At 38.9% G+C, this 72,089-nt stretch overlaps 5 protein-coding genes across 5 annotated transcripts; 3 read left to right on the forward strand and 2 right to left on the reverse strand.

Moving 5' to 3' along the window:
* Window positions 1-16,958: 16,958 nt before the first annotated feature.
* rhogd (ras homolog gene family, member Gd) lies at window positions 16,959-20,310 on the reverse strand. Its single transcript, XM_062999708.1, has 2 exons — window positions 20,260-20,310; window positions 16,959-17,874 (listed from the first exon to the last, which is right to left on the reverse strand). Exon 2 carries the CDS (start codon window positions 17,843-17,845, stop codon window positions 17,270-17,272), a length of 576 nt encoding a protein of 191 aa, XP_062855778.1. The 5' UTR covers window positions 17,846-17,874; window positions 20,260-20,310; the 3' UTR covers window positions 16,959-17,269.
* Window positions 20,311-22,636: 2,326 nt separating this feature from the next.
* si:ch211-274f20.2 (calnexin) lies at window positions 22,637-29,211 on the forward strand. Its single transcript, XM_063000946.1, has 13 exons — window positions 22,637-22,708; window positions 23,119-23,192; window positions 23,309-23,358; window positions 23,728-23,869; window positions 24,641-24,722; window positions 24,861-25,053; window positions 25,704-25,893; window positions 25,987-26,100; window positions 26,613-26,769; window positions 27,287-27,484; window positions 27,667-27,786; window positions 28,924-29,026; window positions 29,111-29,211. Exons 1-13 carry the CDS (start codon window positions 22,637-22,639, stop codon window positions 29,209-29,211), a joined length of 1,596 nt encoding a protein of 531 aa, XP_062857016.1.
* Window positions 29,212-30,654: 1,443 nt separating this feature from the next.
* On the forward strand, window positions 30,655-35,973 carry sybl1 (synaptobrevin-like 1). The gene is made up of 8 exons (XM_062999709.1): window positions 30,655-30,735; window positions 32,162-32,358; window positions 32,458-32,515; window positions 32,923-33,060; window positions 33,940-34,030; window positions 34,124-34,191; window positions 34,289-34,381; window positions 35,027-35,973. Exons 2-8 carry the CDS (start codon window positions 32,213-32,215, stop codon window positions 35,093-35,095), a joined length of 663 nt encoding a protein of 220 aa, XP_062855779.1. The 5' UTR covers window positions 30,655-30,735; window positions 32,162-32,212; the 3' UTR covers window positions 35,096-35,973.
* A 2,309-nt stretch (window positions 35,974-38,282) lies between these two features.
* On the forward strand, window positions 38,283-44,017 carry polr1d (RNA polymerase I and III subunit D). The gene is made up of 5 exons (XM_063000384.1): window positions 38,283-38,351; window positions 40,707-40,804; window positions 41,434-41,510; window positions 43,275-43,357; window positions 43,741-44,017. Exons 1-5 carry the CDS (start codon window positions 38,310-38,312, stop codon window positions 43,786-43,788), a joined length of 348 nt encoding a protein of 115 aa, XP_062856454.1. The 5' UTR covers window positions 38,283-38,309; the 3' UTR covers window positions 43,789-44,017.
* Window positions 44,018-48,142: 4,125 nt separating this feature from the next.
* On the reverse strand, window positions 48,143-53,663 carry LOC134318782 (endothelin receptor type B-like). Its single transcript, XM_062999710.1, has 7 exons — window positions 53,262-53,663; window positions 52,653-52,765; window positions 51,204-51,408; window positions 50,601-50,750; window positions 50,069-50,202; window positions 48,902-49,010; window positions 48,143-48,313 (listed from the first exon to the last, which is right to left on the reverse strand). The coding sequence occupies exons 1-7, from the start codon at window positions 53,661-53,663 to the stop codon at window positions 48,173-48,175; spliced, it is 1,254 nt and encodes a 417-aa protein (XP_062855780.1). The 3' UTR covers window positions 48,143-48,172.
* Between the last annotated feature and the right edge of the window lie 18,426 nt (window positions 53,664-72,089).

Consider the following 72,089-nt stretch of genomic DNA (forward strand, 5'->3'; position numbering starts at 1 on the left):
GAGCTTAAGTTCTAGGATAATAAAAACCATATTGTGAGCATGTATTTAAAAATGCCTCTCAAATGGCTAAGACATTTAAAAAGCTGTTTCTTGGCTCATGTTTTGGCTCATGCATGAACACTGTTTAATAAAAAGGGGGGGGGGGGGCAGAGGTTATGGCTCTAGTCTGGGAGTTTACAACATCTGCTCGAATGAATTAATGATGCAAAAAAATTATAAAAATAAATCTTACATGATTTGCTATTTCATAAACAAATTTTTAAGGTACACTGCAGACATAAAGCTTATAAAAATCTTATAAAGTATATAAAATATTCTTCTGCAGAGAACTCAGAGGAGCCGTATTAGGCGCAATGTTTCAGCGCCGGCCAGCAACCAGTCATGCCAAATTGCCTCATAACCTTTTCCCTGCTGCAGGAGCTGACAGCTTTCGGAAAGGTCCTGGTGCTTCACTTAGCAGCAACTGCAAATCATCAGCTGGCAGAGAGGCAGTAAATGATCGGACGTGTGCTCTTTCCGGTGTTCCTTCGGTCTGACGTTGTTTTGGTTTATAGGAGCGCTACTTTACAGCTCTGACTGGAGGATTGTGGGGCATCACGACATGACAGGAGTTGCTAATTGGAATGAGATCTTGAGGAAGAGGAAGAGAGCTGCATGGACATGTTGTAACGAAGCACCGGATACAGCGAGCGTGTTGTCTGACATCAGTTTGATTTGTGATCTCTGTACAGTTCAAGAAAGATGAAATGCTTACGATGAAGGTCATTCATTCATTTACAAAACTGCTTCATCTTGGTCAGGGTCATGATGCAAGTCCCTAGCAGGATAACACTCACTCATTCTGTCCTTTATGGCAAGAAGGTCCTGGGTTCGATCCCCAGGTGGGGCGGTCCGGGTCCTTTCTGTGTGGAGTTTGCATGTTCTCCCCGTATCTGTGTGGGTTTACTCCGGGTGCTCCGGTTTCCTCCCACAGTCCAAAGACGTGCAAGTGAGGTGAACTGTAGACACTAAACTGTCCATGACTGTGTTTGATATAACCTTGTGAACTGATGAATCTTGTGTAATGAGTAACTACCGTTCCTGTCATGAATGTAACCAAAGTGTAAAACATCACGTTAAAACCCTAATAAACAAACAAACAAACTGTCTTTTATGTGGCACCTTCTATGATTTTACTGAACTGCTTTTTGCTTCATTTCTGACAAAATAAAATCAATGCCATCAGGTGCCCATCAATGAGCTGAAATGAAGTGAGCTGTAAACACAAAATTGATATGGGACGTTGATGTGGGACGTACACGGCTTCCCGAGTGGCTCTCCGTGCACCCGCACAATTAACAGCAATGCAACAGGCTCCAAATCTCCACCTGCACGGTACAAGGATCCCCAGGGGCGACAGCCGGGACTCTCGGTTCCCGTTACTGATGGAAATGTGAGAAATAATGAGAGTATAAAGTGTGTGGGTGAGTCCACTGCAGAATAAAAGGAATTAATATCAGGTCAGCTCTGAATGCATTATCATTGTCGCCGGTGGCTTTCACACATGAGTGGTTCGCCCTTGTAAACGCACTCAATATTCATCAGTCAAGATTCTGAAATATTTTTAGCGCTGAACCAGATGCGGTGCATCTATGATTAAGTTTATTGTCACTATGAACTTCATGCAGCTTCTACAGACAGTTACTGAAGTAGAATAGAGTGAGTTAAATAACCAAGTGACTTATAACATTATAACATGGCAATGTCATCCAACAAGCCAGTGGCACCTTTACAACCAAACGGTCTGTCAAACTTCTGTACAAACAACTGCTCATCTCTGAGGTCACACAAGCTCACACAATGCCAACAGTAACTACTGATTTCCAAACTGTCTCTGTTCATTTGGGTTTCCATGGCCAAACAGAAGCACAGAAGCCAACATAACGTGAAGATCACCATGTGCAATGTAAATCACATGATTTATTGGACTCCGGATCTGTGTAAACAGGGCGGCACGGTGGCTCGGTGGGTAGCACTGTCGCCTCACAGCAAGAAGGTCCTGGGTTTGATGCCCAGGTGGAGCGGTCCAGGTCCTTTCTGTGTGGGGTTTGCATGTTCTCCCCGTGTCTGTGTGGGTTTACTCCGGGTTTCCTCCCACAGTCCAAAGACGTGCAAGTGTGGTGAATTGGAGATACAAAATTGTCTATGACCGTGTTTGACGTTACACTTGTGAACTGCTGAATCCTGTGTAACCAGTAACTACCTGTCCTGTCGTGAATGTAACCAAAGTGTAAAACATGACGTTAAAAATCCAAATAAATAAATAAATATGAACATCATCTGATGGATGAATCTAGATTTGGTGGATGACAAAACATGGGAATGCAACCAGCACACATGGAATAATGGAATAAATAGCCTAAACATTTCATCTGATGTGATAGATCATGCTTTATTGTGTGACACATCTGTATTTAACACTTTCTGCTCAAATGCACCAGCTGTAAAGTGTGGTGGAGGAGGAATAATGAACTGGAACTGGTTTAGTCTGGATCCCTTAATTCAATGATGGGAAATCTTAATGCTACAGCATACAGTGTCATTGTAGAGAATTACAACTTTGCTCTAATGCTTCAATTTGTATTACAAAGCAGTTTAACAAAAATAGTCTGGTGAGTTTGTGTGGAACAACTTGACAGATCTGCACATAGCTCTAAACTCTACCCCATTTAACATCTCTGAGATGAATTAGAATGTGAACTGCATGCAAATACCAGCTAAATACATCACTGCCCGACTTAATCTACGTTTTAATTGTTTATCTAAAAATAAGTGAATTCCTGCAGTCATGCTGCAAAAATTTGTGTAAAGCTTCCCAGAAGATAACGACTCCACACTAGGCTCCACGGTGCAGGATCTGATGTTTGGGCGTTTGCGTACTTTAATATCAAATAACATTCATTGTCATAAATTGATAAAAGAATTTTTTACAAACACAAGGAGAAAATTAAAATAGTAAATATAAAAACTATGTGAATATAAGATGTGATCTGCACTAAATAATGTAAAGTGAGAGTAACGTAAATGAGGAGAAACCACCTCCTTGTTTCTACACTCACTGTCCATTTTATCAGCTCCACTTACCATATAGAAGCACTTTGTAGTTCTACAATTACTGACTGTAGTCCATCTGCTTCTCAACATGCTTTGTTAGCCCCCTTTTATGCTGTTCTTCAATGGTCAGGACCCCCACAGGACCACCACAGAGCAGGTATTATTTAGGTGGTGGATCATTCTCAGCACTGCAGTGACACTGACATGGTGGTGGTGTGTTAGTGTGTGTTGTGCTGGTATGAGTGGATTGGACACAGCAGCGCTGCAAGAGTTTTTAAATACCGTGTCCACTCACTGTCCACTCTATTAGACACTCCTACCTAGTTGGTCCACCTTGTAGATGTAAAGTCAGAGACGATCGCCCATCTATTGCTGCTGTTTGAGTCGGTCATCATCTAGACCTTCATCAGTGGTCACAGGACGCTGCCCACGGGGCGCTGTTTGCTGGATATATTTGGTTGGTGGACTATTCTCAGTCCAGCAGTGACAGTGAGGTGTTTAAAAACTCCAGCAGCGCTGCTGTGTCTGATCCACTCATACCAGCACATCACACACTAACACACCACCACCATGTCAGTGTCACTGCAGTGCTGAGACCCACCACCTAAATAATACCTGCTCTGTGGTGGTCCTGTGGGGGTCCTGACCATTGAAGAACAGGGTGAAAGCAGGTTAAAAAAGCATGCAGAGAACTGATGGACTACAGTCAGTAATTGTAGAACTACAAAGTGCTTCTATATGGTAAGTGGAGCTGATAAAATGGACAGTGAGTGTAGAAACAAGGAGGTGGTTTTAATGTTATGGCTGATCGGTGTATATATATGAATAAACTTTCAGGTTTAAACTTTGTAAGACTTGAAATTTTCTTCACTATTGTTTTATTATTTATATTTTCTCAGCTTCCAAAGCCTGACTCATATTGTGTATTAAATATTAATAAAACAAAACAAAAAAATCTGGATTGTAGTGTCAGAAAGAAAAATATAGACTGAATAAAGATGATCAGGACGATTATAATCTTTATTTTATTTTATTTTTGACTGGCGTTTTGCAGTGGCTGTGCCATAACGCTGCACATACAAACAGTCTCATTAACATAAATAACGACATAATGAATAATTAATATGAAGTGGTGGGAGGTCGTTTGCATTTGATTTATTTTATTATCCAAATGAATCACATTTTATTGTACAAACGTGATAAAAAAAAGAGTCGCTCCAAATAGAGAGAAAAAAAATTCACAGCACAACCCGTGTCTGTTTAGATGTGTTTTCTTTAACATGTTCCATGTTTCACCATTTCGATGATTATTACAGTATAATTTGCACCAGTAAACGAGTCCAGCAGTCAATAATCCTACATGAACTTAGAATAACATAAAGATAAGATAAGATTCCACCTTCTTCCATTGCTCTGTGGTCCAGTTCCGATGCTCACGTGTCCATTGTTGGTGCTTTTGGCAGTGGACAGGGGTCAGCATGGGCACCCTGACTGGGCTGTGGCTATGCAGCCCCATACACAACAAACTGAGATGCACTGTGTATTCTGACACCTTTCTATCACAACCAGCATTAACTTCTTCAGTAGTTTGAGCCACAGTAGCTCGTCTGTCTGTTGGATTGGACCACACGGAACACCCCACAAGAGCTGCAGTTTTGGAGATGCTCTGACCCAGTCGTCTAGCCATCACAATTTGGCCCTCGTCAAACGCGCTCAGATCCTCACACTCGCCCGTTTTTCCTGCTTCTCACATCAACTTTGAGGATAAAATATTCACTTGCTGCCTAATATATCCCCCCCACTAACAGGTGCCGTGATGAAGAGATAATTAGTGTTATTCACCTCACCTGTCAGTGGTCATAATGTTATGCCTCATCAGTGTATATTACATATTGTTATAAACTTGGTTTAAATCAAAAAGGAAACAAGCTAAAGTTAATATGACTATTACATTTCACTGCGCCTCTAAATTACATTTCCAAGAATTCAGTGATACACTACAACCCCTGGCAAAAATTATGGAATCACCACTCTTGGAAGATGTTCTGTCAATTGTTTAATTTTGTAGAAAAAAAATAAATCACAGACATGCCACAAAACTATCATTTTTCAAAATGTCAACCTTCTGGCATTAAGAAACAATAAAAAAAAGAAACAAATATAATAGTTGTGGTCAGTCACAATTGCTTTTTTTAGATCAAGTAGAGGAAAAAAATATGGAATCACTCAAATCTGAGGAAAAAATTATGGAATCACTCTGTAATTTGCAGTTTAAAAACAAAACATCTGCAGCAGATTAGATTTGCTAATTATTCTTCAGTTTAAAAAGAGTGCTTACACCTCGGAGAGCTGTTGCACAAAGCAGATTGTCATGAATCATGGTTCCAACACAAGATATGTCAGTTGAAACAAATGAGAGGATTATAAAACTCCTTCAAGAAGATAAATCATTGTGGAATGTCGCAAAAGATGTTGGTTGTTCCCAGTAAGCTGTGTTTAAAATCTGGACCAAGTACAAACAAAATGGGAAGGTTGTAAAAGGGAAGCACTGGTAGACCAAGTAAGACATCAAAGCATCAAGATAGAAAACTTAAAGTAATATGTCTTGAAAACAGAAAATGCACAACAAAACAAATGAGAAACAAGTGGCCGGAAAGTGGAGTCAATGTCTGTGACTGAACTGTAAGAAATCACCTAAAAGAAATGGGATTTACATACAGAAAAGCCAAACAAAAGCCACCATTAACACCTAAAAAGAAAAGAACAAGGTTAAAGTAGGCTAAAGAAAAGCAATCGTGGACTGTGGGTGACTGGATAAAAGTGATCTTCAGTGATGAATCGCGAATCTGCATTGGGCAAGGTGATGATGCTGGAACTTTTGTTTGGTGTCTGTCCAATGAAATTTATGAAGATAACTGCCTAAAGAAAACATGTTAATTTCCACAGTTGTTGATGATATGGGCCTGCATGTCGGGTAAAGGCACAGGGGAGATGGTCTTCAATAAATGCCAAAGTCCACATTGAAATTTTGGACGCTTTTCTTATCCCATCAGTTGAAAGGATGTTTGGTGATGATGACTTCATTTTTCAAGATGATAATGCATCTTGCCATAGGGCAAAGGACGTGAAAACTTTCCTTCAAGAAAACATATAATGTCAATGGCATGGCCTGCAAATAGTCCGGATCTCAATCCATTTGAAAATCTCTGGTGAAAATTGAAGAAAATGGTCAATGACAAGGTTCCAACCTGCAAAGCTGATCTGGCAACAGCAAGAGACAGTTGAAGGCAGATTGATGAAGAATACTGTTTGTCATTAGTTAACTCCATGCCTCAGAGAGTTTAAACCATTATAAAAGCCAGAGGTGGTGCAACAAAGTAATAATGGTGCAGTGTTTTCTAATGATTCCATAATTTTTTCCTCAGATTTGAGTGATTCCATATTTTTTTCCTGTACTTGATCTAAAAAAAAGCAATTGTGACTGACCACAACTATTATATTTGTTTCTTTTTTTATTGTTTCTTAATGCCAGAGGGTTGACAGTTTGAGAAATGATAGTTTTGTGGCATGTCTGTGATTTATTTTTTTTCTACAAAATTAAACAATTGAAAGAACATCTTCCAAGAGTGGTGATTCCATAATTTTTGCCAGGGGTTGTATATGGCTAAAAGAGTGTGGACACCTGTGGCAAATACACCAAGGTCAACAATGTTTTGAGTTACAATTATTCAGTTACAGAAATAGAAATAAAGACCATTTGCAGAAATCATAAAAATTCCAAGACACACGTTTCTTATAGGTGTATGTAAACTTCTGACCCCTCTTGGCAGTAGACTGGAGGATAAAAGCTCTCTCACTCTTTATTCTGTTTGATCTCAACATGGATTTTGCTCTCAGCCTGAGGCTAAACCTGAACATCAGACTAAACCTGAACATCAGACTAAACCTGAATGTAAATAAAGGGCCAGTGATAGCTCAGTGGTTAAGGTACTGGACTAGTAAACAGAAGGTTGCCGGTTCAAGACCCACCACCACCAAGTTGCCACTGTTGGGTCCCTGAGCAAGGCCCTTAACCCTCAATTGCTCATTGTGTTCCACTCATTGTGTAAGTCGCTTTGGATAAAAGCGTCTGATAAATGCTGAAAATGTAAAATGTAAATGTAAAGGTAAAAATCAAACGCATCACAGCATCTCAGCGTAATTAAAACACGCCGGCTGGACCTGTCTGAAGTGGACGCTGGACATTTCCTCCTACACACAGTTTATGAATATGTTTTATTAGGACGGTGCTCTCGAAACCTAATTGTACATGAATGATTTAGAAGCTGAGCTCAGTGCATTGTGTTTAGTGTCTGATGCTCAGAATGATAAAACGTCTTGAGTGAAAACGAGAGGAACAAGCTGCGGTTGATTCATTCATTAAGTCATCTTTAGTAAATGCTTCATTAAGGTCAGGGTTCCAGTGGGAGCTGCGGCACTCAGAAACACCGGGTATATATAGACAACAAAATGCAGTTAGCATCAACCAGAAGTGCAAGCAGCATTATGCACCAAAGAATATCAGAAAACTTATATATCTATGATTAATATAATAATTATAACTATAACTATTTACATATCTGGTATTAGGTCTATATACTTAATATAGTAATATATACATACTAAAAATAAGCATAAGAACGAGAATAGCTAAGTATGTATAAGAAAAGTGAGATAGTATATAAAGTGAGAACTTATTCACTTTTAGGGGCAATTTAAAGCAGCCAATCCATCTTCTGCATGTTTTTTGGAGGGTGGCGGATAACTGACCATAAGTACAGTTTGAATCTAGGTTACAAGAACCCTAGTGGTAACTGCCTGGAGTACCATAATTGTCCATCAACACCCTAGCAACCACCTGAAACACTATAAGGTCTGTCAAGCCACCCCAATACTAACCATCTGGGCCACTTAGCAACACACTAGCAACTACCTGTATTTGTTTTGTCCTTTGGCTGCTCACGTATTTTTAGGGTTCGCCACAGCTGATCATTCTGGTCAAGTACAAGTAACTCCCAGTAGCCTTTCATCATGTCTGTGTAGACACCTGATCAGCAGATAGCACCGCTAAGATCTGAACCCTGGATTCCATCAGTAGTGGGCTAGCGTGGTTTATCTTTGTGCCACTCGTAACAACCATCTGTTGGTAAATGCTATAGCATTTACCTAGCAACATACTAGCAACCACCTGGGATACCCCACCCACCACCTAGAAACATGTCAAGCTTACTTGCTCTGTGTGGCTACAGATTGAGAATTTTTAATGATATTTTTTAGTCATATTTTCAACAATATGTCAATCAAGTCTCTGCACAACTACGAATGGGTCTATTCCACACTAACATGAGTAAAGCATGTAAACAAAAAAGCTGCTTTATTAGCTAAATACTTTGATTTAAAGCAAAATGTTTCTATTGGTTATGTGATATTGTATCATTGATGGGTTCGTTCGTGGGTCACAGGGTCTTGTGAGATTGTCTGAGAAACACATAAAAACACACAAACATGCATCTCATCACACAGTGAGCCGAAGTTAGGGATCAAACCCAGATCTCCAGAACCTTGGGCAAGTTGTGCGGCACCCACACTACCCCATAATTTCACTGTGCACAAAAACGTCACAGCAAAATGTTTTATTGCCATCTAGTGGAAGAAAATGTTTAACATTTTTGCAAGCTGCTTCATTTATTCAGTCACTAACCAGGTCATACTGGTGGCCAGGGACGCAGTGGGTCCAGGGCAACCCAGAAACACCGTGAAAAAGGCAAGACAAGTCTGGAAAGGGCGTCAATCCATCACACTGTAACACACACGTTTTGGGGAGGTGGTCGAAATCCAGCATGCCAGAAAAAAAACAACACGCAGACTTGCTGAACCAAATGTGGTCGCCTAAATGAAATAACAAGTTGAAGACACATGACCCCTGCCCCACTCACTGTCGCCTCACAGCAAGAGGGTCCTGGGTTCGATCCCCAGGTGGGGCGGTCTGGGTACTTTCTGTGTGGAGTTTGCATGTTCTCCCCGTGTCCGTGTGGGTTTCCTTCGGGTAATCCGGTTTCCTCCCACAGTCCAAAGACGTGTACGTAAGGTGAATTGGAAACAAGACTGTGTTCGATATAAACTTGTGAACTGATGAAGCTTATGAGTAACTACCGTTCCTGTCATGAACGTAACCAATGTGTAAAACATGACGTTAAAATCCTAATAAACAAACATCGATCTGTACAATATACATACCATTAGGTATTTGGTCTCCTGATTTCTTCATTTTCCCAGAGATTATTATGCAATCATGCAAACACAGCCTTAAAACATGGCTTTCATTGTTGAATCAGCTTTTTTGATTACATCCCTCCCCTTAAGTACAGTTTTACTGTATCTGATTGATGGAGAGACTGGATTTAAATATTGCTTAAATGCTCGACTGGGCATCTACACAGACGTCACTGGCTCTATCTAAGCAGGGTGGCTAAATCCCTGCATTGTACTGGGGGACTGTCCGGGCCAAGTGCTTCCCGGTGAAACCAGACCTGACAAACCGGGTAATAACAATAAAATGAAAAATGAAAGTAAAAACAGTGCTATGAAGTGAAAGATGAAAGGTAAGCAGCAGTTAAAAAAAGATTTAGTAAGAAAGTTCAGTGTGTAGAAAGTCAAATTCTGCCTAGGTGGAAATAAAAAGGGTCTTTGGGTTTTGCTCATTTATTTTACACAATAATTATTTTACACTTTGGTTACATTCATGACAGAAACGGTAGTTACTCATTACACAAGATTCATCAGTTCACAAGTTGTGACAAACACAGTCATGGATAATTTTGTATCTCCAGTTCACCTCACTTGCACGTCTTTGTACTGTGGAAGGAAACCGGAGCTCCCGAAGGAAACCCACACAGACACGGGGAGAACATGCAAACTCCAAACAAAAAAAAGACCAGGACCGCTCTACCTGGGAATCGAACCCAGGACCCTCTTGCTGTGAGTTTATCCAAAGCAACTTACAGTACTTTGACAGTATTCAATTTAAGCAACTGAGGGTTAATAATCAGTGGCAAGCTGGCAGTGGTGGGGCTTGAACCAGCGACCTTCTGATAGATAACAGTGAGATGACAAATCTACCCACCGAACTGCGGTGTCGCCCAATTTTACACATTATGTTTTACACTGATCAGCCATAACATTAAAACCACCTCCTTGTTTCTACACTCACTGTCCATTTTATCAGCTCCACTTACCATATAGAAGCACTTTGTAGTTCTACAATTACTGACTGTAGTCAGTGTTGTGTTGTGCTGGTATGAGTGGATCAGACACAGCAGCGCTGCTGGAGTTTTTAAATGTCCACTCACTGTCCACTCTATTAGACGCTCCTACCAAGTTGGTTCATCTTGTAGAAGTAAAGTCAGAGACGATCGCTCATCTATTGCTGCTGTTTGAGTCGGTCATCTTCTAGACCTTCATCAGTGGTCACAGGACGCTGCCCACGGGGCGCTGTTGGCTGGATATTTTTGGTTGGTGGACTATTCTCAGTCCAGCAGTGACAGTGAGGTGTTTAAAAACTCCAGCAGCGCTGCTGTGTCTGATCCACTCATACCAGCACAACACACACTAACACACCACCACCATGTCAGTGTCACTGCAGTGCTGAGAATGATCCACCACCTAAATAATACCTGCTCTGTAGTGGTCCTGTGGGGGTCCTGACCATTGAAGAACAGCATGAAAGGGGGCTAACAAAGCATGCAGAGAAACAGATGGACTACAGTCAGTAATTGTAGAACTACAAAGTGCTTCTATATGGTAAGTGGAGCTGATAAAATGGACAGTGAGTGTAGAAACAAGGAGGTGGTTTTAATGTTATGGCTGATCAGTGTATAATCCAACTCATTCAGCTGCTTATGCTGCTTTGAAAAAATAAACATTAAACATTAAAACCTTCAGCCCCTACATCAAGTTCAAGGTTAAAAGACAAACTCTTTAAATGACTAATAAAATATGAGTCTTTGAATCCCAGTTAATCTGCAGAGTAGATCAGTTCACCGAAAGCATCATCAGGTGGAAGTACAGTGCAGTATTGTGTTGTGAACGTTGCCGTAAGCACTGATGACTTATTTGTGGCTTTTTGCACAAGAGCAGCGGAAGCCTGTTTATGTAACAGCACGACCTCGAGCTCTTCATCCCTGCGTACTAATGAACTTCCTCTTTCCATCTCACCACACGCTCATTTCCATTCACACTTCTCACAAACAGCTTCCCACCAAGCATACACAGAACACACACATGCACACACGAACGGTAAATTATAATTTTATTTAGCATAATTTAAAATCATTACACTGTTAGTTCATTTATACAAATGTTTGCTGCTGCTGTTGTTACAAAATAGAAAATCAAGTTCCCAGTGTATAAATGTAGTACCATACACCAAAGCACGCAGACAGGAGACTCGTCTGCTTCATTCTGACAGCGATAAGGCAGAGAAAAAGGAAACCTGCATACAGGAATGGTACGCCAGACAGACAACACTCGTTTTCAGTCATTCTTTTACACAGATTGATCGGTGACATTTATTGCATACAGTTTACACAGTTAATCCCGTAAACACATGAACAGACCAGAATACCAAATCATTTTGGATTGAATCAGTTTCTATAACAAAAACCAAAAGACTAACAACTCAAGGTCCACTTTATTAGTAATAGTATTTTCGTTTGATATGTTTGCATCCAAAGGCACTCTTTGGCTATCAAAAATCCAAAACAAAACTAAAAGCACTAAAGATGTGAATAAATGAACCAGCTTCCGCGCACGATCCTGACACTTCAGCATGAACCACACCAGCGTTTTGCATCTGCACACGAACATGTGAAATCTCACACTCGTGCGGTGAACAGACGCTGCTTTTGTAACCGACTACAAACAAAACACGACAGCAGAGTCGTAACCACATGGCTTTAGAAACTCGCTGCCGAAGATGTACGAACACGACACGTCTCGATCGACCTGGCACTGATGCACTTGAGTTTAAACAGGTCGGGTGTAAGATTCAGAAAACACATCAGCACAGACGGGAAGACAGCTTTAAGTCAGTTTTAGTGAAGCCTGTTAGGTATTACAGACTAAACATGTAAAGCAAATCGTCCTGATGTGATTCAAGATCTACAAAAACGTAGCAGCAACTGCGTCAGCATCACTGGACGTTTTTCCAAACATTTGTTTCCATTAATTAATTAAAGTTACATTTTTTGGTTTAAAGCACAGATACACTATTGGGCTACACGTGTGGGCTTATTAAACACTCTCACAGACCCAAACATTTCACTTTGTCACTATAACAGCCTCCACTCCACTGGTGTCGGACGACATGGCCTGGGCTGCAACTAACATCTTTAATGCATTTCAATTGTATGGAACTCGTTTTGTGCACACAAACACAGACTAGAGGAGAAAAGGGAATTCCCAAATTATTGCAACAAAGTTGGAAGCATATACTTTCTGATTATATTTGATTAAATACAAGCACCTGAGCTCAACAACTTTAGCCACATAGTGTAGTTAATTTGGCAATGTCAGCTGTGCAAGCATCTGTGGAAGCACTTCACTATGTTCACTGATGTGTACAAAATCAAACTTTGGCATCAATTCAATTAACAGGTATTCATGCATTTACGTAATTACACACATTAAAATGTGAGGCCTGTCACGAGAGCTACATCGACTTACTAAAATCCTTTTAGAATAATCAAAATCTGAATTCCAGCTAAAAAAGACGTCACACATAGCCGCCTTTATTACAGAAAACTGAGACGCCAGAACGACGACAGTAAAAATGACCTGGTCGATCACTGAGAGTCCCAATCATGTGGAAACACAATTTATTCTTAATTTTCTTTATGCGTAGTAACGACACTACTGACTGCATAGTGATTTTAAAACACAACAGTCTGAATAAAATCTGATTGTGAATTATGAGCTGTTGTTAAAGTGACAGCAATAATCTCAAAAGCTCGGTGGGTAGCACTGTCACCTCACAGCAAGAAGGTGAGTGTCTGTGTGGGTTACCTCCACGAGCTCCGGCCCCCCCCCCCCCCCCCCCTCCCCCAGCGCAACCCTAGTTAGATAAGAGGTTAAGAAAGTGAGTGAGTGAGCTATTATTCAAAGTCAAAGGTCATGATCTATAAATGAACTTGTACCATCATTGAATTTGGACTGTAATTAATGAAAATTAAAAATGTATTTAGACGTCAGTCATTATTGCTCTGATGTACTGATGATCACTTCATTGTTGGTCAAACTTATGTTAAAAACATTAAATCAGACAAAATGTTGTAATCGTGACAGGCCTACAAGTGACTTAAAACAATTAAAAGCATGATTCATTTTAATTCTTTGTGCTAATATAATGTAAACTATTAAAATAAATCACAAACCAGCAGCACCACTGTGTCCGGATAAAGCAGGATAAGAACGATCTCTACCCCAAAAATGAATTAATTGAGTGGTATAAACTAGCAGGTTCATTATTTATCCATAAAAAATAGGCAGTTTGGGAAATACAGCTAAGATCCGGCATAATCAGGACACATTGATGTCACAGATCCATTTCTTTCCAAAGCTGTGGAATTACACGTACATGTCTTTTAACACATTAACACAATAAAGATTAGCCACAGGTGACCGCTCCTCATCACCCAAATGACACTGAAAGTAAATTCTGTTTTCTATTCCAACAAAAGCTTTTATCTGATTTTAAACATCATGTGCTGCTTACATGAGTGCTGGATCAGATTGTTATGTGGTTATCAATGAAAACATTAAAAAGTGCACAGAAACGCATAAAAAAAATAAAAAAAAGATATAAAAAAATCTTCCTGCATGCACAAAACATGGAATTCATTCTATTTCTTTTATCCACAGAGTACTGAGGAACCGTGTGCTCGGACTGACTCACTGTGCTGATGTGTGAAACCAGGTAAGAATCCCCAGGTCTGCCACTCAACCTGCGAGCACTCAACCATGAGCAGAAAGCGCTGAGTTTACTTTCATAGCTCCGTTATTCTCTCGGTGGTGACGTCGGTACCCAAATCTGTGCTCGATCATGCACTTACAGGCACTGAGATGCCCCTCGGGCAGTTTTTAAATCACAGGTAAGGAACTGGTTGGAAGAGCTGGTAGAATTGGAATCCAGAAACGAGTCAGGCACTTGGATCTAAACCGGTGAGGTAACACTGGGTGCAGAAGTGTCGATAAGGCATTTTTAAGAGTAAACGGTTGCGCAAGACGGAAGAAACGATGAGCAGGAAGTCTGGGCTGCAGGGTCATACGCGGTACAGTCATTTTTACAAGACGAGACGCCATCGAGTCCATCGTGTACGCGTCATGCTGCTGCTGTACAAGAATGCAGTTTGTTTTGCTTTAATCCAGAGGTTCCCAACCTTTACAACAATGCAAAGTGGTACACGAAGCAGTGGGTTACAGTACTACAATACTAACAAACGCATCTGGTGTTTAGTTTTATTTAGGGCAGTTTGCAAGGGGGAATATTTATCTGCAAATTCAATATTTAGCAGGATTGCTCTCACATATACCTGAACTCCACATTAAATATACTCAACCCTCATTAAAATTCATAGTTTTGTAGTAGTTGTTATTAGTAATATGGTCCAGTTGCCCAATACCACTAAATACCAGCTATACACACGTTTCATAATTTAATACCCTGCATGATGTGAACCCCAAGATCAGCACAAGTAGAAAGTCTCAATATAACATTTGTTACTAACTGGGTCTCTACTTCCTCGGCTGGCGGATCGTGATCTGCATTATTGATTTGGCACAGTTTTTACGCCGGATGCCCTTCCCTATTTATCCGGGCAGAGACCAGCACTACAGTGCACTGGTTCATGCATCCTAGTGCCTCCAATTAGCCTGGCTGCATGTTTTTGGACTGTGGGAGGAAACCGGAGCATCCGGAGGAAACCCAGACAGAAAGGACCCGGACCGCCCCACCTGGGGATCGAACCCAGGCTACCCACTTAGCCACTGTGCCGCCCATTTGTTACTAACTGAGTAAACGGAGTGAAAAACAAACTGGTTTGCATCATTTTAGGATTCTTTCCAGCAGTTCCAATAATGGATAGGTATAAATCAGGCACTACTGATGTAGTCATTATATTAAACTCAGCACATGTGGATTGTTTCTTAAATGTTACTTAATGCCTCAATTCAAATATGTAAACAGTAAAATATTAACAAAACTGGTGTCATACGACTACTGTTTATTCTGATTTACTTTTTCTCTGGTTATAGTTACCATGAGGCAGATAATGACTGCAGACGGCTAAAAGACACTTCATCCGTCCGTTCTGCATTTAAACCGTTAGCTCTGCTCCTAGGTAGCAGGGAAAAACGAACCTGCTCAAGTCCATCAGTAAACACTCATTTAACTGCTACATTACTGCATCCTGCTGGTTGGGAACCTCTGGTTTATTCCATACATGGTGTGACCTTGTATAAGGCGTATACTTATTGAATAAATTCACACCATTCCAAGACCCCGAAGTTTAAAAGGACACAACACAACTCCGTTCGGTAATAACAATAACTTTTTGGGTAATAATAAAATACAATTAATATCAAAGCAGATCCTGGCAGGAAAAGTTCTCAGATGTTAAAGCTATATTACAATAAAAACATGAGATCATGGCTTCTTAGCCCAGACATTAATAAAGATTAACGATATATCAGATTCGTACTGAGCCACACAGTCACTCCAGGTTCTTATCAGCAGAAATGTGCAGGAACGCTACATGAAATTAAGTGGAATTTGCTGTGATCTGCAGTTTTACAACCCGTCAATGCTTTTGACTGCCACAGACACACCAAGGTTGGTACAACTGCCTATCATGTGTTTTCCTATTAAGAACGGTTGGCTTAAGACCAGCCGTGTTCCAACACAAGTACACTATGTGGACAAAAGTATCTGGACACTCTTTCTAATTTCTGAGTTGGTGTGCTTCGGCCACAGCAATTGCTAACAGGTGTAATTGATCGATTACATAAAGGGAATTATATGCTTCCCACTTTGCAGCAACCGTTTAGGGAAGGCCCTTTTCAGTTCCAGCATGACTGTGTCTATAAAGACATGAAGAAAAGCTTGTTTTAAATCTCAGCCCCACTGAAGAGCTCTGAAATGATCTGGAACATCAACTTATGCTTTCTTGTCCCAGGTCAGTGGCCAGCACAAATTCCCACAGACATAATTCAAAGTCTTGTGAGACGCCTTCTCAGAGGAGTGGCTGTTATTATAATTGAAAAGGTCACTATTTTCAAAGCATCCAACAAACCCATGGTCAGGTGTTTAAATACTTTTGGCCATATAATGTAGATGATTTAACAGGTATTCAGTACATAGCTTTACTGAGTATAAAACTGCTTATAAATCATTTTAAAAGAGCAGAATCAATCAGAAGGCCAGATGACGTATAGCTGCTATTCAATTTTGAGCGTGCTGATGATTTGGTCTACATGCAGACTAGATTTAATCCCTCCTTTGAAATGCATTTACAAAGCCAGATTTAATTCCCACACTTTGCAAAAGCTAAAATACTAACTGCACAACATCATTAGGAAGATCATTTGGTCAGAAATGTGTCACCCGCTGCATGAAAAGGGTTTTTTGGCATGACCGTGGCTTTACAAGAGAATCTGAGATACATTTAGGCACAAACTGTGTAGATAAGGTTGCATATTTTATGCAAAAGAAGACGCTTCTCTGCTCAGATAACGTTTAAGTAAACACCGCCATCCGACACCTTCAACCAGTCTGTAGAAATGGATCAGAGCTGTACAGCTCTTATTGCTCTGTATTGTTTTGCTTCATTATTAGAATATTTCCATGCTTCCTGCATTTCTATACTGAGGTAAGTGCGAGATACATCATTCCGGGGAAAGAAAATAAGAAAGTGGTCTGAAATTTAAAGGACTTGCTTCAGTTTTAGCAAAGCGCACATACTTTGGTGGCTGCAGGAAAAAAAGCCTAGAGTGGTTAAAAACACAAATGAAAAAGAGAGATGGCCATCAACACCAGGATAATCCGGCTGTCCACTGAGTCCGCTTCCACAGAGTCCGTTCCAGACTACAAGAGCACGCATTTTTTGGAATTCTTTTTGGTCACCGGATAAAGGACGGCACGCACGGCCTCTGCAAAAACATCCCTGACTCCCTCCTGAAGGAGAGCTGAGCACTCCAGGTATTTAACAGCGTTGATCTGCTTGGCCAAGGCGTTGCCCTGCTGCTGCGTAGTGGGAGCCAGGTTCTGCTCCTTCAGCTTCTTCACCGTTTCTGCGTCGTTGCGCAAATCACGCTTCGTTCCCACGAGCAGCACGGGCACGCTGGGGCAGTGGTGAGACACCTCAGGGTGCCATTTGTGCCGCACGTTGGCATACGAGGACGGGCTGCCGATAGAGAAGCAGATGATGAAGACGTTGGTCTGTGGGTAGGACAGCGTGCGCAGGCGGTCGTATTCCTCTTGACCTGCTGTATCCCATAGGTTCAGGCTGACCGTGCGCCCGTCCACGCTCATCTGGGCGCTGTAGTTGTCGAACACGGTGGGGATGTACTCCTCGGGGAAGGCATTGGTGGTGTAGGAGATGAGAAGGCACGTTTTGCCCACCGCTCCATCCCCGACCACGACGCACTTTATCGTCTGCATCCTTCTTTAGGCCACACAGGCAGGGACACCTACAGTGCACACAAACCAGTCAGATATTGAAACAATTTCAATTTATTACCCATTATACTCCTCCAAACCAATAGTTTTGTCTTGGTGAAGATCAAGTTGGTAACTACATGCATGTTGGAGGGGGCGTGTGTAAGGTACGGCCCTCCTAGGTCAAGATAGGGGTTTGCAGCAGGTAAAAAAAACAAACGGGTAGTTAGATACCACTACATTGAAGGAAAAGGGAAAAATGTATGATTAAAATAATAATGTTAAAAAATTGCTGACAGTCTAAAATGTTCCAAGCTTTGCAGCGAAACCCTTGGTAATGAAGCTATAACCTGGTTAAATCTGCCCTGCCTGCCTATCCATATTCAAGAGCTGTTATCTCCAGACCTACAGTCTACAGATTAGTCATCTATTACTTAAGTTAAAGATGACACCTTGAGAGGAGTACAGACTGTAAATGAGTCATAAAGCAACGGAACATATGAGATGGTTGCCAGTTTCATCCGGCTAGGAGTTTTCAGCTGACAAGCTAAGACATGAAGGCTAAAGGGTTGGTGTAATTCACGATGATGAGCCAGTAGTCATGAGGAAAACAAAGACTAAAGAATACAACCATTAAGATTAAGAGCTTAAAATGTTCCTATTAGCTAGAGAATAATATGATATGTAAAAAAACACATTTGTACGGCTTACAATTCTGGCTGAATACAGTTTGAGCAAGTGAGGGTTAAAGACCTCGCTCAGGGGCCCAACAGTGGTGATGCTGAGGCTTGAACCAGCAACCTTATGACTAATAGTCCAATATCCTGACCACTAAGCTACCACTCCCAGTAAAGGGTATGCATTGTGTTTTAACAGCTTCAAATTTATGATAGATCCTTGGCTTAGTGGGTAGCACTGGCGTCTCATAGCAGTCAAGAAGGTCCTGAATTCGATCACCAGGTGTGGGGCGGTTTCCTTTGTGTGGAGTTTGCAAGTTCTCCCCGTGTCTGCGTGGGTTTCCTCCAGGAGCTCCGGTTTCCTCCCACAGTCCAAAAACGTCCAAAGTCCAAGGAAATTGTCCATGACTGTGTTTGATAATAAACTTGTGAACTGATGAATCCTGTGTAACCAGTAACTACCATTTCTGTCATGAATGTAACCAAAGTGTGTAAAACATGACGTTAAAATCCTAATAAATAAATAAATGATAAAATAATAGATCCTTTGCTTAGTTGATTTAATGTCTTATGATTCAGACAGCTCATTTAGGTACAAGATGACAGCTTGTGTTTTCTTCCCGACCTTGAAAAAAAGAGCACTGCTCTGTGTACTTTTAAATTGGTGCAGTCAAACTAGCCCTATTTACATTTACATTTTCAGCATTTAGCAGACGCCTTTATCCAAAGCGACTTACATTACAGTTACAGTATACAGTATGAGCAACTGAGGGTTAAGGGCCTTGCTCAAGGGCCCAACTGCAGCAACCTGGCTGTGGCGGGGCTTGAACCAGCAGCCTTTTACTAGGATTACTAGTCCTGTGCCTTAACCACTAGGCTACGGCTTGCCCGTATATGGACTTAGAAAAATCACCAGTTAAATTAAATGACATTAATTAATGTACATTAAGTTACATTAATGAGTCTGTATTTGAACTTAAAATAATGAGACTTTAAAGACTGCCATGGCGTACAAGTTCCATGCAAATTTGACCTTAACTGTTGATCCCACTGACTAAACCAACACGGTTAATGGTAGGTTAGTTAAGAGAGGAAAAGCTGTTTGTTTTCATTGTGACTGGAGGAAGGAAATACAATCAGAGAGCTGCTAAAAAATCTTAACAGCTAAGCTAACAGAAAGTAACTTTAACCCGCTATACGAGCAGTTAGATTTTTAACAACTAGATAAATATATATATCATATAAAACAGTCCTAACTGTAAATAACACCTGTGATGAAGAACAGTAAGTGATATAAACTAGATATTGTACTGAGTGTAGGTACAGTAAATCAGATCAGTGCAGAAGCAGCGCTAGCTAGTGGGTTTCGCTACTTCATTTCCTCTTTACCTGATTCCACCCAACTTAATACACAACATTCACAAAATACGTTACAAAGCCATAATATTGATATTAAACACCAAAATCTGTCCTAATCTCTGAGTTTTTACTTACATTTATAACAGGCAAAGTTAAACAAGTGTTAAAACTCACTCAACTTTACTGAAAAGTAGATTAACATACTAACAGCTACATTAGCATATTCAGCTTAGCTTGTTGCTAATCAGCTAAATATTTACATTTATGATTTATTAATCGTACAATTCACAATATTCTCACCAGTATTGTTCAAACTAATAACACAACAACTAATCAGCGCTATTTTTATTACATTAATATGAATAAAGTATAGTTTCTTACCGCCTCTCTCTCTCACACACACTCACACAAATCGTCCCGCCTGTTAGCACTGCTCACACTGATCCAAAATACAGATACGGTTAGCATCTTGCTAACAATGCTAACACCACCTTCATAATACAAGCCCAGTTCATGAACCGTTAGCGTTAATAGAGGATCGGGAGTCGATTCTTCGATTCCTGGCACAAAGAACAATGAGTCGATTCCCAAGCTCCGGAGTTGATTAGACTCTGTGGCGTGAATTAGACTCTCTCTACTGTATATACGTACACCGATCAGCCATAACATTAAAACCACCTCCTTGTTTCTACACTCACTGTCCATTTTATCAGCTCCACTTACCATATAGAAGCACTTTGTAGTTCTACAATTACTGACTGTAGTCCATCTGTTTCTCTACATACTTTTTAAACCTGCTTTCACTCTGTTCTTCAGGGGTCAGGACCCCCACAGAGCAGGTATTATTTGGGTGGTGAATCATTCTCAGCACTGCAGTGACACTGACAGACACAGCAGCGCTGCTGGAGCTTTTAAACAGTGTCCACTCACTGTCCACTCTATTAGACACTCCTACCTAGTTGGTCCACCTTGTAGATGTAAAGTCAGAGACGATCGCTCATCTATTGCTGCTGTTTGAGTCGGTCATCTTCTAGACCTTCATCAGTGGTCACAGGATGCTGCCCACGGGGCGCTGTTGGCTGGATATTTTTGGTTGGTGGACTATTCTCAGTCTAGCAGGGACAGTGAGGTGTTTAAAAACTCCATCAGCGCTGCTGTGTCTGATCCACTCATACCAGCACAACACACACTAACACACCACCACCATGTCAGTGTCACTGCAGTGCTGAGAATGATCCACCACCCAAATAATACCTGCTCTGTGGTGGTCCTGGGAGAGTCCTGACCATTGAAGAACAGCATGAAAGGGGGCTAACAAAGCATGCAGAGAAACAGATGGACTACAGTCAGTAATTGTAGAACTACAAAGTGCTTCTATATGGTAAGTGGAGCTGATAAAATGAACAATGAAACAATGAATGAGTGTAGAAACAAGGAGGTGGTTTTAATGTTATGGCTGATCAGTGTATGCAGCTCTGTAGAAAATTACAAGACCACTGCAAAATTGTTAGTTTCTCTGGTTTAACTATTTATAGGTATATTTGAGTAAAATGAACATTTATTCTTTATTCTATAAACTGCTGACAACATATCAGCCAAATTTCAAATTAAAATATTGTAATTTATTTGTAGAAAATGACAACTGGTCATTAAACAAAAAAAGATGCATTGCTTCCAGACAATCTAAAGAAAAATAAACATATTTATTTAATAAGAAACACAATACTAATGTTTAAACTTAAGCCCAATTTTGAATCACAGCTTTCAAGCAGCTTGCCATGGTTTTCACTGGTCTTTCACATTTCAGTTTGATTACTTTATGCCAGTCCTCGCACAAAAATCTAAGCAGCTCAGCTTTGTTTGATGGCTTGTGACCATCCATCTTACTCTTTATCACATTCCAGAGTTTTTCCAGTGATGTTAAGGTGTGGAGATTAGGCTGGTTTTGATCTGATGGTTCTTCATCCACACCACATCCACCACCCAAAATAATACCCAAAATAACACATACACATTGATTCATAAATCATTCACAAAGACAAATGTGCCCAATTCCAGCCTTGCTAAAGCACTGTAATATCATCCACCAAATGTCACATTGTGTGCAAGACTGTGACTTTAAGGCTTCTCCAGGTCTTTGTCTAAACATTAAATGACCAGCTGATTGGCCAAGCTGAAAACTGCAGTCAACACATATAAGATTATTAACACATATGCGATTATTACTAAACATTGACTGCAAGCCAGACTTTCTCACACAATATCAGTGCCTGACCTCCCCAAATCTTGTGTATAGCAATGGAGGTTGTGTTAGTCTCAAGCCAATTTTAGACACATACTGTACATTGTCAAGGACTATATACTATACTTTATATAAACGAATGTATTAATAACACAATTGTAAATTGAACATGTTTAATAATTATGTTTCTTAGAGAAAAAGCTTCTGGTCACCATCACACTAAACAAGACTTCATTCTTACCTGAGTAAATGTGTTACTGAACAAAGTCCATCTTTAATAACCTGCAGTGTTAATACAGGAAGCTGCTGCTCAGCACTTGTACAAGAACATTCCACACTTCACATGGATTAGTTTGGAAGAGTTTGCAATGGCCATGGAATAGTTTTATTTTAGTGTTTTGTCTCTTATACAAACATCATGAGATGTACATAAAGAGTAATGCAGGGTTAAAGAACAGTATACAGCACTGTGAGAAGAGCTGACCTTTCGTTTAGCTACATTATTCTTCTAGAAACATGGCAAACAGAGAAGTGACACTTAGTGCCCTCTGCTTCTGTCTGACTTTAATTTCAACCACAGAAGAACAGGTCAGTCTGTTATTATTATTTTTAATAAGTGATGTATGTTTTCATTATGCATTCGTTATTCTGTATGGTTATTAGACTTGTACTATATATACACATCATTTTACATAAGAATAATGATGGTGATGATGATGGTGATTATTATTATTATTATTAAATAGTTCACAAACATTGCCAATTTGACAAACTAGATGCTAATACTACTACTAAAGCAACCACTACTGTAGAAATGCCACTACTTTTACTTCTACTAATAATACTTCTACCCCTACTACTATTATTATTACCACCTCTAGTACTACTTTACTACTACTACTACAAAAGCTATTACAAATGTTAGCAATGTTGCTGCTACTACTACTACTTTAATAACAATAATAATATAAAAATAATAATAATAATTTATCTTTCAGGGGATTTTCAAATCTGTTAGCATTCCAGACCAGGCATATTTCTCCGAAACATTTGAAACAGGCCCACTGGACAGGTACAGATAAATACATATGTTTATATATTTTATATATTTTAGGCTCATGTGTTGTAATTAGTTAGGTTGTATTTTGTTATTAATAAAAAAAATGTTTCTCTGGTTTTATTTTTAAGAAAATGGGTTCTCTCCAAATCACTAAAAGAAGGTGAATTACAGTATGACGGTAGGTTCAGTGTCATTCTTCTTACAATCCTGTTAAAAATAAATTACATGTCTAAGATGATGGGACCCTTTCTTAAAATTTGTCTACTTTAGCCAAATGCATGAAATAAAATTAACTATATAATGTATATATGTAAGATTATATAGAGCACTCTTTACATTATATAGTTTATATTATATTATATAGAAACTATATAATGTAAAGAGTACTCTGCTGTGTTTCTGCATGGAACTGATTTTTTTTACATTATAGTTTCATGTGACATTTCCTGATGCAGTGATGGACTGTGTTTAGTGACTTCAGACCCCATACAGTGTACTGTGTGTAAATTGTATGTAAATCTGCATAAAACAAAGTATTTGTTTTTAGGAGAGTGGCAAATAGAGGGACCAAACAATCAAGAGTTCAAAGAGAACAAAGGTCTCGTCCTCAAATCTTCAGGTCGTCATCATGCTATTGCTGCTTATTTACGCACAGTATTTTACTTCAGAAATAAACCCCTCAGCCTTCAGTAAGTAACTTAATTAATTTGTTACTAATTATTATTTATTTTCAATAAAAAGTTTTGACATTTTGTAAAATGTAATAAAAAGAAGAATCTGTATTATGTTCTTTTTTTGTACCTTTATTTAACTGACAAAAGTACAAAGAAATAACTTTTAATGTTTTACCTTAATTGTATATTAAGTGTATATTAAGTTTTAATCACGGTTTTTATGCATCTTTCCATGCTTTCAACCAGTCTTTCACATTGCAGTTTGTTAACTTTATGCCACTCCTGGCACAAAAAGTTGAGACAGGGCAAATTACGGGTAAAAAATTTATAGAATATTAAAGTTACACCTTCTTTGCAGATAAATAAACAACATTTCTCAATGCAAGATAATTTATTGCAAATTATTAAGCAATACAAAGGGAAATCACCATTTGTATGGCTGATGATGATGGTCTAGAAATCCACAGTTGATGTTCCAGTTCATTCCAGAGCAGTTGAGTGGGGCTGAGGTCAAGGCTGTGTGCAGGACACTGAAGTTTCTTTAAACTGAGTTTTCTTTAAGTTCTTATACACACAGTCCTGCTAGAACAGGAAAAGGACCTTCCCTAAACTGTTGTTTTCTTATATAATTAATCTAATACACCTGTTAGCAATGTTTGCAGCTGAAACACATACATTTAATAATTTGAAGAAGTGTCCCAATACTTTTGTCCATATAGTGAATGTCATCTACAAGTGTATGTAAACTTTTGACCTCCATTGAGCCTTTATTACAAATCTCCACAGGTATGAGGTTTCCTTCCAGAATGGGATTGATTGCGGTGGAGGCTACATCAAGCTGCTCTCTGATATGGCTGACCTTCGCTTGGTATGACAATCTTTACCATTAATATAAAATATCCTCAAAAGTTTGTGGACACCCGACAGCAAAACCCTTTGCTGCTATACCAGCTATACCAGCCTCCACTCATTTAACTGATTATTATTTCTTTAAAAAACATTTTAGAGTCAGTTTAACGACGCCACACCGTACACCATCATGTTCGGTCCAGACAAGTGTGGCAGTACGTACAAGGTGCATTTTATCTTCCGACACCGAAACCCTGTGACGGGGGTGTATGAGGAGAAACATGCCCGGCAACCTGACACTGACCTGAGGGAATATTTCTCTGATCGTAACCCTCATCTCTACACTCTCAGTGAGTAACTTGTAGCCATTTGTTTATATATTCATTTTGAATAAGTGTAAAGTGCTAATCATGGTCGCGGTGGGCACCCTGTGCAGGGCGCCAATCCATCACACACCTGTTTACTCGCTTACACCCAGGAGCGATTTAAAGCACTTAATCTACTTAATGGCATGTTTATGTGAGCTGGAAGGAAACTTTTAGTGGTTCTGGAGGCTTTGCAAGGTAATATGTAATAAACAGGGCTTCAATCCAAACGGGGCATTTTACACTTCACTTGTGTTATCTTATACAAGGTGTATTTTAGCATTGTACCCAGTATTTCTATGAATTTGGCATGTTCCCCCCATACTTATGTGGGTTTTCTCGGTAATGATTGGCCCTTCTAAATTGCTCCTAGGTGTGAGTAAATAAATGTGGGTATGTTTGATGCTCTAAGATTGTATTACTGCCCTGTCCAGGGTGTATCCTCACTTTGCACCTGGTGTTTCCGCATAGGCTCTGAACCCACCATGACCATGATCAGGATAAAGCAGATTATTATGTACCAGTAAAATGTCCACACACCTCCAGTCTGACAAATTCCCTTATAAACAACTTCACTTATGAAACCTTTACCTTTTAATTTCAGTCTCATTTGTGTCTGTATCATCTGCTTCCAGATTTATATCCAGACAACACATTTGAAATCCTCATCGACCAAACCTTAATCAATAAAGGTAATCTGTTAAAAGACATGGATCCACCAGTGATACCCCCACGTGAGATAGAGGATCCACAAGATGCCAAACCCACTGACTGGGATGACAGGCGTAAAATCCCTGATCCTACAGTAACAAAACCAACCGACTGGTAAATGTACCTTCCACGCTCTCTTCACTATTAAGCAGTGGATGTTCCACAGAGCGAGTGATTTAAGTCTCTGGATGTGTGTTTTGTGTGCAGGGATGATGAAGCTCCTCAGTTCATTTTGGACCCCACAGTGCAGAAACCTGCTGACTGGTTAGAAGAGGAGGAACCATTTATCCTGGATCCCAAGGCTGAGGTTCCTGATGATTGGTATGTAAATCACTTTTTAAAACTGCGCTCAAAGTCACATAATCACAAGTACAGATCCAAAAACTATAAATAACACACAAACTGCACCACATCTCATTTATATAACATTAAAATGACTGATAATATAAATGTATTGCAAGAAAGTAATAAAACATATTTATGATTTAAAATATATACATATTCATCTATTTTTTGGGTGGCATATTAGCACAGTTGGTAGTGCTCTATCTCCCAGCTGTGTTTCTGTCTATGTGGTGTTTGGTATGTTCTTTTAGTGGATAACTAAATTGGCTCCAGGGTGAATGGGTGAGTAACTGTGTAAATGTAAATGGGTGAGTACTTGTGTCATGCTAAGATCCTACCCAGAGTAGTTCTAGAAGATCCTCATCAGAATAATGCAATAAATATGTACTGATAATGTACATGACAAACAGATGAATGTACATGTTCTTAATTAATTTGATTGTAAGCAGAACATTATGGTTCATTCAGCTGTTTAATGCACACCTCAGGTTGGTGGAGATGGACGGGGAGTGGGAGGCTCCTCTCACTGCAAACCCTGCATGCCTCCAGGCTGCAGGATGTGGACTGTGGGAGCCCCCTATGATACCAAACCCAGCATTCAAGGGCAAGTGGAAACCACCTATGATTGACAACCCAAATTATCAGGTAGACTGACACACATATTTATAGTTCACAAGGTTTCCTCTGATGGACTGATGGATCGAGCAATATTAAAATGCTTTTTAATCTTTTTTTTTTTAGTGTTCCACTCTATTTATGTTTCCTTTCCTTGTGTAATGTTCCGGCACTGTTTGCAGCATATTGTGATGCTTCCACCATCATATTTCACTGTGACTTTGGTGTTCTTGGGATCATACACATAAGCAAGCATTCATTCTCTGAAGATGACGAACTGAATTATTGCCTAAGAGTTTTTTGCCACTTTTGCTTTATCTGGACATTGTTCTGGTTTATCTAAATACTTATTGTATTGCATTGTAGTGTATGTTTTAGATGTGTTAGCATCTCAGTGGAGTTTTGCATGGGCTGTAGGAACAGAGAAGATTGTGATGCATTTTATTACTAATTGTTTTCTGTGTAATTGTTGTTCCTTCTTCTTTGCTCTTCGCATCATAACTCTAGGAGCATGTTGCAAATCTTTAGTGTTTGTTTTGTGATTTAGGGGGAGTGGAAGCCGAGGATGATCCCAAACCCAGCCTACTTTGAGGACGCTCACCCTTTTAGAATGATTCCTGTAGCTGCTGTAGGGTTCGAGCTGTGGTCACTTACAGGAGGTATAATGTTTGACAACATCTTGCTCTGTGATGACCTTGAGGTTTCCAGACATTGGACCGAAGAAACATGGGGACAGAGACAGCCTGTAAGTAATATAATGCTGTAATATAGATGATAATGAGAGAGATGATGCTTCCCTCAGGTGTGCATGTGTGAGTGAGTGTGTAGTTGTGTGATGCCTTGTGTCTTGTGCCTCGTGTTCACCAAAAAAAACACAATACGAGTAAAGCAGCTAAAAAGGATAAATGAACTTTGTGCCTCTTTCAGAAGGGTATTCTGGAGCAGTTACTATTAGCCACAGCAAAGCGTCCATGGCTGTGGGGTGTTTACGTCTTCACTGTTGGCCTTCCCATCATCCTTTTCATCAGCTTCATGTGGCCTGATAAGGTAAAACTTAAATAGTATTATATAAAAGTAATATTTTAAACTGAGGTCAAAACTAAGAAGAAACAATAGTAATTATTTCTTATTTTTGTGAATGAATGATCCTGAATGATGAAGAATTTAGAGTTCTCTAATATAATTTAACTGTTTACTGGTCTCCCAACTAGTGATTTAGTAGTTATGATCAACTATACCTGGTGAATTCTCTGTGCCCAAATAAAAAAGCACCGATTGGACTGAGCCTTAGTGTTCCAGCTGAAAAGTCTACTAAAGGTCCCAGAAAGTTTGTTTGTTTATTAGGATTTTAACGTCATGTTTTACACTTTGGTTACATTCATGACAGGAACGGTAGTTATTCATTACACAACATTCATCAGTTCACAAGGTTATATCAAACACAGTCATGGACAATTTAGTGTCTCCAATTTACCACTTGCATGTCTTTGGACTGTGGGAGGAAACCGGAGCACCCGGAGGAAACCCACGCATACACGGGGAGAACATGCAAACTCCACACAGAAAGGACCCGGACCGCTCCACCTGGGGATTGAACACAGGATCTTCTTGCTGTGAGGCGACAGTTCTACCCACTTAGCCACCAGGCCGCCCAGTCCCAGAAAGAATGTCAAGTCAGAAATGTCAAGTGGAGCCAAATCAAAATCTAAATCTAAGCAACTTCAGGTCTTAAGATAATCTGTACAAAATAATTGTCAGTGAGAAGAATATGGCTTCTTTATCAGTGATTTATTGTTAGGACCATTAAAATAAAATTTGGGTTTGGCCAGTTTGTCATTATAATAATTCCAGTCTGATTGAATATTGGTACACTAGTTTATACACTATTATGCTAGCTCACCACCACTGTAATCCGGGTTCGAATCCTAGAAGTGCTATAGGCCAGCCAGGCAACTACACAGACATGATTGGCTATGTCTCGGGGTGGCTGAAGTCCTGCGATGAAGTGGTGCCCTGTCCAAGGTAGTCCTGCCTTGCGCCCAATGTTTCCCAGTGGAAACAGACCTGCGTCAACCCTGACTAGGATACAGCTGTTGATTAAAATGAAATTAAAAAATCATATGCAAGAGGAGCAAAGATCTAATATGTGAACTGTGTGTAAATCTGTAAATCTGTGTGTATCAGAGGTTTGGTCCACCAGAGCAGGATTATTATTACAAAAAATCTGATGAACCTCAGCCTGACAGTCAACAGGATCCTGAATGGCAATCAAATGAAACCGATAATGGTAAGAACACTAGTTTATGAATGTTTTAAATGTAAATTTGTAATTTAAGTTAATTTACTACTTTTACATTATCTACTGCTTAAGGAGAAAAGACTAAAAGTGGTCCAAGAAAACGAGAAATCAGCAAAGCTCAGCAAAAATCAGACCTGGAATTAAAGGTAATTAAATCAGGTGAAAATAATTAAAATGTACAAGTTAGATGTGTCCACATACTTTTGACTAGGTTATGTTTAACTGAAAAAAATAATGAAATTATTTGTAAATATTATATATATTTATATATTTTTCTCTCCAGTTTTCAGATTGATGCAAGCTAACTCTGCAGCTCTTTAGGACACATGGACTTTTAACAATGTGATAAAATATAAAGTTGTGATGTTCACAGTACACATATACAGAGGACAAGATGTACACAATATTGAAAACAGATTTAACTATACTACAGTTTAAGCAGCTAATAAGGATTTAAGCCTGTCATCATCTTCAGACCAGCTTTACTCCTTCTCACAAAGCTTTTATCATTATCATTATTTTGAATGGTTTGTGGTGAGATGTTGGAGCTTCTTCATAAAGAAGGTGGAGATCTGCTTCATAATCTGTACTCCTGAACATTCCAAAATGTCTTAATAATGTCTAAACATGATGTTTGGGGAGAGCATGAAAGAGGCTCGTCTTCATTCTGGTCCTCACCAAACCTCTCTTGAATAATTGCATGTATGAACAGTCACTGCCATGATTTTGGGGACCTCAAACATTAAATCATTATCAGTTTTTTTTTTACTGCAGGCATCCACTGTTCGACCTGTTTTTGATTCTTGTGTCTTTGAAATGTTATATTCAGTCTGCTTTTTTATTTAGTGTTTAGGTTTGTTATACAGATACCATCCATGCAGTATTTTTAATACAGACAGAGTATTAAAGTCGTACATTATTATGTGAATTCTTAAATAAAACAAAAGGACTCACTGTGGTGGTTTTGTTGTTCTTTAAGGTGAACTTTACACTTGTGTGTATTATCAGGAATTTAAAGGTGTTTGCTGTGAGTCTGTATTTCTTCTTTTTATTTAAACTGTTTGGTCTCTGAGAACTTCTAGAACAGGGGTGTCAAACTCATTTTCACAGAGGGCCACATCTGCATTATGGTGGCCCTCAAAAAGCCGATTGTAATGTAAATAGTAAAGAATTTATCAAAATAGTAGTGGCTCGGTGGGTAGCACTGTCGCCTCACAGCAAGAAGGTCCTGGGTTCGATCCCCAGGCGGGGCGGTCCGGGTCCTTTCTGTGTGGAGTTTGCATGTTCTCCCCGTGTCTGTGTGGGTTTTCTCCAGGAGCTCCGGTTTCCTCCCACAGTCAGGTTAATTGGGGACACTGAATTGCCCTATTGGTGAATGTGTGTGTGTGTGTGTGTGTGTGTGTGTGTGTCTGCCCTGAGATGGACTTGCGCCCCGTCCAGGGTGTTACTGTGTGCCTTGCGCCCATTGAAAAGCTGGAATAGGCTCCAGCACCCCCTGCGACCATAACTGGATAAGCGGTTAAGAAAGTGAGTGAGTACCTTGACTTGAGAGGAAATTCAGAGTTGCGTAAAACTACATTTCCCGACAGTGACTCCTGTCATGTGACGCTAGTAAATCCGGAAGCTGCTCTGAGAAACTGAAATCTTTTAAACGTTGGGATGTTTAAAACTTAGAGGCGGAATTAAAGCTGTGTCAGGTAAATGTACAGATGTTATGATTATATCCTTCTCTTTTTATAACTTATATTTATGAACAGAGTTGTGTACCTAACTGCAGTAGCGTTTATAACAGTACGGCTTGTTTTTAGCTTCGTGTGCTAATCAGTAAATCTAGCTTTCAGTATTCTTAGTCTGGCGAGTTTATTTTACACCTGTTTTCGACAAACCCGCCTTCACGGTTTGGATTGGCTAGTTTTCAGTGAACCAAACATAGTAAGTGTGTGATTGGCTAATTAGGTTTATGTCAGAACTCCCCATCCCAGTGGGCAGGGTTTTCTGAGTACGGGTGGGAAAGGTAAACGCATCTCTGCCCGGTCATCTGATCGACTAATCTTATTTCAGTTAAATAAAATGAATTTAAGCGGTTATAATATTTATCTTTATTATTTATTTATCCATCGATTTTTTAACAGAACAGCGACAAAACTAAATTATATTTGAGCTGGACCTGTTAACATTGCTAGCTGACTTGAATAATCAGAATTTCTTATCAAATTTTTATATTTTATTCCCATTTTAATTATTTTTTACAAATATTTCACAGTGCAGCTCCACAGCAATGTCGATTTTAATGTCGAAATACAACTGATACTGTACTTTTTAAACCCAGGTCTGCATAGCTGTTAATATTATTACCTAATATCTAAACATTTAAGAGAATTATTTCACTTTATCTTTTATTAGGTTTTAAATAAAATAAAAATACATCTAGTTATAATGCACTTGTGAGGCACATTTATATCATGGCAGTTTTTGAATTTTAAGTTTGTTATTTGTATTTGTTGTTGTAGCCAGGTTGTTGCTGTTGGGCCCTTGAGCAAGACCCTTAAACCTCAATTTCTCAGACTGTATACTGTCACAGTGCTGTAAGTCGCTCTGGATAAAGAAGTCTGCTGAATGCCGTAAATGTAAAATATACATAAATTAACATACAGTGAATTCAGGAGGTGTTCAGATTCCTTGATTTTTGTGAAATAGGTTCCGAATGTATATAAACACCAAGGTTTTTAATCTAGATTTGACTTCCGAACACAGGAATTAAATAATAAAAAAAAAAAGAATAAATAAAGCCTGCATTCCTAACATACGCTAGCACAGAGTTATCCCTCCTAATCATTCTTTACTGGCTGAGCTGTGGGTGATTTTAAGAATGAACAAAAGTGTTATATTAACTAAAAATAATGATGGGCTTTACTCAGGATTTGCCCCTGAGTGGCCTTACAGGTCATAAGCCGGACTTGGTGTAGTCAGTGCAGCCAATGTAAACTCCATCGGACTAGGATAAGCTGCATCATTTTAAACCAGGTTAAGCTTATTAAAAAACCCGCAGTGCAGCCAGTTAGCAGCACCATGCAGCAGCCTTAGTTTGTACTAAAATGACAGTGATTTTTATATTTTTTACAGCTTGTTACTGTGAGTATCAAACCTGGTCGTGCCACACCCCAGCTCTTTGTTATGGCGATCCTTTTTGCCGTGGTGGCTCGTGGAACCACCATACTTGCCAAGCATGCCTGGTGTAGCGGAAACTTTCTAGAAGTGACGGAACAGATTCTAGCAAAGATCCCATCTGAGAACAACAAACTAACATATTCTCATGGCAGGTAGGATCATTAAACCCATGATCTTTCCTTTCTGAGTGCTTGTAAGCTCAATGTTGAGTTTATGGAATAACAAGTGACATTAAACTGTTTTGATTTCAGCTATCTGTTCCACTACATCTGCCATGATCGGATTGTTTATCTATGCATCACAGATGACGTGAGTATGAGGCAAGCTTGCTTGAAGCCGTAACATGTGGATTTAGATTTGCCTTTTTCATATGCCTGCACCGGTTTTTTTAGACTACACTACTGCAGATGAGTGCAGACTTTTCTGCTGTAATCATATGCAGGGTGGGGTTTTCCTTTTACACAGACATGCTTGTGTGTTAGCTTATCAAACCCATTGTTTTGGGTAACTGGTGCCCACAAAGCAGGGGATTTTTTTTTGCTTGTTTATTGTGAGCATTAAAGTGATGGATTTTTATGAACTATACACAGGTAGCTCCCTTAATCTAAAATAAAAATAATTTAAAAAGTTAATTGATTATCGTTGATTGTATAAATATTATCAGTGGTGCTTTACATTACAATTTTAAGGTAGTTCAGTTTATATGTTGTGTGCAGGACTTTGAAAGGTCACGTGCGTTTGGATTTCTTAACGAGGTAAAGAAGCGCTTCCAGACCACCTACGGCTCGCGGGCACAGACGGCATTGCCCTACGCCATGAACAGCGAGTTCTCCAGCACTCTTGCTGCTCAAATGGTAAGTGGAATATCACATTTTATCTCTTAAACTTTCTGCCCATCCTGGTGAGCCAGAAATACTCCTGCTAATAGATTTTCTTTTAGATTCCAAATGAACACAGCGGTTAAGGTTCCAGCAAATAGTTTTTTGTGTACAAACCCTATTTGTAGAAAAGTTGGGACACTTTGAAAATTCAGTTAAAGCTAAATTTTGTAATACAGCTTCCCCTTTGCATAATACAGTTTCAGGTTCCTTTCTTGATGCAGTGGCAGACTGTTTAAGAGACAGTGATATTCCAAAGTAACTCCTAGCCCTTGTTACTACGTCCATCATGGTAGGACGTTTCTCAAACAGTATCACCTGATGGCTCCATGGTTTACATCCTTGGCCTTTACGCACTGAGATTTGCCCTGACTCTTTCATTCTTTTCATGATATTATGAACTGTATATGGTGAAAGACCTAAATTTGTATTGACTGACAATTCTTTCATGACGTTTGGCACCAAATGGTGAATCACGACCCATTTCTGCTTGCAAAGTTGCTTGAGCCTTTTATATTGTTATAGTGTATACTTATAACGTCTTGATGACCTCACCTTTGACAGGTTTTACGTTCACGTTTACGTTTCAGAAGAGCTTCCACAGTAAACATTACCTTACTCTAGTTAAAGTAGACACCAGTCCAAGAACACAAATCTGCTGTAACCCTGTTAGAACAAAAAGAAATAGGAAGTGAATAAGACCATTAGTGAGTACATGTTAGTTATCAGCTTAAGTGCTTAGTAAAGTGGTGGGTTTTAATATTAAATAAGGTATGACATACTAAGAACAGAATCAATACAGTGGATTGAAAATGACTGGATGTGTTGTATAAAGGTCTTACGTTTATGTCACAGAAACACCACTCGGACCCGAAAGGCACAGATCGGTTGACAGAAACACAGATGCAGGTGGATGATCTGAAAGGCATTATGGTCCGAAACATCGGTAAGACTTTTATTCAGCCTCACATCTGGTAAAGGAAGACAATGTAGGCCGCTCTGGTGGCACGGCATTCATGTTGTACATCTGTGATTGTAGATCTGGTAGCACAGCGAGGGGAGAGACTGGAACTTCTCATCGACAAGACAGAAAGCTTGGTGGACTCAGTATGTGATTTTATTAGCTTTTTAATGTTGTAATAGCATTCTGATAAGAGTTTGAGTGACAGTGATATTGTTTTTCTGCTTTATTCTTATAAAACAGTCTGTCACCTTTAAAACAACAAGCCGCAATCTTGCCCGCGCCATGTGTATGAAGAATCTTAAACTGACCATCATCATCGCAGTGGTTACAGTCGTGAGTAAAACAAGTGTAACTGTTGTAACACTCACTCTCTCACTCACTTTCTTAACCGCTTATCCAATCAGGGTTGCGCACGGTTGCTGGAGCCTATCCCAGCTTTTCAATGGGCGCAAGGCACACAGTAACACCCTGGACGGGGCGCCAGTCCATCACAAGGCAGATACACATACACACACACACACACACACACACACACACTCATTCACCTATAGGGCAATTCAGTGTCTCCAATTAACCTGACTGCATGTTTTTGGACTGTGGGAGGAAACCAGAGCTCTCAGAGGAAACCCACGCAAACACGGGGAGAACATGCAAACTCCACACAGAAAGGACCTGGACCGCCCCGTCTGGGGATCGAACCCAGGACCTTCTTGCTGTGAGGCGACGGTGCTACCCACCGAGCCACAGTGCCACCCACTGTTGTAACAAAGTTAAAAAATCTATTTTTTATTTAATAGAATTGATTTATATACTTCTTAGCAACAGGCACAGCTAGAACACATACAGGCAGTTATCAGCAGGGCCATCTAGTCAGCCCGTTTCACTGTACATGACCAGAATGAAGCAGTTACTGAAAATAAATGAATAAATAAATGAGCTTTAGGTTGTGTATCTATTTCTTCTTCTTGTCTGTTTCAGGTGGTTCTGTTCATCATTGTAACAGCAGCATGTGGAGGACTCACCTACCCCAACTGCCAGAGCAAGTGAGAAAGCTGGAGCTTCCGGTCTCCTGCTATCTAACCTGAAACCACTTTGTCCGAAGACGTTGTACACCACTCGAACTTGAACATGTCCTGTGTCTCACCTGTCCCAGTTCTTCCTCACCCTCATCTTTAATATTAACACAGACTGTAGCCAAATACAGGACTCGTCTAGAAGAGCCTTCTCATTCACCTCGTTCTGTAAATCCTTCATCCTGATTTCCTTGTGTTCAGTTTCATCACATGACTTGGGATGTTCTCAGCCCGAGTATGATTCTGATCTGGTTCTCTTTCTGTCACTATAATGGGATGCACTAATGATTGAAACAGAAGAATGGAGATCCTGTGTGAAGACTGAATGAATTTAAAGTTCTAACACTTGTTGGAAACGAATGTATGTATGTATGTAGAATCTATTCCATATAGACTGACTGTCTATAGTGACAGTAGCTTAAAATATTGATCTTAGCAGTTGAGTTTGCCAAAACAAGCTCTGATGATAGAAGTACAGTTGGGAGAATAAATCTGGTGACCCAAACACTATGACACTTTTTTGGGACTGTATTACAGAAATGTCCTAATGTGTTATAATTTGGGCAGCAGTAGCTCAGCGGTTAAGGTACAGGACTAGTAATCCTAACTAGTTCAGGCTCCACTCTGCCAGGTTGCCTCTGTTGGACCATTGGTTGGATTGTATATGGTCACAGTTGTAAGTCGTTTTGGATAAAAGTGTCTGTGGAAATGTAAATGAAAATGTCATAATTTATGATTATCTGGATAAATGTTCACAAATATATAAATCATACTGTAAACATCTAAAATCGTCAGATGTATCTAACATCACTTGGGAAATCATTAACCACTTATTAAAGTTTTATAATGAAATATCATGTTTGTTACTGAACAGTTTAAACAGTGTACAACACATTCAAGTTACAGCTTTTAAATCCTGAACCCAAGCACATCTCTTTGCGGCTATCGCATCACGTGTCCATTTAAATTGGCAATTCAGTTCACGGAGTCAGTCAGTCAATGATATCAGATAATAAGTCTGACTTAGAATCAATGTTTCAATCCATCCCAAAGGTGTTTGGTGGCTTTGAGGTCAGAGTTCTGTGCAAACCACTGGTGGTCCTCCTCACCAAACTCATCAAACTATGTTTTTAAGGACTTGGACACAGTTATGCTGGAACATTAATAGTATTTCGGCCCTCCCTTCATCACACATTTAGGGCCAATTAGGGCTGCTGAGAGCCCAACCAGGTTAATGGCACCACTGGAATCTAGCTTGGGTCCTCTTTTTTTGGACCTAAAAAAATGCATCTAGCCGGGATTTCTCCAGCCAATTCAAACCTCCTTCCTCTGGAAGTGTTCTCTTTTTTGAAAACCAAAATATGGTCACCCTAGATAGTAGACTTTGGTAATGTACTGTATTGACTTCTGCCACCCAAACCACCATTCATATTACTCCTTTTGTATTAGGTTGGTCCAGAGCGGTAGAGAGAACAGAGTGGCGACACTCCCATAGGGAACCGTTGGAAAGGGGGCGGGACATTTTTTCTGCCCAGCTTCCGGGTTGTGGAGCTCTGTATAGTTCCAAACATCCCATAGAGCCCCATTCATTTCCACTACTTATCAAACATTTTTAGCTGTTTGTTGCTTTGTTTTAAAAAAATTATGAATTTAATGTCATTAATATACTTAATACTGTTATTGTTTAGCATTTGCTCAGCACTAAATGTTACATGTTTATCTTAATTAATAGGTATAACCCAATTTAGCTTAGTCAGTTAAGCTTAATTAATGACACACGAGTCTTTTCACCTAAAATGAGTTGATTAATCAAGAGTCTTGTTACAGAAATGATCATAAAACATTAGAACCACAATAAATCATTATACTTTTACTTTCATACTTAAGTACATTTGAAGGTAAATTTAGTTTAGTACTTTAGTGGAGGTAAAGAGTATTTTTACTTTTACTACTACTTTTACTGGAGTAATATGTTACCTTGGATATCTCTACTTTAACTCAACTACATGGTTTGTGTACCTTGTCCACCACTTACATTAGACAAAATGAACTAGTGCATATATTCATAATGAATTCATTAATGTATTACATGTAGGAATCAATTATTAATCACTCATGAAATAAGAGATGAATGAATGCTTTTTCATGTACCTGCACTATAATGTTTTTGGTACGGTAATGTGTTTATCAATCTGTTCATTCAGTGCAGGTAAACCTTATGAATCCAGCACATGACTTAGTGTTTAGCCAAAATGATTATTATTATGAATCCTCAGGAAAGTGAAGGGAGATTAGTTTATGCAAAAAACAAAACATAAAAAACTTTAATGTCTATACTGTATATTGTCTCTACTACTTAATGATATCGCATTATGTAATGTATGCTAATATAATGTACTGTGTGTTAACAAGAACGACCTATTAACAAATCATTATAAACATCAATCTTCCACTTTATGGTTGCAGTAAGATGCAGTAAATGTAAACGCAGTTGAAAATACCCAGAAATTGTACAAATGTTTATTATTTGCCGTTTAATATTTCATTTACTGCTGCCTGTCCCATTTGAGAACATGACAGCGCCGAGTTTGTTTGGAACTATTGAGGGTTACATGAACCACGTGACCGCGTAGCGGCGAGATCAAGGAGTGTCGCAACTCTCTCTATCTACGGCTCTGGGTTGGTCTATATGAGCCATGACCAATCCTCATCTCTTTGTCAGCTGGCCACTATGAAACCATAGCTAACAGTATTGAATGATATGGGCTAATGTGATCCATTTTTTTTATTTAATATTATTTGTATTGGCTGATTTACATGAATCAAGGGGAACAAACAACCAACGTGGTGCTACTAGTTAGCATTGACCTTTAATAAGACAAACGCTAGAGTTATAATATCAGTTAAACAGTTTGGATGTTAGGAACAATTTGTGTAATATTGCTCCTATAAACTGACCTGTGGATTATATATACACTTATGTTTTAATGTTATTATATTTCACTAGCACACGTCATAGCCATATTGCTAAATGCTATAAATGTACAGCATTGTGATCGCTGTGTAGGGAGCTGCGGCTGCGAATTATTTACACTCGATCAAGTGCCCTTGGTAGGGATCATGTAGGATTGGGCGCGTCACTTTAAGCGTCATCATTGAGGGACACGGCAGCGTTGTACAGTGTGAGCATGGCTGGTACTGATACAGAGAGGAAACCTGTACTGGAGATGGTGAGTCTGATTATTTATATTCATCGGATTGATATAAATGAACCTAAATGCTTTTGTAGCTAGTGAAAGTAATTTCAGAAGGACTTGTCTGATTTCGTGACAGAAGCAGCGAGTATCTAAAATGTAAATAAACAAACTGTACAGTTTCTGTAGCTCGTCTTTATAAAGTTCAACAACTGGGTACAAAAGTCCGCACATTTTGGGTCTTATTTATTGTTTATTTGCTGAATGTTATGATAGAAAACGTACTGAATTGTCCCTGTAACAGTGTGTTAACTTATCGAAACAACAGTGCATGGAATTTGACCAAGATTGTCCAAACTTTTGCATAAAACCGTAGGTCTAAACATTTATAAATAATTATATTTAATACAGCTCTGTCTGATTTTCTGTCTGAGCTTACGTACTTCATAAAATCCCAACCCAGATCAGCATAAATAATAAATAAACCATAATATCGATATAAATCAAAGTATTGTGGAATGTGGCTGTCTAGCAGTTATTAAAAATAATCAGTGTTAGGTGGAATGATTGTGATTAGGTGATGATACCTGAAACATGTTTGTTTATGCTGTATTCATGACACAGGTATTGTATTATGACAATACTTATAGTTCTGTTGTTTAGCCACTAGGGGGCGCTGTCTGATGGACAGGCTGCATTCTAAACCAGTGATTCCAATCCTCAGGATCAACACGTCAAAAGTCAACCTAAGCTCTTATGACAACTATTAAAGGCGAAGAGTATGTGGACACCCTTCATAATAGTTGTGTTTAGGCCACACCCATTGATAACAGGTGAATTAGATCGATGACTATAGACACTACAAGCTCTGGTGAAACACCTTTCCAGAAGAATGGAGGCTGTTATAACAGCAAGTTATTGGGGAGTGCTCATTGTTGCAAAATAGAAGTGTTCCTTAAACTCATGGTCATGTATTTTATTATTAAATATATGTCATGATCGTCCTTTGATTTCAGACTTTTCTGCAACTATGACTAAGTATTTGCTTTTTAAAAAACTTAAAGGTGACTTAAAGGTGAATTCTGTCATAAGTTTGTGTGAAATAAACAATCATCAGCTGGGTCAGAAATACACATGGTAAAATATGTGGCTCACAAATTAACCTGTCGCAATTATATAACCTTAGCTGACAATTACTTGTCATACAACTTAATCCAGTTAACAATTTAATTGGGCCACATATCAAACTTCTCGCACTTGAATATTATTATATTGTATTGTATTGTACTCAGTCAAACTTTCCTTTTAATTTGGTGTTTGATCTGATTATCAGAATCTGAAGTTGTTTTGAAGATTACATTCTAACTATAAAGCTTTTTATCAGTCCCCTCCTTTGTTCACGTCTTTTATCTTTACAGTTTTGATGTAAACTGCTCCTTCTGTCCTGTGTCAACAGATATTTTCCTGCTCAAAACTATATTTTCCCCTTCATGTGGTCAGTGGAGCTTACTGGCCCTTTACCCCCACCAGCACCACCCTCACTATGTCCGACTTCTCCACCTTTCCTGTTCTTAAGTGGATGCTGATTATCCTTACTGATTTTCAGGACGTGTCAGAGACGTCTGGTTTACTGTAATACTGAGAAACTGTTGGTTTATGTTGGTTTTTATTTAATATTTCTTCATCTGCCAACGTTTATTCATTTAGTGTATTTGATCATTTAATAGTAAAATATAAACTACAACAGAATTAGGAATACACATGCCAAAATGTATAATATCAGTCAACAGTTTATACACATCAGTTTTTTGTTTTTTTTACAGAATAAGTGATCAGTTATGGATGTTAAACTGCTGTTTTATTAACAATTAACAGAAAAGTTATTAATAATTAAATAAGTAATTAAATTAAGCACTGAACTGTAAATATCATAAACACCAGCACCATGTAGAGCAAGCATGTGTTGTGCTGAAAACTTTTGTTTTAAAGAAATATGCATCTCTGCCAGTAGGTGCATCTATTATTGGTAGAGCATGCTTCACTTCTAGGTTGAGCAGGAAAATAGACTTAATGGACATAATTAAATTTATATTAGTAATTATGTTCAGGAATAAGAAGAGCGTACGTAAATCGTCAAATGAATCAATCTAGCTATGTGGTGGTAAAAAAAAAAAACAACAACAATCAGAGGCTTCACATGTGTCAGTAGCAGTGTGTGCTTGCCTCCTAAACATTTTGACCACTGAGGGTGTGTTGGAGTTGGGTTCCAGTGAGCATAAAATATGTTTAATATATCCAAACTGTGGACAATGTAACAGTGAAAAATGCAATTTAAAAAATATAAAAATATTTGGGCACTTAAGGTACAACGTTACTGTTTTTATCATACAGGTCCAGGCAGATGGTGCTGATGACGGCTGTGTTACCTTTGTCCTGCATGAAGAGGACCACACTCTGGGGAACTCTCTCAGACACATGATCATGAAAAAGTACGATCTGCTCTTTATAACATCGTGTACAGATCAGATCAACATCCTGCATGATTCACAATGCTTTTCCTGAGAATAATGCAGCCCCCTGCCCATTCTATTAATAATCAGTGTGAGAACATTAGAGTACATTGTTCTGGTTTGCAGGTCGCTGGCAGCTGATAAACTACATGAACGAAATACATGACCAAGACACCCCTTCCCTAAATTATTAGAATTTGCATAGTCTTTTAGTTTTTGTTTGGGATTTCTGTGTCTGTTCACTTGGTCTGCCATCTTCTCAAAACATGCAGAAGGTAAAGTGGTGACACCAAGGAACACTTTTGGAATTAATTGGTACATGGATTATGAACCTGACCTTTCTGCCAGCACACAAAGTGGATGTTATAACCAGTAAATTAGGAATGTTATGTTAACAAGCTCATGACCAATTTTCCACTTACTTCTGGTCAACAGGTAGGTATTTCTGGATAAATATAAATTTAATACTGCTAGTCTGGATTTCTGATTCACTTCTGATTTGTTACTGATTGTTTAGTTTTTATACTAATGGTGGGAATTCTCTCAATAATGGGAATTATCTCAGACAGCTGACGTGTCTCACTGATCATTCTGTTTTGTTTTTACAGTCCTGATATAGAGTTCTGTGGTTACAGCATCACACATCCATCAGAAAGCAAGATCAACTTCCGCATCCAGACTCGAGGTGAACACTAACGCTGAATTCATTACATCACATTTCTGGTTATAATGAATTTCACTGATATAGCATGAGTGCAATCCAAAAATCATTCATTCAGTCATATGATAGTCATGAAATGTTTTTATTGTGTCAAAATCTGTTTTTACCTGTATTTAAATACAACTTTATAATTACAACATATTTAATGTTTTAAAAAATCATTATTGAGTGTTAAATTTGAGTGCTGCAACACATTACAAAATAGTTTGCACAATGTATTGCAACCCTTTGGGAGCCGTTGACTCCTATAGTTGTGAGTTGTGGTGTCACTGGAATTTCTTGCACATTTTTGCTTTATCGGACACTTCGGCTTTTCAAAAGTTTGGAGTCCATTGTCATAAATTGCTTTTTCTAATGCTCCATATGTTTTTAATGAAAGACAGTTCTGTACTGCAGGCAGATCAGTCTAGCACCTGCATTCTCTTATTATGAGTTGTCTGTCTGTCTATCTACCTGCCTACCTATCTATTTTGTTACGCATACAGAATGTGGATTTATGTCTTGCAGGGTCATTTCTGGAAAATACCTTGTCTAAGGGCAGTTGTAGCCTAGTATCTAAAGTACTGGACTAGTAATCAAAAGGTAGCTGGTTCAAGCACCAACACTGCCAGATACTTAAAGTTGCTTTAGATAAAAGCGTCTCCTAAATGCTAATGTTGATGGCCACATATGTTCGCCAGAAGTATTCTCACTGCAGAAGCATGTCAGTTTTTAATGTAGTGCTGTCAGAAGGATCAAGGTCGTAGACATTCCATAGTGATTATAGCTTTGGCCTTATGCACACAGATTTAGCTGAATTCTGTAAATCTTTGGGTTATGGGCTGTATTTAGTGAGAGATTGTTTTTAAGCTGTTAGACTAACTGATCCCTGTATTAATCATTCTGCTTTATCTGATTATAATAGTGTCACCTTTTTTACCATTTGAAATATATTTTTGTTTGTTTATTTTACAGCCTGGTCTTTATTTGTCCGTGTCTCAAATTTATTGCAATATGTTGCAGGCATTAAATTTGGACTATGCACATATTTACAAAAAGTAATTAAGTTTATAGGGTGAAGCACTGGAATTATGTATGTAGTTTAGAGGAACTTTTTAGGAGACCTACCTTAGTCTGGCGTGAGATGAGTACATTGCATGGATTATCAGAGCAGCTTGTCCACAGTCCGAGGTCAGATGGAGAACAGCTGTGTAGAAGCTCAGATCAGGAAGGAGCTGGGATAAAGGGATATGGTTACTGTCTGCTGCCTCGTCCACACACGCACATAATTGTTATTTAACTATAATTTACAGAATGCAGTAAAGACGTCAGAATGGAAACGTGTGTCTGATTATAATGGGAAGAGGATTTTAGGGGTGAAGACTGTCATTGGAGAAAGTTCACTCCAGTTAGAAATCTTTAAAGCTAAAATAGCAGCTTTGCTCTAATGGTACATCAATTTTACTGTAAATGCTCAAAATTAAATGGACACTTTCTAATTAATGAGTTTAAGGTGGTTTAGTGGTGACCATTCCCCAAAGGTGTATAAAATTAATAAAGTAAATTAAATGATATTGTTACAACTGTGACAACAGTTTGGGAAAAGATCTTAAGGGCCCAAAACGTAAGCATGTATCACTGTAGTATCATTGTTACAGCAGCAAGGACTTGTACATTCCTCTCATATGTTGTGTATATTGATGTAATTGTATTATAACTTTAGTTTAATTAAATGTATACTTTTGTTAGGAGGACTTCCAGCAACTGAACCTCTGCGCAAAGGCTTGAACGATCTTACAGACGTCTGTAAACACGTCCTGCACACGTTCGAGGTAAGATGAGGTCAGGGCTCTGTGCAGGACACTGGAGTTTCTTTAAACCGAGTTTTTCTTCATGTCTGTATAGATTTGAGCTTTGTGCACAGGGTTACAGTGATGTTGGAAACTGCTGCTGCAAAGTTACAAGCGTATCATTTCAATTAGATAATTAATTTATTACACCTGTTAGCAACAGTTGTGGCTGAAATGCATGAATTCAATAATTAGAAGTGGTGTCTCAATAATTTTGTCCCAGTAGGGTATATTACATTATCAAGTATCTGAATTAAAGGGTTTTTATGTTTTTAAGTTAAATAAAACATAATTTTTTTTTTTGTATATTTCAAGCAGGTTGGAGAATTAGCCAAATTCTAACCTGTAATTATCTTATTTGACAGACACGGGTATCAGAGTTTAAAGAAAAACAAGGCGAGGCCATGGATTAATCAGATTTGGAAGTAAGAAGCGGACGATCACATGGGCTTCATTAGATGTTGGACTGTTTGGGGGAAAACCCACCGTTCATCAAATGGCTCTCAGTTCCTGTTTAAAGTCTTCGGTGTTAGAGGAACTCATCTGTACAGCACATTGTCAAGCTTTAGAAACAGTTTTTTTACCGTTGTTAATTACATGTTTTTTTTCTCTGCGTGTATTACATTTTGCATTTGTGATGAATTCCTGTTTTTAGTGCAGCCTCATTATCTTGATTTGCAGAATCTAGCTTGTGTACTTGTATGTACAGGGGTTGGACAATGAAACTGAAACACCTGGTTTTAGACCACAATAATTTATTAGTATGGTGTAAGGCCTCCTTTTGCGGCCAATACAGCGTCAATTCGTCTTGGAAATGACATATACAAGTCCTGCACAGTGGTCAGAGGGATTTTAAGCCATTCTTCTTGCAGGATAGTGGCCAGGTCACTACGTGATGCTGGTGGAGGAAAACGTTTCCTGACTCGCTTCTCCAAAACACCCCAAAGTGGCTCAATAATATTTAGATCTGGTGACTGTGCAGGCCATGGGAGATGTTCAACTTCACTTTCATGTTCATCAAACAAATCTTTCACCAGTCTTGCTGTGTGTATTGGTGCATTGTCATCCTGATACACGGCACCGCCATTGGATGCACATGGTCCTCCAGAATGGTTCGGTAGTCCTTGGCAGTGACGCGCCCATCTAGCACAAGTATTGGGCCAAGGGAATGCCATGATATGGCAGCCCAAACCATCACTGATCCACCCCCATGCTTCACTCTGGGCATGCAACAGTCTGGGTGGTACGCTTCTTTGGGGCTTCTCCACACCGTAACTCTCCCGGATGTGGGGAAAACAGTAAAGGTGGACTCATCAGAGAACAATACATGTTTCACATTGTCCACAGCCCAAGATTTGCGCTCCTTGCACCATTGAAACCGACGTTTGGTATTGGCACGAGTGACCAAAGGTTTGGCTATAGCAGCCCGGCCGTGTATATTGACCCGTGGAGCTCCCGACGGACAGTTCTGGTGGAAACAGGAGAGTCGAGGTGCACATTTAATTCTGCCGTGATTTGGGCAGCCGTGGTTTTATGTTTTTTGGATACAATCCGGGTTAGCACCCGAACATCCCTTTCAGACAGCTTCCTCTTGCGTCCACAGTTAATCCTGTTGGATGTGGTTTGTCCTTCTTGGTGGTATGCTGACATTACCCTGGATACCGTGGCTCTTGATACATCACAAAGACTTGCTGTCTTGGTCACAGATGCGCCAGCAAGACGTGCACCAACAATTTGTCCTCTTTTGAACTCTGGTATGTCACCCATAATGTTGTGTGCATTGCAATATTTTGAGCAAAACTGTGCTCTTACCCTGCTAATTGAACCTTCACACTCTGCTCTTACTGGTGCAATGTGCAATTAATGAAGATTGGCCACCAGACTGGTCCAATTTAGCCATGAAACCTCCCACACTAAAATGACAGGTGTTTCAGTTATTTTGTCCAACCCCTGTATATATAAAGAAACACGTACAAAATCACATCGTGATTTAGTTTAACCTCATTACTAACCCTAAATTGCTCCCATTCCAACTTTTTTGGGATGTGTTGCAGGCCTGAATTGCAGGAATGGGTAAATATTTACAAATACAATAAACCAAACCAGACAAAACACGAAATATTTTGGGTTCACACTGTCTGCATTGAATTAACAGTCAAAGTTAATGTAAAAAGAATGCTTTTTGTATTTGCATTTTCCAACGCTCGCTCACTTTCTTAACTGCTTATCCAATCAGGGTCGCGGGGGTGCTGGAGCCTATCCCAGCTTTTCAATGGGTGCAAGACACACAGTAACACCCTGGATGGGTCGCCAGTCCATCGCAGGGCAGACACACATACACACATTCTTACCTATAGGGCAATTCAGTGTCTCCAATTAACCTGACTGTATGTTTTTGAACTGTGGGAGGAAACTGAACGCAGACACGGGGAGAACATGCAAACTCCACACAGAAAGGACCCAGACCGCCCCACCTGGGGATCGAACCCAGGACCTTCTTGCTGTGAGGCGACAGTGCTACCCACTTAGCCACCGTGCCACCCTAAATAAGAAACAAAAAAACAAATAAACAGTCTAGGGTTTCAAGAAAAACGTTGGGCAAAAAGCTCAACTGTTCCAACATCATTTAATAGGTACACATTCTCCAAAAGAAGTGCAACACACTTTAAAAACGCTGACAACCTCGTGTGATAATGTTTATTGCAGCACATTGGAATACAAAGGAATAATATACAATAGAAATGTATTAGTGAAAAATAGTAACTTTTATAAAGTATTAAACATTTATGCAATAGAAAATAAGTGTGAGTAATAAAGTATCTAAGAATAGTTTAACAACTTTACAGCTTAACAACGTTCATTAAAGTAACGTTCATTCAGAATCATGTTAGTAGTCAAATAAAGAATCAGAAACAGTCCATAAAAACATGAGGAATAAAAATATTCCTAATAAAGCTTCACATGTGTCATGGTAGAATTTCACCTTGATTTTTGGCTTGATTTTCTTAATTTGGTTTTACTTGTTGAGGTAAAAACAGATTTAAACTTAAAGTTTAGTGTCACGTCTGACCAGTAAAAGCAGAAAATTTCTGCCGTATCTTGTACCTTATCATACAATTCTATTTATTGGCATTACATTATTGTTATTATACAATATTTTCTAAAAAGGTAAGCAGTAAAACGGCTTTTGTCTATATACATCTCAGTTATTCATTTACTTCAGTAATAAAACTATTGCAAACACAAAACTTCTACTTCTCTACATTTTCCAAATGAAAGAATGGAAAATTATGTCTTCTATTCTTTCATCTTTCTATGAATTAGTTGTTTTTGCTTCCATGTAAATTGGGACGTGTCAGATATAGATAAATCAGCACTCATTGTGTTGCATCTATTTAACTAATTATATGTTATGAATTAATTAATAATTATACACCGATCAGCCATAACATTAAAACCACCTCCTTGTTTCTACACTCACTGTCCATTTTATCAGCTCCACTTACCATATAGAAGCACTTTGTAGTTCTACAATTACTGACTGTAGTCCATCTGTTTCTCAACATGCTTTGTTAGCCCCCTTTCATGCTGTTCTTCAATGGTCAGGACCCCCACAGAGCAGGTATTATTTAGGTGGTGGATGATTCTCAGCACTGCAGTGACACTGACATGGTGGTGGTGTGTTAGTGTGTGTTGTGCTGGTATGAGTGGATCAGACACAGCAGCGCTGATGGAGTTTTTAAACACTTCACTGTCACTGCTGGACTGAGAATAGTCCACCAACCATATATATCCAGCCAACAGCGCACCATGGGCAGCGTCCTGTGACCACTGATGAAGGTCTAGAAGATGACCGACTCAGCAATAATGAGCGATCGTCTCTGACTTTACATCTACAAGGTGGACCAACCAGGTAGGAGTGTCTAATAGAGTGGACAGTGAGTGGACACGGTATTTAAAAACTCCAGCAGCGCTGCTGTGTCTGATCCCCTCATACCAGCACAACACACACTAACACACCACCACCATGTCAGTGTCACTTCAGTGCTGAGAATGATCCACCACCTAAATAATACCTGCTCTGTGGTGGTCCTGTGGGGGTCCTGACCATTGAAGAACAGCATGAAAGGGGGCTAACAAAGCATGCAGAGAAACAGATGGACTACAGTCAGTAATTGTAGAACTACAAAGTGCTTCTATAGGTAAGTGGAGCTGATAAAATGGACAGTGAGTGTAGAAATGAGGTGATTTTAATGTTATGGCTGATCAGTGTAAGTATAATATATATTTATTAGGGCTCTGTGCTTGTTTTTACGATCGTTTGTTGAATAATGTGATTTTTATATTTCTCAGATAAAGCAACATTAAAAAGTGTCATAAAACAGACGTACTTTCATACTTTCAGCTATAACATTATCAGAAACAAAAACAAACACCCTCGTTCTGTTCTGATAAACCATAAGCGAACAGCCTGGGCTTTGAGGAGTTTGCAAAACATCAGACAATCTTCAGTCGAAGACTAGGTTTAGTCCCATTCCAGTGTACTTTCAGTATTTCAGTTCTATTGTGGTCCCACCCAGCAATGATAACATTCCATATTTAGCCAGTTCATCTGACTTCATATTTCAAAAGACTTGTTGTGATCTGGTGCTGGAAAAGCTCCTCCAGTCGCTTATCCTGGTCCATACTAAAAGTAAAAGCTTGATGGACTGAGGAGGATCGTTGGAAGATGCTGTGGGGTACAGGGTGAAGCCCCTTGTACCTGGGACCTGTGGGTTTCCAGGTTGGGTGGTGGATTTAAGTTGAGCTGTACTTCTGACTGGACCGTGAGCTGGAGCGATCCAGGCCGTTAACATGGCACGAGCCTTTCCAGCGGATTCCTGACCCGAGGTCGTCGGCGGAAGAAATGTTCCTTTGGCACCAGCAGCACAGACAGGACTGAAGAAACAAGACACAGTGGAGAATCTTACATTTAGCTTTAAAGCTTCTTAAAGTAACTACAGTAGTTAAAGTGGGCTGTGTCTAAAATCACACACTAATGTAGTGCATTATTAATAGTGCTCTTAGAGTGGTATTAGTTCCTCACTATGTATTACACAGGATGTGGTTTGGGATGCAACCAAGAAATTACCAAAGAAAGTTAACTAGACTTTGCCCAGGTTGGCCTCTAAGCCTACAGCAGTGTACAGCTTGCTTGGCTGTAAGCAATGTTCTCCATGTACATATCTAATAGCTTCTAATTAATGGCAAATCTGTTTTTAGTGGTTCTTCAATTGCATTTGACATTTACATGAATTTCCTTTTAGCATTAGTTGACAGTTTCAGGATTCATCTTGACCTTGGCAAAGAGACAACTGTTCCTTGTACTTTTTAATAGTTGGTATAAAAAAAAGACATATTTTAATGTTTTAATGATGTGCTCATCAAAAATAATAGAATTTCTGATGTGTCCTCTACAAGGTTATATAAACATTTAAACGTGTCCATATATTTATATAAATACCAAGATGGAACTGGTCGGAGTACCTTAAAACAGTTTTTGAACTTCTGACTGACGAAGTAGAGCGCCACCGGGTTGATGCAGGAGTTCAGGGAAGCCATGTTGATGCCAATGTAATCCATCACCAGAAGGAAGCTAGAAGAAAGGGGTGAAAAGGGGAAAGGTGAGGGAGAAGTAAACAGGAAGTGAGCTGTGGGAATGCTCGGTACTTCTATGAACTGCTCTTCCTAAGTGGGAGGGTCTGCTGATGAATGCTGACGGTGTTTTGGAAAAGCTTCACCCCTCACAACTGTTCAGCAGACCACTAATGACTAAACCTGGTTTAATAAGTGTAGACACTCACTGTCCACCGTGTACACGGCTGTGATATGAATTCTTGTTGGATTCTAGTTGTGGAATCACATGACCAAACTGTAAGTCTTAAAAGCAATATTCAAAAGTATGTAGACACCATAAATTAATACAATGTCATTTCTGGCAATTACTCTTTATACAATTTCATAAAGAAACCTAATACTAATAGGGGCAGTTGTAGCCTAGCGGTTAAGGTACTGGACTAGTGATCGAAAGGTTACTGGTTCAAGCCCCACCACTGCCATATTTCCACTGCTGGTTTCTTAAGCAAGGCCCTTAATGCTTAATTGCTTAGACTGTATACTGTCACTGTACTGTAAGTCGCTTTGGATAAAAGCGTCCACTAAATGCTGAAAATGTAAATGTACTTTTATCTAGTACTTTTTTAAAACACACCACATGGGCAAAAGTATGTAGATCCGTACCCTAATTACTGAGTTTCGGCTACAAGGCTACAACGTGTATTAATTCAATGTATTCAACTTTAAGGATGAGACATGGACCATAAAGACGTAGTTTAATGAGTTTAGTGAGGGGAGTGTGGGGGAACTTTAATGGCCTGCACAGAACCTTGACCACAACCCCACTCTACACCTTTAGGATGAATTGAAAAGTTGTTTTTTAAGTCAACTTAAACTGAAAAATTGGGCTCAAATTTATACAAAATCCCAAATCCAGTGGAATCCGTTGGAAAGCTTTGCCAGATGAGTGTGTGCTGTTATAGCATAGAAACACCATATCGTTATTGACTTATTGATGCAAAGCCCACCTACAAGACCCTTTACTAAAGCTCCCATACCTAATATTTTTGATCTTGCCATGCCCTAGTCTGTACATACCTGAGAAGCTCACATCGGTTGGGGTCGTTTGGGTTGTAGATGGTTCTTTTCAGGATGCGACTGAGGTGCAGAGGGAGCCAGCACAGAGCGAAGACCACCACCAGACAGAAGACTGTTTTAGCAACTTCATGTCTCTGAATCAGATACAATCAAAATGTCTCAACATTCATGTGAAAATATAAATAAATAAATACATTTAGGAGTTCTAAGTAAGTGAGATGTACACTATATGGACAAAAGTTTTGGGACACCCATTCTAATGATGAAATTCATGTGTTTTAGCCCCAACAGGTGTAATAAACCAATTATATAAAGGAAACGATATGCTTCTAATGCAATTTCCTGTTCAGCATGCTCTACAAAGAGAAGCTTGGTTTAAATTCACTCCAGTGGCCTGCAGACAGCCCTGACCTCAGCCCCACTGAACAGCTTTGGCATGAACTGGAACACCAGTTCAGGCTTTCTTGATCAACATCTGTGGTCAGGTGCCCAAATACTTTTTGCAGATAGTGTATTTAAAAGGAACCAGTACCTGCTTCATGTGATCATTGAGGGCGATGCGCATTCCCTTCTTCCTTTTCAGCATCTCACAGGACATGAGGGTGTAAAAGACCCCGGTGCAGGCCAGGGGTAAACAAAAATAAAATCCAAACAGCCACCAGTCCTTTACTTCCTGATAAAACTGAAGGCAGAAATAAATTTGCAAGTTCAATACAGGGAAGTGGTTACACAGACTATTAAAAATACAGTGATACCGGCTGCAGCAATGTTAAGCAGCAATCAAAACACTTTCTCTTCTGGGTTCAAACCAGGGCTTTGTCTAGACGATTTAATTTATGTTTGTCTGGTTTTAGATAATTGTCCTGTTGCATAACCCAATAACACCTCAGCTTCAGCTCACTGGCAGATGATTTCACATTCTGCTCATTGGAACCAAACACACCCCCACATCACCACAATATCACCATGTTTGATTGTTGTTATAATTTTTTACTATGAAATGCTGGATGCCCTGCTTATAGAACCTTAACCTAAAACAATTCGGGATCAAAACTAAAGGTTTAGATGGTGTTTTTTGTGAGTTGTCACTTAGCACTTGAAGATTTGAGTAGAATGATGGGTACTTTATTGGTACCTGTAGGAACTGTGTGTTCTGTTGAGGATGAAGCAGGCACACTCGCAGTTTTTGTCCCCTGTAGTTCATTTCCATCATGTCGAAAGCCAGAGCCTCAGGTACTGCCAGCAACACCGATACCAACCAGATGAGGGTTACCTGCACTGCCTTCCATAAAGGAATCCCCATCCCCTTCACCCGGCTCCATGAGGTCACAGCATGGTATCTGATCACAGAGCAAACGAACAGTGAAGAATGCTTAATAACATTAACATAGAGTAATTATAGAGGCTTCATGAGTATTGTGAAGTGAATCCAAAAACGGGAAAGAAAACATTCAGTTATCAGGTGCAGAATCACATGTACAGAATCACATGTACAGAATCACTGTTGGGCCCTTGAGCAAGGATAAAAGCGTCTGCTAAATGCTGAAAATGTAAATGCAAAACAATGAAATAGGATTGAATAGGTGTTAAAACTGTATTGTTATGTATACAGGTTCTTCGTAGGTCTGTTCAGGACATTACTAACGTACTTAAATACAGAGTACAAAACTCTACTTCAGCAAAATTACAATCAAATCATGATTAAACGTATGTGAGGACCTGAATGTAAGCTTGATGGATGTCCCATTTTAAAAACATGTCAATAATACATATGCTGCTGTTTTTGATAATGTCCTGTCTTTTTGCCTATGCCCTGTTATGTTTAATTGTGTTGTTTTTTGTCTGTCTTCCCTTGTGTAATTGTACAGTACTGTAATTTGTAAATTGTAACTTGTAATTGTGTAATTTGTAAAGAACTGTGACACTGCAATTTCCTTCGAGATCAATAAAGTCTTATCTTATCTTATCATATCATAAACATTTATTTATAGTAACAGATTTCCTAATCTGTTGCAATTATGTTGGAGGAATATAATAATATAATATAATAATTAAATAAAACAGATTCTACATGGAGTAGAATTTTGGCCCTAATGGTTACAAGGTGAACATGTTTTTTTACTCTGGAACCATAGGTGACAACATGTTAGTAATTGTTTAAGGGAGTCTACCATGTTTCATTTGTAAGCAAAAAGGATTGTGGTGGAAAGGACGGCTCCTCAGGACACGTCCATAAGGGGAAAAGTAAACTAGTCAGCTCCGGCTCTGTGTTCCTTAGATGTTGTTTTTTAGTCATATATGATCTAGTATACTTGCTCGGAGGAACAATTCTGTTTCAACTTATTTTCAATATTAAAAGCAATCACATTTTGATTAGCACATATTATATAAATAATATTTGTATATTTAATTCACCATTTCCCCTCTTATTAGGAATGGCTCGTTTCTATTTGTTCTGTATTATTATTTATAATAGAATTAATTAATTTGACGTCTGATTCACACAGTATAGGATGGGTGTTAAAACTGTGTCTTTATGTATACAGGTTCTTCGTAGGTCTGTTCAGGACATTCTCTTACTGACCGGTCGATACTGAGAGCACACAGGCTGAGAACTGTGATTCCCACTGAAGTTTTCTGGATAAACGGCATGAGCTTGCAGATGTAAACACCAAACGGCCAGTCTTCTGCCAACAACTAAAGAGAAAATACAAGAAAATATTAATAACCAGACCATTCATGTGTGAATTTAGATTTTTAGGTTTAGATTTTAGTTAAGATTACACATCAGTAGTTATTTGACTTATTTTCCCACTTAGTTTCCTGTTTATTCTGCAAGAAAAAACTGTAAAATTGGAGCCTAAATGTTGATGCCTATTTTAATCCAGCAGATTTTGCTATATTTTTAGCAAACCCTAAATAAGACACCTAACGCAGGATGTAGTGAAAAGAGAGTAAACTGGAATTCGGCATCTGTGATTAAAATAGTCCTGTTTTCTAATCAAATCTTTCATTCATAAATGTATTTAATAATTGATTTCTTTGATTTGTTTAATTATTTAAAATTATTTAATAGGACAGACATACAGTAGCAGAGGCAATTATAAAGGGGGCAATAACTTTTCCTCCTCACTGTATATCTGAAAGTAGTGCAAGTGTAAAAAATGTGTTTGCCACATAAAATACAGCCCACCTTAAACACATTAAGAGGGATTGCGATGAGGATGTAGAGAAGATCTCCTAAAGCTAAGCTCCCGATGAGCACGTTGGGCCCGTTCCTCATGCACTTGTTCTTGTAGATGATCCGCAGGAGCGTGGAGTTCCCGATGATCCCCACCACAAAAATCACGCAGGATATGATGGTGTTGATGTACTTAAAGGTGTGCTTGATCTCGCTGGGTTTGTTGCACATCGGTGGGAAAGGGAAGCGTGGCGAGTTCTTCTGTCCAACCTGGTTAACGCTTGAACCATTCCACGCCATGTTTTCCACGTCTGGATTGGAAACAATGCTGGGAGAAACTTGGGTGGAGTCACGGCTAAACCGTGAAGCCCAAGCGCAGCTGGTCAGAAGAAGAACCAACCACATGCCCTTCATTCTGCCCTGAAACATGGGAGCAGCTTTTGAAGGGTTCCTTCAGCAACGTGCTTCACCTGCGCCAGAAAACACAACGTTAGATGAGATTAAGAAGATTGTGCTCTTACATGTGGGGTAAAGTTGAGTTCATGGAAGAAGACAAGATCTTTGTGGAAGAGGTCATGGAGAGACCTACTAGAGTGTTTGCTTTGGAAGGAACTGGGTGCTTTTCAGCTGCCGAGCCCACACACAGCACAATGAACACATGCAGTTCATGTAATCATAGCAGCATGGGGGATACAAACCAGACTCAAAGGAATCTTGACATTTCTTTTGTGTTAATTCATTTTTTAGATTTTGTCTCACCATCATTTAACGTATACAGATAATGTATGGCCAAAACTATACGGACACCTCACCATGAACTTGATAGACATCTCATTCCAAAAATATGGGCATTAATATCCCCCTTCCTTTGAGCTCTAACAGCCGTTTCACCAGATTTTGAAGTGTGTCATCTAAAATTTGTGCTCATTCAGTAAAGATAACAAGGTTGGGCTCTGATGTTGAACCTGATAAGGCATGTTCTTTGATCAACATTGCAAACCTGTTCAATGGGGTTGCAGTCAGGGCTCTGTGAAGGCTACTACTCCAAACAAACATTGTCAAAAATGTCTATATAAACCATGTTTTGTGCACAAGAGTATGATCACACACCTTTTGGCAATGGGTGTAGTTAAAACACTTCAACTTAAGAATTAGGAGGGGTGTTTTGGTCAGACTGTGTAGATTCTTTGATTCCCTTCTGCCTCACTGGTGTCCCTGAGTAAATGCTAAAAAATTAATGAAATCTTTCCATTCTTATGGGATAGAATTATCTCTGACTGTTCTGTACCATAACAGGGTACTATAGTTATTCTATATGCTCACAGTGTGGGGTTTTTATTCTCTGTTCCACTCATTTCTGATGAACGTTTCCCTTACCGGCCCCTCAGTTTTATTATATTAGATTCTCAGGGCCGTGATGGAGCTGTACACAGAGAAGGTCTTTCTCTTTTTAGTCTGAAGGGCATCAGAAGTCATGTGGACGTCTCAGTATGAATAGCTTGATTGATGGACCTCTGAGACTTAACAGCTAGCTGAATCTGAAGTATAATAATGGGTGGTTTTTTATAAATTATGTGCTTCTTACTTTGTGGCAATGGTTTGAGGAAATCATTTTACTATTTTAGTATGAAAGTACTCTGTACAAAAGAAAAGGTCCTCGGGATGAACTGGAACATGAATTGTCATCATCAGCCAGGCTTTCTAGTCCAACATCAGTGCCTGACTATAGAAATGTGTTATTGACTGAATAGGCAGAAATGTGACGGCTGTTGTAACTGCAAAAAGGGGATAACTCAATTGTTTTATGATCAGGTGTCCACATATTCTGGTAATGTACATTTTTGGTTTACGTAATTTCTGTAACTGTTCTTTTCTTGTCAATAAATACAGCAACATACACAAATTTAGGTTCTTTAGTTTTTCCACCATTCATACCCAAGCAAGCTTTAGATTATAATGGTTTTAAAGGCTGTAAACTTAGTCCTGTACAGACCGTCAGTTCCTGATACTTTCCTGTAATAATTTCCTGATTCCTTTCCTGTAATGCTTCTGCAGTGATTTATTGGGACTTTATATCTGTACCTAAGTGTTCCAACTTTAAAAGTGTTCCAGTAATCCACCTTGCATATCTCACTAACCAAAAACAACAAACGCTATTCAACTCAGCCTTAGAACAACCCATCATGTTGTGCAACTTTAAAAGCAAAAAAGGCTGTTTAATAGGAACGTTATGACATGTTGTCTGTATCCAAATGCAATTAATAATTTATAATCTAGAAAGTTCTTTTGTACTGATGGAATTTACATTTGCTGCTGCCCTTTAATTCTGGGGAGTCGAGTTCACCCCTGAATGGCCCAGACTCCCAACCCAAAGGTGTTGGACAGGGTTGAGCTCAGGGTTCTGTGTATATACATACACCACAACGTGATGTGCAGCCCAATATTTTTCAGATATTGAAAGGTTCTTTGGCAATATTGTGCTTGTATTGTACAACATGCAATACTAGAACAGAACCATTACAATATCTGAAAAAATTTGTTTGTGTTGTATTATTTGTATATTAGTCATATCCAGTTAACCAGTTGTATATTTTCTCCACTTCTGCAGACCACTACCCTGCCTGAGAGGGGCCATACCTAACAAAAGTCCCCTCAGACATGTGTGCAGTTGCCAACTGCTTCTTTCTACCTTACAGAGATGATAGGGGGTAGAAAACTGTACGGAGAATGACTGTTTTCTGTTATTCACCATCTCTGTGCAGGCACCTTCAACCGGCCAGCAGAGGCTGCAATCTCAACAGTAATGTAGAATCCTTTCAACCTTCCTCCCAACAGACACAGCCAATCGTGTCTGCGCAGGTGCATGGCTGGTCAATAGCACAGTTACCTCTCGCATTTTCAACTAATATCATGACTGAATCAAAAACAGCAAAAAATTGTCCTTATACAAAAGAATCAGTGTGATGGCAGTGAAACTAGAGATCAATAAGCGAGGTGAAAGGCAAAGTTCACTGGTCATGACCTTCAGCAGATATGAGGGTTACATGTACACAGATTTGTACGGGCACTGAATTTGACCATTTTTTGGAGAAGAAACGAAGTACAACAGCTTCATTGCTCACATGTAGCAATTCATCTAGACGTCCTAAAGCTGCCTCGGGCCGATTTGGGGTTTTGTGAATCCTTCCTTTGTTTGGTTGAATGAGAACTTGTGAACAGTGTCTGCTCACATGGGGCAGAAACGACCCAGAGAAAGTAATAAATGAAAATTGAATTTAAGAATTAAAATTAAATCCTGAACCGACCAAGTGCAAGTTTAGAGTGAAGCACGATGGCTTTTTAACTAACATGGTTGAACGTTATGGAACGTCTGTTCTCACATCTGTGTTCTTGTTAAAACATTTGTCAAATAACTACAAAAACTATTATTATTTAACAAAAAAAACATAATCGATTGACCCCCATGTTTAAACCTGAAATCACATAATGAAAATGTTATCCGATTAAATAGTAGTAGACACAACTTGATCATGAAATGTTTCCAAGACACTGCAAGACAAATACACTATACTGGGACGCCCCTTCTAATTTTTTATATATAAATTATGTAAAGGAAACGATATGCTTCCAACAGTTCAGGAAAGGCTTTTTTTTTTTGTCCCTGTGCACAAAGCAAAGCTCCATAAAGACATGAAGAAAATCTGGGTTTAAAGAAACTCCCGTGCCCTGTACAGCGTTCTGACCTCAGCCTCACTGAACGGCTCTGGAATGAATTGGAACGTCAATTGAGGCTTTTGTGACCAACATTAATTGCCAGTCATAAAAAGTTCTTTAGACTGAGTGGGGACAAATTCCCACAAAGTCTTGTAAGATGCCAACTCAGAAGAGTGGTTGTTGTTATGGCTGAAAAGATCACTTTATGTCACACTATTTTAATACCATGGGATGTCCAACAAGCTCATGGTCAGGTGTCCAAATACTTTTGGCCATAAAGTGTAATTAAGGGACCTTGAAAATGTACAAAATTATAAAACAATCGGTGAGTTCATAACTTCATCACTGTTTCACAATTTTAAGAAACTTGTTTCAACAGTGGTCTATTTTCAACCTGCACAATTTGGAGTAGTTTCCTCGTGCTGATTTGAATGCATTAATTATAATGACACGTGATTCCCTGCTACAGTACCAACCATAATCAAAACTTCTAAGCAAAATGTACCCCTATCCTCCCCCGAAAAAAAACAACAGATTTGTGTATGATCAGCACTGTATTAACATTGAGAGCACATGCATACATGAACATGTTTCTTTAACTCTGCACTGGAGCAGCTTAATGTTTATATAATCATTTCATGTATTTATTTAAGTTTTTTATATTGATTTGTATATTGAGTTTTAAGTATACTGCTTTTCATTTCCATATACAGGTCCTATTATAACATTATGTGATTCAGATTTATTTATAAGTATATATTGTTGTTTAAAGGGTTTTTTATAATTTGTATATGTTTAGGTTTTGTTACTAATAGAAAAAAAAATGTAAATAACTTGTTTTATGCTGAGAATTTTCTGCTCTTAAGAAACCCCAAAGTGGTTCTGTTGATCTGATTCATCTCTTGCTGTACTTTTACTTTAAACAGTGACCTGTGAACACTGACCAGCTGCAGCTGTTTCAAGTCGAAGCAGCTCAAGATGTTTTAAATATTGACTCAGTAGTGGATGGTTACAGTAAACATCTCACTACAGTGCAAACGGACGGGCAGAGAAAATGAATCTAGAATTATTTTAATTAAATCTAAATCTGCACTGTATTAATGGGCAGTGGAAGCTCAGCTTTTTAATTCACTGGACTGTTTGTTGCTAGTTTAAGCCCTGACAATGCCAAGTTTTAACTGTTGGGCCCCCCAAAGAAGGCCCTTATAAGATACTAAACTGCTTGCATTGTATTTAGGTTTGGATCGATGCAGAAACTGTAAATGACATTAGTCTAAATCATTTTGGTAATTATTAGTTTACATTAATCTAAATCTACTAAAACTGTAAATAATTAGAAATAGTTAGAATAAGTCATAAGTCTTAAATGGGAAGAAATACCAGTAATAAAAGTGGTTTTATGATTACTGTAGTATGGAAATATTTGTTTACCAGGTATTTTACTTTTATGCTTGACTTGTTCAGTATATCCACACACAAAATCATATGTTTAAACATACATGTGACATAAAAAATCCAATACAACAAATACAATCACACCAGCATATAATAAACTAAAATGAAACAGAATAAAGTCAAATTAGAAAATAAGATCTAGCAGTATATGATGTTTTATAGGGTTTAACAGATTTGGTTGATTAGTGAGAGCTGTCAAAGATGATCTTTCCTTCTGGTTCACATTTATTAACAGTGATAAATCAAGATGTTCATAACGTTTAACAGATTTGTTTTAGGCTGATGTTTTAATTCTCTCATTTTGCTTTCATACTGAACATGTTATGTTATTACATGTAGTTTAATATAGACTGTTTTATTTTAAAAGAAGACTATATTATGCTGTGTTAACAATCTATTGTGTTTAATAAACTCACAATGCTGTACATTTATAAAACTGTATAAAAGTATAATTCAATACATGAGAAAACTAAAAACGTACAAAAGTTAATAGAAATATAAAACAAGTTGTCACTTTCGCACACTTGGTCACTTTAAATTGCTTCTGTTTTAAAATTTATTTAAGTTTCTTTTTTATTTCAATTTCAATTTTTGTATTTTTCTACACTTTTAGGTTTTAAAAACATTTCTATTTTTTGTATAAATATATATTTTGTCTACTTTGTCTATTTTGTAACTAATGTGGCTGAGCAGTCACTAAAGCATTTCACTGCCAGTTGTACTGTGTATGACTCTGTATGTGACAAATAAACCTTGATTTGATTTGATTTGAAGTTATAAATAGAAACAACAAAATAAAACACACTAATAATAGTTTACTGGTAGTTGTTTTGTCTCAGTATAAGTAAAATAAGTTTTACTATAAGTAAATGGTACCATCACATCCAGTCTCTCCATTAAATTCGCACTTTGGTTGAAGTTTCTCTCATCTGTGTTTCATGTTCATGCAGTTTAAGTCCTAATGAGAAGTGCTGCACACATTACCCAGCTTACCTTCAGTCTGCACTAGATTTTGCCCACTTTTCCGCTCGTGTTTGCGGTTCCTCCTCTTATAATCCCACTGTGGTGTGTAATTACTGTGTCTCTGGTCCTGGTGTGAGCATGAGAGGAAAGCGGAGCTGCTGATGCGCAATGGAGTTTGATCCAAAATCCACTGATGCAGGAGAGTGTGTGTGTGTGTGTGTGTGTGTGCGTTTGCGTGCGTGGGCGTGGGGAGTGTATATGTATGTGTGTGTGTGTGTGTGTGTGTGTGGGGGGGGGGGTGTTCGAGTGAGGAAGGGGCGGTTGCATATGTGTGTGTGTGTGTGTGTGTGTTTGCAATCAGCATTTAGCAGATGCTTTTATCCAAACCGACTTACACTTGTGACTGAATACAATGCAAGAATTGAAGACAGTGAATGTAGAAAAATATTTCTACATTCAACACAGAAAGCACCAACTCATCCACAATGGTGCATCTGGGAACCTGGGTTTGATTCTTGCCTGTGGTCACTTTGTGTAAGGGGTGATGGTGTGATGGTGTTGGAGGGCTTTGCTGTATCAGGACCTGGGTGACTTCCATTAAAAAAGGTGAAAATAATTTCACACTCCATAAAAAAATTGCAAGGTTATCTGTTTGTAATCTGAAGTTGAAGTGTGATTGGTTTATGTGGCAGGAAAGTGATCCAAAACAAAAAGAAAGCTGATTCACATCCAAAACACTGACAAGAAACAGAGAACAGGTTTTGGAAGGGTCTAGTCAGATCTGAGCTGAGCCCAACAGAGATGCTGTGGTGAGACCTGAAAAACAGCAGTGCGCCTGATTCAAAGCAGTTCTGCAATTGATCATGCTGTCTGTATTATGTAACAAACCTTTCCGTTTACTTCTGGAACAATCAAATTATTCGGTAAGTATTAACACTAACACAAGTTTTACAACAATAAAACAATAAACAATAAAAGTTTTAGTTTAGATTTACTTATATTTTATGTTGTATTTTCACAGACTGTCACAGCTAACATAGCACATTCCTGTTCACTTCCTGAACGTTTGGCACAATCAACCACAATTTAAAAGTAAAATACATCGATCAGCACTAAATTAAGCATATTACTGACAATTTATAAAAAGTAAACAGCTCCCATCAGCTGCACATGACTCCCAAATAGCTTTAAAATGAGCTTGGGCTGTTAGTAACAATGGCTTCCTGTGTTGGTGCGACAACACGGGTGTAAAATTCACAGAAAGTGGCTGGAAATAGCCTGACGGCTTGCTAAATTTAGTGAGATTAAGCCTTAGGCAAGACAGCCATTGGGGTTTATCTTTATTGGGGCTTGTGGCCAGCTGGAAAAGAGGAACCCAGGTTCCCTTCACGTCTGGAGCCACTTTGACCTCGGAGGCATCAGTACCTCACAACAATGTGCATTGTTAAAAAAAAGTCATCAAGGTTCATCTATATATAGATGTGAAGTACGAGTCTGATGCATTATCCTACAGCTGCATAAACACAAGGGTACTGAGACGTTTAGCACGGTTTATAAGTCAATCTGGGTCTGATTTACTTAACACCTGCAGAAAATGTACAAGCTGGTTAAGCTCTGTGGAACATCACTGTGTTTAAATTACTACTAAATTACTACTTACTGCTGCACTACTAACCGGTACATGTGGACACTAGTATTTATTTATTTATTCATATTTATTAATAAGACACAGGGAGAACATGCAAACTCCACACAGAAAGGACCCGGACTGCTCCATCTGGGAATCAACATTTTCTTAGAAATATAACAAAATATACATACAATAACTAAATAATTTGGGAGTTTATACAATTTCCCTCCTAATTTCTAATTATAGATTATGATGACTAAAGCTTTTGTCCATATAAATAGGGTTAGTTTGAGTGAACCTATTAAAATACATGACACAGTCTCCAGGTCTCCTGCCAAAAGAAAATTTGTCTGGATGGTCAATGCACCCCTTAGACTGAGCCACAAACATTTTATTGGGAAATATCTCACAAAGCATAATATAGATTTGTCTGCAGTTTATTTAAATTAAGCTTTTCTTCATGTCCTGCACAGGGGCACACTCATGCTGAAACGGGAAAAGTCAAGTCAAATTTATTTATATAACGCTTTTTACAATGAACATTGTCTCAAAGCAACTTTACAGAATCCAGGACCAACAGACCAAAAAAAAACCTATTGAGCAAGCCGAGGGCGACAGTGGCAAGGGAAAACTCCCTTAAAATTACAGGAAGAAACCTTGAGAGGAACCAGACTCAGCAAGGACCCGTCCTCTTTGGGTGGCCTGGAGGATTTACACAAATCATACAAACACAAAATTAAATTGAACTGAAAGTTATAACTAGCAAAAAAAAAAATAATAATAATTGGAGTTCTTCATTGTTCAGTCCAGTCTGTGATAAACTCCGCTGTAAGTTCTAGACATTCTGGTAGGAGCAGCATTGTTCGCACTGCAGTCTCGACTTGCAGTCTTTAACCTCAAGAGGGTGAACAGGTTTCTGTCAGAACCACCTCAGGGTAAAAAAAGGGCCTTCCCTAAACTGTTGCTGCAAAATTGGAAGCATATAATTACCTTTAAATAATTTATTTATTACAAATGTTAGCAATTGTTGTGGCTAAAACACAATAATTCATTCAATAATTCGAATGGGTGTCCCAATACTTTTGCCCATATATTGTATTAAGGTCACTTTTTAATGGTTTGGGAACTAATGTGGACTGCAGACCGACCAGTAAAGCAAACGCAGACCGACCAGTAAAGCAAACGCACTCCGTGTCTATACGGTGGCTAAAAATGGAGAAAGCTCGTACACTGAGATATTTATACCCACTAAAACAGACTCTCTGTTTTCAATTTTCTATTTTTATTTCTTATTTTTATAAAGTATTTAGATACTCAGATGTTTGCTTTCAACTGCCTGCTCCTAAGGTTTGAATTAGTAAGTAAATCTTAATAGAGATCTCTGAGATGCTGTCCAGAGATGGAATATCAGCATGGAGCCGAGTTTCCTACAGTGAGAACATGTGTTAGTGATCGGTTTATTGGCAGATGTGTCTCTCTCAGATGTGTTGCACTATTTGAGGTTTTACACATGAAATAAATCTTCATTTTAAGGTTTGTTAGCAAATATTTTCTTGTTTACTCATCCGCTTGCAACGCTGACTGTACTGCGCACAGGAAAATGTGTGTATTATAAAAAATTATATATTATTATAGAAATTATATTCATAACCTTAATCAGACTCAGACTCAGACTCAGCTTTATTGTCATTCAACCACGTACATGATAGAATGAAATACCGTTACCCAGGCCTCGATGTGTGTGACATGAATAAAAGAATAGACTAAGATAAGTATAAAAATAGAATAAACTAAGAAACTAAAAAAGTACAAGTAAGAAGTATTTACATTTTAAAGTATTGCACAAAAAACTGCAGCAGCTTATGTTGTCTACAATGCGTAAATGCAAAAAGTAAAGCAGCAAAACTAAGCAGCAACAAATCACAAGATGGTTAAAGTGACAGTGTGCCAGTTGTGTTCAGTATGGCAGTGTGTGTAATATTTATAAATGGTTAATAAGGTGTTTAATATATATGTAGGTTGTTAGGATGTATGTTTATATGATGATACCCTCTGTGCATTTCTTCCTGTCCAGGAGCTTATCCGGGTCAGGAAATCTGTCATGCTTATGTCATGTTTTAAAATAAACCACAATGCAATGTGGGACAGAGACACATAAACAAAAGTAAACATGGCGAGGAAAGTCACGGTATTTGCCAGACAAAACAAGTCTGGGTTTAAGTCAACAATCACTCAGTGTTGAACACAGACAGTGTTTCAAACCTGGATCTGACCTATAACACTCTGAATTTGGATGAACACCATTTCAGTTTAGTGAATAATCTCATAAGATAGATTTTAGTGAATTAAATTGGCAGTATGTTGAATATAGGTGCATGCGTGTTTTGAGTATTCTGGAATGTGGGAAATGTGCACTGATATCTGTACAATTGCCTTGTATTTGTACCATAACAGGACTCAATGCTGCTCGTACCATCGTGGATCCTTAATTGTCCTTTACTCAAACATACATTCATCTAGATTAATACAATTTGACAAAATTTGACTTATCAGACCATATATCTGTTTTCATTCTTTCTGTGTCTGTTTCTGTATGAGGTTTTGTAATTTATTACACTTTGTGAAGCTCAGATTTGGTTAAGACTAGATCAGAAAGGTGTATATTTGGTTCTGTGGGTATTGTTGGGGCTGTGCTACTTTTGGGATATTTCATTAAAACCCTGAAGAATGAAGTCTCATTCTGTCAGTGATCTTACACCTGCATTCACTGCTTAAACTTACACTGATCAACCATAACATTAAAACCATTTCCTTGTTTCTACACTGTCCATGTTATCAGCTCCACTTACCATATAGAAGCACTTTGTAGTTCTACAATTACTGAAGTAGTCCATCTGTTTCTCTGCATGCTTTGTTAGCTTCCTTTCATGCTGTTCTTCAATGGTCAGGACCCCCACAGGACCACCACAGAGCAGGTATTATTTAGGTATTGGGTCATTCTCAGCACTGCAGTGACACTGACATGGTGGTGGTGTGTTGTGCTGGTATAAGTGGATCAGACATAGCAATGTTGATGGAGTTTTTAAACACCTCACTCTCACTGCTGGACTGAAAATAGTCCACCAACCAAAAACATCCAGCCAACAGCGCCACGTGGGCAGCGTCCTGTGACCACTAATGAAGATCTAGAAGATGACCAACTCAAACAGCAGCAATAGATGAGCGATCGTCTCTGACTTTACATCTACAAGGTGAACCAACTAGGTAGGAGTGTCTAATAGAGTGGACAGTGAGTGGACACGGTATTTAAAAACTACAGCAAGCTTTATATTGCTATGTGTTTGCTATGCTATGGAAAAAGACGATACTGCAGCAAAACCACCTTAAAGCTCTAACATTTAGCTTTAAATGGGCTGAACATGCAAACATTCACTACCGAGAATATGCAAACTGGTCTGTGTAAGTCTATGTCAGAAAGCCAGCAAATTTAGTTAAAGTTTACCAATTTGTGACCGTTTTTACATGTATATGTGAAGACCCAGCAGGCCTTCCTGCCTGCAGATGGAAATCCAAAGCAGGTCCACATTATATTTAAAATCGGGACAGAACTCAGAATTAATATTTGAAGAACATGAAAACATTTTTTTTCAACCAACAACAGAATGAAAGCAAAAGCAGAATCAGGATAGGCGGCACTTCCTTTCTGTCAGTGAGAAAACAAAACAAGTGCACTCATTTCCATGAAGACAGGAAAGAAAAGTAAAAACGACGCCAGGAGGAGTTGATGGTATCAGACTGAGTGTGTGGTAACAAAGCGGGATTTTCCGCTAGCACACCAGCATCCAGTTTCTGAAGTCCTCGGGTCGAAACTCGGTGTTGCCACCGGTCGGTTGGGCGCCATCTGGCGAGCATAATTGGCAGTGCCTGCAGCAGATACTAATTGGCCACCGTATCTGCAGGGTGGGGGCCGGGACTATGTGTGGGTGCGTGGGTGGGTGTACAGCGACGTGCTCTCCTCAGATGCAATCTGGTATCTCTGGTAGCAGCGGAAGACAAAATTGAGTGCGCTAAATCGGGAGGAAAAATGGGGAGAAAATGCACAAAAAAAAGTGCAGCAGTTGGTGTCCTCAGTTCCCAAATGACTAAAAAGTATAATAGAAAAGTTTAACACAGTAACAAGCACGCCCCTGTCCCAACATTTTTGAATGTGCTGCAGGCATCAAATGCTGAATTTGTTCATAATTTTAAAATACAGTAATGCCGGTCAGTAAAAACCTCTACTTCAGATTCTTCTTTATTATTATTGTTATTATTATTGTTATTATTATTATTATTATTATTGTTGTTATTATTATTATTATTATTATTATTTTTATTATTTTTATTATTATTATTTTTATTATTATTATTATTTTTATTATTATTATAATATTTTTGCATCCTACAAGATGTACCAACTTTTCCAAAATTAGGGTTTATATATATATATATATATATATATATATATATATATATATATATACTGTATATATATATATATATTATAAGTTCATTTTGTGTAATATCATGTTTTGTTCAATGATAAAAATCAGTTATTTAGTTTAAACAATATGCAAAAATATATATACTGTATAATATATATCATGTATAAAATAAATGTGCAATATGTAGAACAGCAGTGATTTGTTTTAAACCCATATTGGAGATATATAGTGTTTCAGGTTATTACTTTAATAATTTCTTTTTATTTATTACTTTATTGCTTTAACTGTGCACCATGATTAAAGACTCTTGAACATTCATCTGGAAGTGATTATTACAAAAGGTTTGGACTTTCATAAAAGAACATGAACTATGTTTTACAATCTGGAGGACAGATAAGGTTGTTGCTGAAAGACAATACATTTCTGCTTCTAATTGAGAGGGCTCTGGAGTTTTAAGACAAAGTGAGACTAGAGAAAAATATTTTTATTTCTAAAAATAATGAAACACATCTGGTGTCTAAGGGTGTTTTCAGGTGTTGAGGTATTTTTTGCTTTATAGTTCATATAATATATAAGCATTTGGTTCCACTATAAATCCAGCTGCTCCTAATTTTACAAGCATGTTACAATGTTGAGATTTTAGATGGCCTGTTTGATGACCAGATATCATGTGATGAGAAGCTGCAATACAATGGACACTCTGTAAGAGAGAAACCAAAACAAGTCAAACATCAACACCAAAAAACAAAGTTATGGTGGTTAACAATGCATATATTAATAATTATAGCTACAGTTGACGTATAAGGATCATGTTCACTAAATGCCTTAAGGTACAGTATGTGGACACCTGACTATAAGCTCTCTGGACAGCCAATTTCAAAACCACAGCCAGTTATATATAAAGTTGCCCCAGTTTAAGAAACCCTGGTATTAAATATGAAAATGTACATAAATCTGTAAATAATTAGTAGTTTATGAAAGGAACAAAGAACCTGAGATAACCTCAGGTCAGTACACTGGTCAGAGCCTCCCATCTCTCAGCAGGATCTTGTTCTGTGTGCCCGTTCTGACCCCGTGTTTTATACCACCGACAGTCCTGGAGATTGGATTCTGCTGTTTGGACTGACCAGGCTGTCAGACACTGAGCAGAACTGCTGAAAGATGAACTGTTGCAGAACATGGTGGAGCAGCATCTGAGTGTCAGAGGTTAGAAGAGTGAGGGCATGAGGAATGCGCCCCCAGGAATCAGAGCCATCAGCGTGGAACTGAGCTTCACACTTAGGAGACGACTCATTAGAGCCATTAGAGACAATAACTCTGTCATTTTTTATTATATATCATTAAAGATAATGAAGTGTTGAGAGATATTGTAGCTCTAGTGTTTATTGCATTTTTGACACATCTGAAATGTATTTGTTCATCCAGATGTAATCAATCATTAGTGAGAGCCGGCATTGTGAACATCCTGGAGGTCAGAACCCAGTTATATATTGTAATAAGATTAACTTCAAGTACAGGCACACGGGGAAATACATCATGTGGCCAAAAGGAAGTGGACACCCCAGCATGACTTTGTTTTGATCTAACTCGAGTGGTCTGACCTTAACCTATATCAGAAGACATATAAGATGAAGACATATTAGAAAGTTAAAGGCTGTTATAGTCACAAAAGAGAAGAGAAGAGTGGAATGTCCAACAAGTCCAAGTGTCCACATATCTCTGGACCAGTTGAAAATACATGTGTGAGGTTCGCACATCTGACAGCATGTTTCCCTAATCGAGTTTTTAGGGCAAACGTTTAGGTAAAGTTGCACAGATAAATGTTTTATCATTTCTTGCCAGTCCTATTTACACGGGCACAGAAAATGACCATAATTACTAATGAGGAATTCGAACACCTTCAAGAAAGTTAAATGACTCTTCAGAACCGTGTATGCATACACTCGACCCAATGATTTTGTCTTATTCTCAGAAGACCCACAAAACACTTCGGACTTTATTTTACTTCCAAGTATTGTGTTGCAATAATTAAGTCAAGACAAAGACGAGTTGCAGAAATCATTGGAATCCAATCACAGCCATCAAATAAATGTTTCTTACAGATGTGTGTAAGGTTTTGATTTTACCTGTGTAAAAAAAATGTGTAAATTTTATTGGTTACAAATAAAAGTTTTTTTATATATAATTTATTGTTTAACTTCACTCACTTTCTTAACCGCTTATCCAATCAGGGTCGTGGGGGGTGCTGGAGCCTATCCCAGCTTTTCAATGGGCACAAGGCACACAGTAACACCCTGGACAGGGCGCCAGTCCATAGCAGGGCAGACACACACATACACACACCCATTCACCTATAGGGCAATTCAGTGTCTCCAATTAACCTGACTGCATGTTTTTGGACTGTGGGAGGAAACCAGAGCTCCCGGAGGAAACCCACACAGACACGGTAAGAACATGCAAACTCCACACAGAAAGGACCCATACCAGGACCCTTCTTGCTGTGAGGTGATAGTGCTACCCACTGAGCCACAGTACCCGCTCTCGGTCATCAAATAAATGCTCCTTACAAATGTATGTAAACTTTTGACTTTAACTGTGTACATCTTATAGACTTTTTTAATTTAAGTTATTATTTAACTTATTTTATTGAAGTTTTTAAAACAAATTGGTTGATTAAAAAGCATCAATGCTACAAAATTTACATAAACCAGTGCGTTCAGTTCTTGTATCAGTGCCACTTCTCAACAGTACAAACACAGAGCAGAATTAAAGCCCAGTGTGGGAGCGACACAGATCCAACTACAGTCATTCTGTAAGTAGCTGTTGGATTTACAGATGATTTTTCGATCATATAAATGCAAAACATCAAAGGTAGGTGCATGCAAAGCAGAAAAAAAAATTAAAACTGAGTAAATCATGAGAAGTGATCATCATTACACACTAGTGCATTCCTGTTATGCACCTAGTGTTCCCAGGATAGGCTCCAGACCCACTGTGATCTGACCAGTATAAAGCATTTACTGGAGATGACTGAATGATTAAGAACATATTAATAAACATTAAAGTCAGAGAAAGATAATGTAAAGGATGTAACATTTAAAAATGTTAACTGGCTCTGTAGTAGATAAGCATATTTACTTGTTGCTTTTCTAAACCACACACAAAGGCTCAGGGCGCTGGGCACAGTGTGTGTTACGAGTGTGGTAAATCCTGCACCCATGTGGGGAGGCACATGAGACTCGGCTGTTAAACTAAAATAGAGGGGTTTTGTTTCTTCACTAAAAGCCTCGCTCATACACTTGTTATCACGGACAATAAACGGCCCTGCTAATGCGCACACAGGCCCCCCCTGTGCTTTTTGCACTTTCATTCTACACCCTGAGGGCAGAACTGGACTTTTCATTTGGGCAGTAAACAAAATGCTCACTTCTAAAAAAAAAAAAAAAAAAGCGAGCTATATGCAAGCATGGGTCTTGAACTGGGCTCATCAGGCTGGTTTTAATGGATCTTCTGCCTCAAGCTATAGAACACTGAGACGTGCTGTTTATGGTTAACATATTTAATTGTACAGGCTGTCTAAATATAGACTTGTTGTGCCTATTTTTGTGCCAATCACACAACCACAAAATGCTTTTTACTATGTTCCCGTTATAGCTACAAACTCTCTATTATACACAATATGAGCAAAAGTATGTGAACAACTGACCGTAAGTTTGTTGGACATTTTATTCTAAAACTAGGAGCATTAATATGAAGTTGCTCATCTACGTTCAGTGTTTAGGACTCCTTAAAATGAAATGGGTAGCAAGGAGAAAGTCTTTGCTAGTCAAAAGAAACATCTTGCTTCTCTGACATACTACATAATCCTTAAAACTTTTAGGATAGCATGAACAGACCCAAACATAGGATTTTTTACAATCTTGGATGCAGTTAAGTGTTCCAGCAAAACAGTGACCAAAAATATATGAATTTTGCGAGAAATCCAGAAATTAGCTTGAACTTGTTTGTTGGTTATTGGAAGAAGTGAATCTAGGTGAAATAAGCTAGGAAGCATAATTTAGTTTTATATTATTTATTTATTTTCTTATCCACTTATCCAATTAGGGTCGCGTTGGGGGGGGGGGGGGGGGGGGGGGTTTGTTGCTGGAGCCTATCCCAGCTTTTCAATGGGCGCAAGGCACACAGTAACACCCTGGACGGGACGCCAGTCCATTGCAGGGCAGACACACATACACACACCCATTCACCTATAGGGCAATTCAGTGGTACTGACTGCATGTCTTTGGACTGTGGGAGGAAACCGGAGCTCCCGGAGGAAACCCAAGCAGACACGGGGAGAACATGCAAACTCAGCACAGAAAGGACCCAGACCGCCCCGCCTGGGGATCAAACCCAGGACCTTCTTGCTGTGAGGCGACAGTGCTACCCACTAACCCACCGTGCCGCCCTAGTTTTATATTAGTTGATGTATTTATATTTTTGAACCAGCAGATTTAGATTTAGACGTTAACTGTATATGAAATAAATAGTGTGGCGCTTGGTGGGCACAGCAGTAAATAACACTAACCCACTTCCAGGGTTCCTGGGTTCGATTCCCTAGCGGTGCTATTGGCCGGTCAGGTGTGAACATATTTGGCTATATCTGAGGGGGTGGTCAAAGCTTTGCAATGCACTGGTGTCCTGTCCAGGGTGTGTTACTGCATTGTGCTCAGTAATTCTGGGAAAACTGAATCCACTGTGACCCTGACCATGATTACACAGTGGTGAAACATGAAGATGAAATGAGACAGAAATGGTAATAAAAATGATTTCTTATTCAAAAACGCAGACAAATGAAAATGTGCATCACATATTAAGTGTCTCGTCCTGTCAACAGTCTAATATATTAATATAACTCCGGAAAATGAAAACAGCTTAATGTTTGATCATTTACTCAGCAGCACTTTAACTGTGGCTTCTTTATTTTTCTCAGCTGAATTCACGTCATTGCTTTAAAACAACAGAACATTTAGAGACGCTGTCTTCTGTCTGGCACCAAGTGATAAGTAGTCTGTCATGAGTATCCGTCCAATTTCTGATGTCTTCATGGCCTGCAGCTGCATTAGACTTTCTTCTACTTAGTGCTCTTACTATATTAAGGGCAGCACTAACCACATAAAAAAAAACATTTTGCAAGAATTTCTGTTTATGTTCTGGGGGGGGGGGGGGGTTTGTTGCTGGAGCCTATCCCAGCTTTTCAATGGGCGCAAGGCACACAGTAACACCCTGGACGGGACGCCAGTCCATTGCAGGGCAGACACACATACACACACCCATTCACCTATAGGGCAATTCAGTGGTACTGACTGCATGTCTTTGGACTGTGGGAGGAAACCGGAGCTCCCGGAGGAAACCCAAGCAGACACGGGGAGAACATGCAAACTCAGCACAGAAAGGACCCAGACCGCCCCGCCTGGGGATCAAACCCAGGACCTTCTTGCTGTGAGGCGACAGTGCTACCCACTAACCCACCGTGCCGCCCTAGTTTTATATTAGTTGATGTATTTATATTTTTGAACCAGCAGATTTAGATTTAGACGTTAACTGTATATGAAATAAATAGTGTGGCGCTTGGTGGGCACAGCAGTAAATAACACTAACCCACTTCCAGGGTTCCTGGGTTCGATTCCCTAGCGGTGCTATTGGCCGGTCAGGTGTGAACATATTTGGCTATATCTGAGGGGGTGGTCAAAGCTTTGCAATGCACTGGTGTCCTGTCCAGGGTGTGTTACTGCATTGTGCTCAGTAATTCTGGGAAAACTGAATCCACTGTGACCCTGACCATGATTACACAGTGGTGAAACATGAAGATGAAATGAGACAGAAATGGTAATAAAAATGATTTCTTATTCAAAAACGCAGACAAATGAAAATGTGCATCACATATTAAGTGTCTCGTCCTGTCAACAGTCTAATATATTAATATAACTCCGGAAAATGAAAACAGCTTAATGTTTGATCATTTACTCAGCAGCACTTTAACTGTGGCTTCTTTATTTTTCTCAGCTGAATTCACGTCATTGCTTTAAAACAACAGAACATTTAGAGACGCTGTCTTCTGTCTGGCACCAAGTGATAAGTAGTCTGTCATGAGTATCCGTCCAATTTCTGATGTCTTCATGGCCTGCAGCTGCATTAGACTTTCTTCTACTTAGTGCTCTTACTATATTAAGGGCAGCACTAACCACATAAAAAAAAACATTTTGCAAGAATTTCTGTTTATGTTCTGGGGGGGGGGGGGGGGGTTTGTTGCTGGAGCCTATCCCAGCTTTTCAATGGGCGCAAGGCACACAGTAACACCCTGGACGGGACGCCAGTCCATTGCAGGGCAGACACACATACACACACCCATTCACCTATAGGGCAATTCAGTGGTACTGACTGCATGTCTTTGGACTGTGGGAGGAAACCGGAGCTCCCGGAGGAAACCCAAGCAGACACGGGGAGAACATGCAAACTCAGCACAGAAAGGACCCAGACCGCCCCGCCTGGGGATCAAACCCAGGACCTTCTTGCTGTGAGGCGACAGTGCTACCCACTAACCCACCGTGCCGC

Source organism: Trichomycterus rosablanca, chromosome 8, assembly GCF_030014385.1.
Source record: "Trichomycterus rosablanca isolate fTriRos1 chromosome 8, fTriRos1.hap1, whole genome shotgun sequence".
NCBI lineage: Eukaryota > Metazoa > Chordata > Actinopteri > Siluriformes > Trichomycteridae > Trichomycterus > Trichomycterus rosablanca.

Excerpts from the sequence above, each read along its gene's own strand:
- rhogd (XM_062999708.1), bottom strand. The coding sequence starts at position 17,845 with ATGCAGACGATAAAGTGCGTCGTGGTCGGGGATGGAGCGGTGGGCAAA.
- sybl1 (XM_062999709.1), top strand. The coding sequence starts at position 32,213 with ATGGCGATCCTTTTTGCCGTGGTGGCTCGTGGAACCACCATACTTGCC. Across the intron at positions 32,359-32,457 it reads CTAACATATTCTCATGGCAG|CTATCTGTTCCACTACATCT; the intron begins GTAGGATCATTA and ends TTTTGATTTCAG. Across the intron at positions 34,382-35,026 it reads TCATCGCAGTGGTTACAGTC|GTGGTTCTGTTCATCATTGT; the intron begins GTGAGTAAAACA and ends TGTCTGTTTCAG.
- polr1d (XM_063000384.1), top strand. The coding sequence starts at position 38,310 with ATGGCTGGTACTGATACAGAGAGGAAACCTGTACTGGAGATG. Across the intron at positions 38,352-40,706 it reads GGAAACCTGTACTGGAGATG|GTCCAGGCAGATGGTGCTGA; the intron begins GTGAGTCTGATT and ends TTTATCATACAG. Across the intron at positions 40,805-41,433 it reads AGACACATGATCATGAAAAA|TCCTGATATAGAGTTCTGTG; the intron begins GTACGATCTGCT and ends TTGTTTTTACAG.
- si:ch211-274f20.2 (XM_063000946.1), top strand. The coding sequence starts at position 22,637 with ATGGCAAACAGAGAAGTGACACTTAGTGCCCTCTGCTTCTGTCTGACT. Across the intron at positions 23,359-23,727 it reads AGGTGAATTACAGTATGACG|GAGAGTGGCAAATAGAGGGA; the intron begins GTAGGTTCAGTG and ends ATTTGTTTTTAG. Across the intron at positions 29,027-29,110 it reads ATCAAATGAAACCGATAATG|GAGAAAAGACTAAAAGTGGT; the intron begins GTAAGAACACTA and ends CTACTGCTTAAG.
- LOC134318782 (XM_062999710.1), bottom strand. The coding sequence starts at position 53,663 with ATGAAGGGCATGTGGTTGGTTCTTCTTCTGACCAGCTGCGCTTGGGCT. Across the intron at positions 51,409-52,652 it reads TGTGCTCTCAGTATCGACCG|ATACCATGCTGTGACCTCAT; the intron begins GTCAGTAAGAGA and ends CTCTGTGATCAG. Across the intron at positions 50,203-50,600 it reads TCAATGATCACATGAAGCAG|AGACATGAAGTTGCTAAAAC; the intron begins GTACTGGTTCCT and ends TATCTGATTCAG.